The sequence below is a fragment of the Dipodomys spectabilis genome, unplaced genomic scaffold (assembly GCF_019054845.1).
Source record: "Dipodomys spectabilis isolate Male_0828 unplaced genomic scaffold, ASM1905484v1 ptg000092l, whole genome shotgun sequence".
NCBI lineage: Eukaryota > Metazoa > Chordata > Mammalia > Rodentia > Heteromyidae > Dipodomys > Dipodomys spectabilis.
The window spans coordinates 13,704,206-13,776,294 of NW_024870769.1; the positions used below are offsets into that span (position 1 = coordinate 13,704,206).

A 72,089-nucleotide genomic window follows, 5' to 3' on the forward strand; every position below is an offset into this window, starting at 1 on the left:
GAAGTCATGAGAATCAATTTGTGTCAAATGTTGCCATTGGTCAGGCCCAGAAAGTTCAAGTATGGCCTTCTGTGAGATGTTCCTTCTCACAACCCCTTCCTTGTCCTCTTGGAGTCTGCATTGAGAGAAGGATGAGCTGTGTTGGTCTAAATGCAAGGAAGAGCTTCAATTATGGAAAAGGATGAGTTGGTCTTAAGTCCTGGTTTGAAAATACATTTTGTATCCTAAAGTGACTATACAACTTTTCATTGACCTATGAGTGCCCAAAAACATCCAAGGCCTGCTTATTTTGAGAAAGCAAAAGGACTGCCATTTTCAAATGGGAAATCCCATTGAGAGACTGACTAAATTTGCAATTTCATCATCCTTCTACCCATGAGCATCGGTAGAATCAGCTACTACTGCACTGTGGAAGGATTATCCCCAGGGGCCAGTGCCACCAATGCTTCCCGTGATGCTTGTCTTTTAGTGGATTTTCCACTTCTCTTTCAAGATCCACAGAAGACTTTTATTCTATATTTTATTCTATGTCAGGTACAGATTTGTTTTCATTTACCTAGTCCAAAATCGCTCTGAGATAGCTTTAAAATAAAAACTTTTGTGTGTAAGACTATCATTGATTCTCCCATAAATTTTCTCATGCTTAGTTTTCATTACTTGCTAAATTTTTATTAACGTGACTGTTTTCATATTTTAATGTATACTGTTCCTTTCTATACTGTCTTAGCCTCGTTAATGTAAATATTGTAAATATCTGCCAAAATTGTTCAGGTAAGTTTCTTGTCTGTTTTGTTTATAGTTTCTGTGTGTGTGCGTGGGAGGGGGGAAGGGGGGGTGCATGTGTGCCAATACTAAGACTTGAACTTTGGGTTTCTTTCTCTTGTTTGCTTTCATTGTTCATCACTGGCATTCTATCACTTGAGCAACATCTCCACTTCCAGCTTTCTTGTGCTTAATTGAATATAACAGTGTCAAGGATTTGTTTGCCCAGGCTAGATTTGAACCACAATTCTTAGATCTCTGTCTCCTGAGTAACTAGGATTACTGGTGTGAGCCCTTGGATCACAAGTCCATATAGTTTTATCTGGAATAAATTTAATACTTCATTGTTTTATTTTTGTCTTATGTGACCTTAATATTTCAGACATCTTAAATTTTTGCAAAGTTATATTGCAGGAGTTTTTTTGGACATTTTTCTTATTTTTAGTTTCTATGCTTATTTCCTCATACTAGAGATTCTGTGCTTGCCTCTATTTGGTCCTTCTGACACAAGTTTTCAAACCAAATGGCTTTAGGATTCCAAGTGCATGCTCACATGAGATCAATGGAGTTTGTACACTGAACCAGTAGGCAGGTTGGCCCAGAGGTGGACACAAAATTGGGTCTTTGTCCAGTTGATATCTTAAACCAAAATCTTCCCTTAAATATTTTAACCAGACTTGATTTGTTGTTGTTGTTTTCTTTCATTAGCAAGGAAGTTGACTTTTCTTTTGGTTCAGGTTGCGAACCTGTCTCAAGAATCAGAGGTCTTCATGGGTGCTATAACTCCACTTTATCCACAGGTGCTAATCCCCTGGAGTGGTACTTAACCACCACCCATTCCTAGCCCTGCAATCTTGATCATCACCCTTATTCCTCTGTTCTCTTTTTATGTTTTATCATTTCTCTTTTGGAATGTGGGTGTGGAATCCACCAAAGCATGAACTTAACATTCTATCTTGCCCAGAATCTGCTTTCCTATTCTAATATATTAAATTGCCTTTCTTCATTTAGTTCATCTCTTAGTTTCAAAACAAATGCATTGCAGGTTTTAGAGTTTGACTAAATCCCATAAATATTTAAATAGCCTTCTCATTAATTTTATTTCCTCACCAAACTATAGGTATGTTTTTAATTTTCTGAGAGCTATTTCGATTTATTATTATTATTATTTTGCATAGGAAATATGAGTCAGTAAATAAATTACCCCTTTTTTCTAATTTTAAACCTTTTTTCAGCTGTTCTATATTTGCATTCCCTACCATATGAACCATGAAAGAAAAATTCCAAGTCATCAAACTTCTTATTTATCTCTCCTCAGGAAGAAACACAAGAAATCCAACCTCAGCAATCCCCATAACTATTTCCTGTATTCCAAGGAGGATGAGATCCTAGGGAAAGTTCCCCAGGGCCCACAATTCTACCAATAACGTAATATGAGCTTGTTTAGAGAGATACACTTCCATTCCTTATGTTAGCTTTACGGTATTTTCTCTTATTCATACTCAGGCCATTCTTTTCTCTTTTTTTTCATTTTATTTTATTTATTTTTTTTGTGAACATACTGTACAGAGGGGTTACAATTACATGGGCAGGATAATGCGTACATTTCTTATCAAGCATTGCAGCCTCCTCCTTTGTTTACCCTTCACATCCCTTCCCAGCCTCCCCCCTCCACAATCCTCCTCCCCCCCCTCCCCCCCCCCCCCCCCCCCCCCCGCACCAACATTGTAAAGCTCGTTTTCGACATGACAACTTGTACTTCTCATTGTTGCAACGGTCCCCCTGTATCCTTAAACGACTTGTTTTTCCCCATGTCCTCCACAAGTTATACCCACATCAAATATAGTGGAAGCAGGGGTTATACTGTGGGGGAGGGACATACAAAGCAACAAAGAAATAATCTTATAAATGCGTTAGAAACAAATGTATGAAAGAAAAAAACATTAAAATACATATCTAAAGGTTCGTTTTCCTAACATCACCTAATCTGACCTTTTCTGCTTGACTCAGACATATACTAGATATTGCAGATAAGGGAAACCATGGGACCTATGTTTCTTTGGGCCTGGCTTACTTCACTTAATATAATTTTTTCCAAGCCTTTCCATTTCCTAACAAATGGGGCAATGTCATTCTTTCTGATGGAGGCATAGAATTCCATTGTGTATATATACCACATTTTCTTGATCCATTCATCTACTGAGGGGCATCTGGGTTGGTTCTGGAGGTTCCTCAAAAGACTTCACATAGAGCTCCCCTATGACCCAGCAATCCCACTTTTGGGCATTTACCCAAATGTTTACAAACAAGACCACACTAAAGCTACCAGCACAACTATGTTTATTGCAGCATTATTTACCATAGCTAAGATACGGAATCAGGCCATTCTTTTCGAAAGAAGAAATAAAAGCATTTCAGGAGTCTTATAAGCATTTTATTAAATTTGAACTCAATCCACTGGGGCCATCAAGAGTACCTTAGAGCTAGCAGCTACTTGGGACAAATTCTGTTTTGCCCTACTTATCCTTGCTAGACTCAGGAAGAAGTCATTGAGGATAGAGGGAGGAACAGTGAATTTAAATGGACTTCGGCTTCAGAGTTAATCCGATAAATGTGTTCTCTTTGGGGAGTGAAGAAAAAGTGAAATTTTGAAATAAGTTCCATGATATGTGAAGTAACAGATTATAAAAGGATAGCACAGGCATCAGCTTTTCTCATGAGTCATACAGGGTAGGGTGCTTTACCCACCCACCCCCCCCTTTGGCAGCCCAAATAAGCTGAGAGGAAATGAGAATTGTGCAGAGCATGGGGGAAGATGGAGAGGAGGTCATCAGGAAATCCACCAGGGAGTTCTTCTACTGTTTGACTCAAAACATTGGTTTTTCAAAAGATATCCTGGGAATAAGAGCATCAGTTTTACTCTAGTATTTGTTATATATGTAAATTCGGGGCCTTCCATGATCTGTTGAAACAGAATCCCTGGTAAGAGTCTGAAAACTTGGGCAGAGAGATAAGGTCCCAGGCACAAACTCCCAATTTTAAGATGAACAAGTTCTGGGGATATAAAGAACAGCATAGTGTCTATAGTTAATAACACTGTGTTGATGGGAAGGGATGGGAAGGAGAAACAAAGGAGGAGGCAACAATCCTTGATAAGAAATGTACTCATTATCTTGCCCATGTAATGGTAACCCCTCTATATGGAATTTTCACAATAAAAAAAAACACTGTGTTGTGCACTTGAAATTTGTTGAGACAGTAAATCTTTCAGTGTTTTACACACACACCAATACTAACTATGCAAGGATATGGCTAGGTTAATTAGCTTCCTTGAAGTAATCATTTCATAGTGTATCGGTCTCATATTTGTTATATATTTTAAATATATACAATTTTATTTGCTGTCTATACCTCAATAAAGCTAGAGGTAAGCTGATATTTTTCTACCAATAGCATTAGTATCCTTATTTCAGAAACGTGTGTGTGTGTGTGTGTGTGTGTGTGTGTGTGTGTGTGTGTGTGGCAAGGAAATAAATGGTTTTTGTTAAGGATATTTAGAAACATCTTTTCGGTTGACAAATTTTTCAGCAACAAATTTTCAAGTTTTTTACTTGAATGTCAGCATGAAAATGCAAAATAAAACCAACCATACTAAAAAGGAAACAAAGGGTTTCTAGAAGTTTCTTGAGTAGACTTAAGTTTGGGGACCACTAGAAGAGATTCTATTGGGAAAACAAAATTTAATTCTGAGGAGACAGAACGAGTACAGAAGACACAGGAAAATTAGTCACCACACCTTCTGGCATTGTTGCAGCCATAGCAAACGCCATAGCCCACATCAGGAAAGTCTTCAAGGAAGCATAGACCTTTATCGGAATTAATGGAAGGATTAATGATTTTCACCCCACTAATAAGTTTTCATCCCACTAATGACTGTATTTAGGACTTTTATTTACATTCTGCTTTGGCTAGTTTTGATTGTAAAATGAATTCCATAGTGACAATGCTTGGCAGGTAAGGGGACAGGATAGAGATTGAAGACCAAATGTAGGCTATAGAAGACCAACTGTCTGGTTTTACCATTGAAAATTCAAAACCCTTAGTACCAAGAAAGCTGAGACACCCTAGATTCAAGTAAGTAACTCTTAATTTTCTAAGTTAGAGAAAACATTTAATTTACTCATTCTCTTAACCCTTTGTCAAGTAAAAGCACTCTGACTCTACTAATCTATTTTCAACAATTCAGTTGGCCAGTGTGATTTGGAAGTATATGTTTTCAGAAATTTACCCTGGTCATCTTTATAAATTGTAAGACAAAAATAAGTGTTGTATGTTGTATTTTTGCAGTTGCATTATCAGCACCCAAAGAGTTTTGTCTTTACCTCTAGTACTTAGTGGGTAGGGATACACTTGAAAAACTGAGGTACACCTGTGGTGACCATGCTTTGCAGTGGCTATGCTTATTGAAAATACAGGATAAAACCATTGGGCAGATGTGCTGTGAATGAATTACAAAGTGAATGAATGAAACCACAATTACAGACACTGAAAAAATTCCTAACAGGTGCATGTAAAGGAACCAACATTGATTTGTTAGATTTGAGGAGTTGTTATATTATTTGAAACACTTGTTTGTTTCCCTCATTTTTGTTTCATTCCCACATTCTTTATTAGCACCAATTGGTTGTAAAAGAGGGTTTCATTTTAACATACCCACATACGTATACAATGTACCTTGATTAGACTCACCCTCTCTCTGTCACCCTCCCTCATCTTCTCTCCCCAATTCCCAAGCCAATCTCAAACAAGCTACATTGTTCCTTTTTTCACACAGGTACATAAAGTATTTTAACAGTATCCACCATTCCCCCCTGAACTAATACTCACATTCATGAAAATGACCAGATCTCTTAAATAAATGTAATTTTATTTAAAAAAATCTTCTGAAGTATCTAAGAGTCTTAGGCTCATTCTTCTAAATTACAATTCTGTAATTATAAGCTCTTGGTTCCAAGTGACATAGATAAAAATCAAAAGTTAAATGAACCTAAGGATTACATTTTTTGCCTGCAGATAAACTATTGCATGGAAGTCAAGAACACAATAACCCTCTCAAAAGAAAGTCCTACCACCAACTGGACATTGCATTATCTGTGAAGAAAAGAGAATGAACACAGATGACTTTCACTGGACACAATTATGCTAATAAACTACTGTCTAATAGTTTGGCTCTTCTCAACCAAAGGGTGTCTAAATTTTATTTACTATGGTCCAAAAGGGCTTTTCAGAAAAAAATAAATAAATGGGAAATCAGTGAATTTATTCTTTGATAGCTAACCAGAAAAAGGAAATAAAAGTGAATCTATTTTTATATCTGGGTCAGGCTATTTCACTTCAAACTCAATCTGTGGTATAGAGACACAGCTTAGGTTTTTTTCACTACACTTCAACCCTCTAAGTGATGCTTAATAATACTTAACAATATGTATTAGGACAGAACATAGAAATGATCATCTAAATAAGTTTTTCCATTATGGGTTTAACATAGGTCATTCTATAACAAAATGATAGTTTCTATTAGTAAGTGATTTTCAACATGGATTAAGCATCTTTCTATTGATAAATTTACAATAGAATAATATGTGAATTCCCAGCCAATCGTAAGAGCTTGGCTGTGTTCATATACTGAGTGTGTGTATTGAGACTCACATAAGAGATGAAGAGAAGAACAATAGGTTTTGAGTGCAAGATGAAACTCTCTAGCATACAAATATGCCTATGACTTACTCACAGGCAGCTTAAAATGAGTAAGTACAGAGTAGAGGTTTTAGTTAAAGTTGATCCATGGCTAACAAAGTTCAATTCCCTTTACTAACTGCTTATCAAATACTAAGTAAAAGGATGGATGGATGGATGGATGGATGGATGGATGGATGGATGGATGGATGGATGGATGGATGATACAAAAATACACAGAACATTTGAAGAAACAATTATCCACAGAAAATTTGAAATAAATAAAGAGTAAATATGAGAGAGGGAGTAGGTAATGGCTATGATTGGGGCAGTGACAGATAATGGATGAGGGATAGAAGTTAGTGGTGAGTAGGGGTAAAATTAGGGGGTGGCAAGAGAATATAGAGTAGAGGATAGAGGATATGTACTGAGTGCATGAGTTATAATGGATGCAAGATAGTGAGTGGACATGGAAGATAGTGAGTGGGCATGAAATATAAAGTAGATGTGAATAGGATGGCATTGAATAGGGACATGGTAAGGATTAAACAGTCAGTGCATAGACAGGATGTGGGCCTGGAGTTGTATGAAGTAGCAAGCATATGGGGTGAAAGGAGGTAGTGAATGGCATGGCAGGGATGACATGGGAAGGGATGTGTGATGTATGTGTTTAGTACCAGAAATCGATAAGGAGGAGATCCACCTCTGATGTATTTAGAATGTACTTCTAAGATTCTCTCCAGTGGCTCTGAGGCAGAATGTGGTATCAAGTAGGTAGGTGGTGAATTGACACTATGGACCTGATCCCCACAATCAGATTTTTACAGTCCACTGGACATGGCTGTGCACATCGAACTTGGTCTTGAAACTTAAAACCATAAACTAGGACTTTTGATCTAGAATTTGAGGTTCTGTATTAGAAATAGATTTTGCTGCTGGATACTGGAAGCCATGCTCTTACAGCATTGTACAGAGGGGTTACAATTACATGGGCAAGATAGTGAGTACATTTTTTATCCAGCATTGTAGCCTCCTCCTTTGTTTATCTTTCCCATCCCTTCCCATCCTCCCTCCCCCCCCACCCAATCCTCCACCCCACCCAATACTCCCCCCCAAGTTGTAAAGTTCGTTTTCGACATGACAACTTGTACTTCTCATTGTTGCAACAGGTCCACCAGTATCCTTATTTAAACGACTTGTTTTTCCCTTTCCCCTCCACAAATTATAGCGACATCAAATACAGTGAAAGCAGGGGTTATACTGTCGGGGAGGGACATACAAAGCAACAAAGAAATAATCTTATAATTGTGTTAGAAACAAATGCATGAAAGAAAAAAACATTTAAAATACATATCTTAGGGTTCATTTTCCTAACATCACCTTATCTGACCTTTTCTGCTTGACTCAGACATATACTAGATATTGCAAATAAGGGAAATCATGGGACCTATGTTTCTTTGGGCTTGGCTTACTTCACTTAATATAATTTTTTCCAAGTATTTCCATTTCCTAACAAATGGGGCAATGTCATTCTTTCTGATGGAGGCATAGAATTCCATTGTGTATATATACCACATTTTCTTGATCCATTCATCTACTGAGGGGCATCTGGGTTGGTTCCAGATCTTAGCTATGGTAAATAATGCTGCAATAAACATAGTTGTGCTGGTAGCTTTAGTGTGGTCTTGTTTGTAAACATTTGGGTAAATGCCCAAAAGTGGGACTGCTGGGTCATAGGGGAGCTCTATGTGGAGTCTTTTGAGGAACCTCCAACTACTTTCCAAAGTGGTTGAACAAGTTTACACTCCCACCAACAATGCAATAAGGTTCCCTTCTGTCTACATCCCCTCCAACATCTGTTGTTATTAGAGTTCTTGATTTTTGCCATTCCAACTGGGGTGAGGTGGTATCTTAATGTTGTTTTGATTTGCATTTCTTTTATAGCTAGGGAGGTTGAGCATTTCTTCATGTGTCTATTGGCCATCCTTCTTTCTTCTTCAGAGAAGTTTCTCTTTAAGTCATTAGCCCACTTATTTATTGGGCAGTTGTTTCAAAGCAGTATTTTTGATTGTTAAGTAAGATAAACGTATGTCTCTTCTGTTTTTTGTTTTTGTTTTTTTGGGGGGGTCTGGTCATGGGGCCTGAACTCTGAGCTTGGACACTGAGCTCTTCAGCTCAAGGCCAGCGCCACTTTAGCCACAGTGTCACTTTTGGCTTTTTGCTTTTTTGCTTATGTGGTGCTGAGGAATCAAACCCAGGGCCTCATGCATGCAAGACAAGCACTCTACCACTGAGCGACCTTCCCAGCCCCGCCTCTTTTGTTTTTTTGGGTACCGTCATGGAGCCTGAACTCTGGGCCTGGGCGCTGTCCCTCAGCTCTTCAGCTCAAGGCTAGCACTCTACCACTTGAGCCATAGCGCCACTTCCGGCTTTTTTCTTTTTGCTTATGTGGTGCTGAGGAATCGAACCCAGGGCCTCTGGCATGCAAGGCATGCGCTCTACCACTGAGCCACCTTCCTAGCCCCCCCCCCCCCCCCCTGCCTCTTTTGTTTTATGTTTACAATTTCTGCAAGAGTTTAGTTGATACTTAATTTATACTTAGTAAGGCCCTCAGGAGCAAGATAACTTATTTATATTTCTGGGATACCCAAGTATAGGAGCTATTTGAGCACTAGGATAGGTTAAGACCATAAAGTGTCACTATGTACAACAGGTTACCATATGTTAATCTATACTGGAAAGATAGATGTTAAAATTAATCTATACTAAAAGCCAGTGAGTACAACCTATATATTATTTGTAAATTTTGCATTTCAATTTGAATTGAACTGTGGTACAGAGTTCCACATCTAGGTTCAAGGTCTAGTTCCAGTCTCGGTATCCATGAATAAGGTAGGGGCCCAAGTTTCAGATTTAAGGTCATGCCCAAGAAACTATACCATTCCACATCCAAGTTTCATAATCAACTTCCATGCCCAAGATTAGGCCAAGGTCCAGGTCTAATGTCTAGGTCTGAGTTTCTGGTCCAAAATAAAAGGCAATTAATATTATTCACCTTCAAGGTCCTTGAAACAGATTCAACGTCCAGGTTTTCAGCCAGATTTCAAATCAAACAACTCCATGTTCATCATCTAGAGCTAGCTGAAGGTCCAAGACTATAGTATAGATAAAAAACAGTGGCCCCATAATTACATCCAAACACAAGTGTAAGGTCTAAAGAAAACTTTCATAGTACAATTCCAAGATTCTATTTTATCACATTTGATCAGATCAATATTATTTTTAAATTCTTAGATATGTCTAAGTCCTTAAAGTAATACTCACTGTCTAGATTGATGTATAAATTCCATGTCTACAATTTTCATTGTGAATATATAGGAAAACACACTGTAAATAGATTAATAAGACAAATTATATAGTTTCTTTTTTTTCATTTGCAACATGCTAGGACAGAGATCCTAGACATATCTTGCCTTAGCTTGAAAAGACTGTCAAATTTGCCATATGAAAAATAAAGACCTCTTTCATTCGGAAAAAAAAGTGCTTAAAAAAACTTACAACTGAGTATCTACTACAAAGCTTTTTTTCATTTGTTTTGCTTTGCTTTTTGCTGGTCCTGTGCCTTGAACTCTGTGCCTGGGTACTGTTCTTAAGTTCCTTTTACTTAAGGCTAGCATTCTACCTCAACTACTTAGGCCACAGCACTACTTCCTGTTTTTTCTGTGATTAATTGGGGATAAGAGTCTCACAAACTTTCCAGCCAGGGCTTGCTCCAAACCTTGATCCTCAAATCTCAGCCTCTTGAGTAGCTATGATTAAGGGTGTGAGCCGCCGGTGCCCATAAATATAAGTTGTAGCAGATTTAAATAGAGGCTGTGGAATGCTCTTACCCAAAGAAAAGCCAATAAGGTGATGCATATAATTACCTTGATTTGATCACTACATGAAGTATACATGAATCAAAGCTTCACATATCCAACAAAGAAGTATTCAGTAGGGGATTCTGGATATATCATAAGTTACATCAAAAATGAAATTAGCACTGAAGGGTAAAACCAAAATCCCATCAGAAAGATTTTTTTTCTCCTATACCCATGTTTTATGCCATTAAAAAACATTAAAAGATAAAAGGAAAGCCAGAATACGCAAGACCCTTTAGAATAAACAAGTCACCCTACCTGTGGGTAGGTGGATGAGATAAATCACTGTTGTTCCTAGGCTAGTGCTGCTTGGCACCAAATCACCAGTGATTTGGTTGGCTTACTGTGTATCTCAACCTGGGCCCTTTGTGTCACACACACAAAGCATGCTGCTCTTACTACACCACAGCCCCCATCGGAGAGTCTAAAGAACTTCAAGATCATTCAAAAGTCATTGTAATTAAGAGTTACAAATTACAAGTTGCCTGTTCTCTTGGAAAGGAGTAGCAGATGATAAAAGCTAGAGAATTTCATTGTCTTAGAGAGCTGTTCCAAATGCTATTCTCTTCAGTTATAGGAAGGAAAAGATTTTAATAGATAGAATACTAATTACGTCCTGCCAGCATGTGTACAGCAAGGAGTAAATCACACTGAACAAGTAGGAGGGCAGATATTTATCAACCAGAGTGGAAAAGATGGAACGTTATGTGATAAACAATCATAGACAGTTAATAAGGCCTCAATATCAATCTCTTTCTCATAGTGTCAGAGCAATTCAGATTAAGATGAAAAAGTATAGGAATGTTTTCATCTAAAGGTTCGTGCGGATATATTTCAAGTGAAGAAGAATTATGAGAGAAATTCCAAGGCATAATCATAAATATGGAGTTTTAATAATGCAACTATATATATAAATATATATGCATTTATGTATGAAATCTGAGGAATTGTAACAGATATCCATTAAACTGATGTACAATTTTAAAAACTCTGTCCATTGCTAGGGTGATTATATCATATTCTATTGCCAAAACCATGATTCAATCATTTCAATTCTTCCCCTGCCATTGTTTTTGCAATATATCCAGAATTTTACCACGTATTTTGTCCTTCTTTCACAAAGCTGATTGTGAATGCAGGTGAGGCCTTGGATTATAACAGAAAAAGATACATTCTCTAATAGCAACCAGACAAATTTCCACTGATCTTTTCATGTTCCTTTCCTTCACGCCACAATATTTGTATGATCTTTGGTGTGTTCCCCCAAATGCCCTCCTACTGTTTAGAAATCCCCCTTAATTAACAGTGAACACAGTATTCATTATATGAGTGTCTCCCAAATGTATCACTGATTTCTGTGTTCAAGGATGACTCTCCTCTCTCACACACACTCTCTTTCACACATACACACACACACACACACACACATATCACAGAGAGAGAGAGAGGGAGGGAGGGAGAGAGAGAGAGAGAGAGAGAGAGAAAGCGCACAAGTCATGGATTATATGAAGATAATGTCAGCTCCAAACAGAGATACACAATATTGAGAGATTAGAAGAAAAGCAAAGAAAAATTCTACTCCATGAGATGGGTAGGTTTCTTTCCTTTCCCTTTGTTCATTCATTTGTTTGGTGTGTGTGTGTGTGTGTGTGTGTGTGTGTGTGTGTGTGTGTGTGTGTGTGTGTGTGTGTGTGTGTGTGTATCCACATTGGGGCTTGAACACAGGGCCTGAGTGTTGTACCTTAGCTTTTTCCCTACCACTTTAGCCACAGATTCATTTGTGGGGGTTTTTGAGCTGTTAATTGGACAGGACTTTCCTGCCCAGATTGGTTTTGAACCATTATCATCAAATCCCAGTCTCCTGATGAACTAGAATTACAAGCATAAGCCACCAACATTCAGAAACGATCTGGGTCATATTTACATGGGTGGATGCACATAATAAAATTAAATTGAATGCTTGGGAAGTATGAACTTTGCTGCATTTATGCTAATCTGCTTATAAAAAGAGGGACAACTAGGAGGAAAGGGTTCAATAACTGAGATGGACTGGGACACTATCACCAACAAAACTCATATGTATGATCAATTATGCAAAGAGCATGTTCTGTTTCACATCCTGTAACTTTCTGCAAACAAAGCATATATGTAACTACTGAATGCAATGTAGAATGTGAAATTGCCCCCAATGTGTTATTACAGCTAAGGAAGAAGACAGAAGAAAAGATGAGTAATGTAGGGGCCATATTTCTTCCATTCAAATTGGAAAGATCAGAAGAATTACCAAATAAATAAAAGGAAATAGCCATATGCTAATATTCTATTTATCTTCTCAGAAGATTGCTCTTTTTCTTGTCATATAAGAACAACTGGGCTGAGCATCTGGCTTAGTGGTAGAGTGCTTACCTAGCATGCATGAAGCCCTGGGTTCAATTTCTCAATACCACAAAAATAGAAAAAGCCAGAAGTGATGTTGTGACTCAAGTGGTAGAGTGCTAGCCTTGAGCAAAAAGCTCAGGGACCCTGCCAAGGCCCTGAGTTCAAGCCCCAGGACTGGCAAAATAAATAAATAAAAAGAATAGCTGTGTTGTATAAGTTAGCTATATGTTTAAAAAAAAAAAACCCTAACACTTAATAACCTAAAACAATGTCTTAGAGCTGGTAGAGAAAGGACCTGGAGAAAATTGAGCTAACCTAAGTTTCGTAGTTAGTTCTGATCATGTGGGGTTCTGCATTCTAGTTCATGTCGGCTCATGTTGGGATCACATATAAGTTTTATTGTCAATATTTATTTCAGGTTTTTTTGAATTTAGGTTTTTCTAACTATAATCTAGTTTGAAGCCAACATCATTTCCTTCTTGCAGCCCAGTGACAAACAGTAGGATTGGTATTATTGTTGATATAAAGCAGTGTAAATGAAAGTTAAAAGATCCTTTCCCCTTTCTGCATAAGCAATTGACTCCCAGGTCCTCTAAATCTGATCCCCTGAAGATATGATAAATATATAATATCACCTAGTACTTAGGCAACATTGCTTATAGTTAAAATTAACTCCTTCCATATGAAAATACATCTTGGCTAAGAGAATTGTATTTGGGCATTCTAAGCCAAACAACTCATAACTGGACTTCTCTCTGGCTATTACTCTAGAAGCTTTGCTTGTGCAGATATTGCAAGAGATTCTGGTTCTTATATACAATTAGGATTTCAAACCAGGCACTACCCAACTCACCCAATAAACTCTTTGCATCTAACATATTATCTGGCACCAAAAATATTTTTTTCCAGATGACTTTGTGGACTACTGCAAGGAACACCAAAGAAGAGAAAGCTTTATTATCAATTATTCACCGATGGCTTGTTCTGTTTCTTGCATCTTTTAATGATCATATTCCCAAGTGTAGCCTAGTCTGTAAGCTAGAATTTTGCAGCTTAAGAAGACACAATGTTGGAGCACTGTCATGAGCACAACTGCTTTTCTTCACCAGGATTTTTGTGTATGATGCCCCTTGCTGCATCCTTCCTGTCAGCATGTAGTAGAAGTTCATCATGATATTGGTTAATATATTTTATTTTTATGTTGGTCCTGGGGATTAAACTCAGGGTATGCACACTGTCCATGAGCTATTTTGTTAAAGGGAATGTCCTACTACTTGAGTCACAGCACTACTTCTAGCTTTTCTGGAGATAAACATCTCATGGATTTTCCTATGTGGACTGACTTTGAACTGTAGTCCTCAGAGCACAGACTCCTGAGTAGTTAGGGTTACAGATGTGAGCTACCAGCATCCAGCTGTCAATGTTTTGTTCCAACTCATATTTCCACTTCTGGTAATAGAACTTTCTTCTATTGTCTGGAGTGCTATTCTAGATGTTCTGAGAAATGTCTATCTCTCCACACTGACAGGTACAGATAAGAATAGCTTTAGATATGGTTACCTAGAATGTCTAACTATTTATTGTGAGCTTGACTTCCTGGGAAACTGTTTTTACTGCGAGCACTTTATGGGCCATATATATTTAGAGTATCATTACAAAAAAGACATGTATTAGTTTCTGTTGGGTCCCCAAACTTTATAAATATAACTAGCTTTACTGTTAATTTTCAGTTTTTATTATCCACCTCAAAATCATTGCCTATATCAATAAGATTACTTGGTTTTTGAGTTTATATATTTTAATAGATATTTTCATAAAGTTTAAAGATTTCTTTGTTAATCATCTACAAATTTTAGACCTATTATGTGAAAAATGATGGAGTTGTCTCCATTTCTACCTACCTGTGTACATATTTAAGAGCCAGTCTCTAGTAAAGCTTATAGGTTGCATGACATATGCATAAACTACCGAAGTATTATATAGAGAGAGACAGAGACAGAGAGAAAGGAAGGAAGGGAGGGAGGGAGCGAGGGAGGGAGGAAGACAGGCAAGCATTACTATTTTTTGGGGGTGGGGGGTCCGGTCGTGGGGCCTGAACTCTGGGCCTGGGCGCTGTCCCTCAGCTCTTCAGCTCAAGGCTAGCACTCTACCACTTGAGCCACAGCGCCACTTCCGGCTTTTTTCTTTTTGCTTATGTGGTGCTGAAGAATCAAACCCAGGGCCTCATGCATGCAAGGCAAGCGCTCTACCACTGAGCCACCTTCCCAGCCCCCAAGCAAGCATTATTTATACCTAACATTCTTTCATTTAGAATCCTCTTATGTTATCTGAAAATTACTAAGTGTGCTCTGTTTTTGAATCTGCTATATTACCAGAGGTTTATTTTTGATTTTATCTACAAAGACAGGGACTAAGTCTTTGTATTGACTCAATTTATATATTTCATCCCAGAGCTCAGCAACAAGTCTTAGGATCCAGGAATACCGGCAATGTTTAGTGAAAGCAGATCCATCAGTTCTTTCTCTTCCTGGACAAGCATGCTTCATCTCATCAAGAAATGCAATCTATTTCACCTCCCTGGAGTCTGAGTTGACCTATGGCTTTCCTTTTACAATAGAAAATAGTGAAAGTCAAATTTTGAGATTTCCGAATTTTGGCTCTTAAAGAACTGTAACTTAAAGCTTTATCCTTTTGGAGCTCAGCCATTTGAATACAAGGAAGTACAAAATAGAAAGTTAAATGACTGTGATAACATGGAGAAGAGCCCTTAGAATAAGGGTCCAGCCAGAGCTAAACTTTCAGCTCAATGTTCATGCGCAAGATCTAATACAAGATACTCAGGAGAACTGCTTAACTGAGAATGGCTAATGTCTAAGGCAACTTTTCCAAGATGGTTTTGTTACATAACAGCAAATAATGTGGACACTCAGCTAATGACCAGTAATTTGACTTGCCACTGAAAAGCCAACCAGAAGAGCAGTGGGCATTTGTCTTACATAAATAAAATGTAAGAAAAAAGTTCCATAGAAAATGATTGTTTCTAAGCCGGGCGCTGGTGGCTCACGCCTGTAATCCTAGCTACTCAGGAGGCTGAGACCTGAGGATCGCGGTTCAAAGCCAGCCCGGGCAGGAGAGACCGTGAGACTCCTATCTCCAATAAACCACCAGAAAACTGGAAGTGGCGCTGTAGCTCAAGTGGTAGAGCGCTCGCCTTGAGCTGAAGAGCTGTGGGACAGTGCCCAGGCCCAGAGTTCAATCCCCACAACGGACAAAAAAAAAAAAAAAAAAAAAGAAAAGAAAATGATTGTTTCTAAATTGACATAGTTTGTTTAAATTTAGTTAAGCACTTTTTGATGTTTAAAATTTTTATTCCAAAACATGCATTTTGGAAGAGAATGGTCTCTTCTTGGGTTAAAAGGTTTACAGTTAATCTTAATTTTGTCAAATAAGTTTGAAAAGATTTTCTGTATTCAAGGTCAGTATTCTTTTATTAAATATGTGCTCCTCTTCTGAGTGGGTTTTTGTTTGTTTGTTTAGTTGGATTTTTGCAGCAATTTCAAATATAAGAAAATAACCAATAGACTTCCAACTGAGGAAACTAACTCAAGGCTTTCTTTTTACATTCAAATGAATTCAGCTCCTCACCCAGGAGTCTTTAAATCCAGCATTTTAAAATAAAACAAATGATATCACTTCAGAACTGATGCTAGATAAAGGCTTCAGCAATAATCGCCATGAACAGTGAAACTTTCCATGCCTTTGACATTTCCTAAATGCTGACTGTAAGCTATGGAGAAAAAAGGGAACAAATACTAACTTGTTAACCTATTTTATGATGACCATAAAATAACATTTTATATTATAGCACTAATATTTTTATTTTATGAATGTCCAGATCCAGACAATAAAGCCATTTCCATGCATTACAGCAGAATTTTCCCACAGATGTGGCAAATTTTATGAAAAAGAACACATTAGGAGGAGTCAAATAGTGTGTCAGCTTTCTTATTTGCAGCTGCTTTCTGCAAAATTTCTAAAACATAACTAAAGCTTTCTCTAAATACAATGTTCTTTTTTATTCTGCAGAGATAAAGCATATTTATCATCCATACCACTTATATTTATGATTACTTGGGCATGAAATAAGAGGAAAAGGAGAAAGAGAGCTGCTGCTTACTACTAAGCACAGGTTAATGAAATCTCAGCTTCAGTGTACTTTTTGCACAAAACTTTCTTTTGGTCTTAAAATAACTCTTCCAATACAGTTCTTCTGACACTATTCTTCCATTAAATCATCACCTAGATAATTGTATCCTATTGACAAAAGAATTTATTGAAGCTCTATTTCTTTTATATCAAATAAAGATCATGGTAAGCGAAACTGGCTATTAAATAAATAGCAAATAAATTTGATCCTATAATAATTGTCTGCATCCACATGAAGAGAGAAAAAAGTGAAACTGCAAATATGAATTTCAAATGATCTTAAGATAAATGCAAAAGTTTTCTATCTTGTAAAAGCATGAAATTAAGATGACTTATAAGCACTACAAATATAGAATACTTTTACTATTGGTCTAATAGAATATTGATCTTCTTGGCTGGTTTGAACAGTATACTTGCATAATGCTAAACAATAATACAAGAAGAATGATGAATGGCCACATACATTTTCTTATCTTTATGAATACAGTGTTATACTACATACTAAGTAGTTTTACTTGAATTAAATTAACCAAACATTAAGCATCTACAAGGAAATGCACACACATATTACACAGAGAGAAACTCTTGAAGCTGAAATTCAATTAACTAAAATAATTACTTTCTGTCAAACCATGAAAAAAAAGAAATACATCTTTCCTGAAACAAAGCTACACTGAGTAAATAGAACTAAACCTAAATAAGAACATGTCTTAAATATTAATAGTATTGGTATTAAGTATTATTATTACTAATATTTAATATTAATAGAAGTAAAGCTGCCTCTATTATAATCCTTGGTGATTTGTAATAACCACAAAGATAGTCTTTTTCAATACTGGCTTTCTTAACTCTTACTTCTTCTTCTACGAGGATCGTGAATTTCAGCCTATCTTCGTTGAGTCACATGGTCTTTTTAGCACCATAACTGGTCATTACCAATTACTACAATTCCTTCATGATTTAAATCCCAGAATCTACTTTTCAATCACTGATTATCATCTTTCTATTGCACTTCTCCTAGTGCCTCAATTTAAATATCTTTGGTGGTTCTCACTTTGTAGCACAAAATGTCCTCAAAGCCATGATCCTCTTGTCTCAGCCTCTTGAGTGCTTGGTTACAGCACTGGGACCCAAGGTCTATTTTGCCCCACCCAACTGTACCTTTTTCTTTCCCAGATGAACTGCGACAGTGCATCATTATATCACTCTCTAGCTTGGACTTCCAACCTTTGCCTTCCTTTTTTGAAAAAATGTCCAAGTCAGGTGCTCATACCTTTAATCCTAGCTATTCAGGATGTTGAGATCTGAGAATCTTGGTTTGAAGTCATCCTGGGAAGGAAAGTCTATGAGACTCTTTAACCACCAAAAAGGTTGGAAGTAGAGGTGTAGCTCAAGTTGAAGAGGGTCAGTCTTGAGCATGAAAGTTTAGGACCCAAACTCTGAGTTCAAGTCCCAGAACTGGCACACATACCCACACACAGAAAGGTCTGTTGTATACACATATACTTTCTTCGTGGTACATATTTCTCTTCACCCCTGTATTATCAACTTTCAGTGGCCTCTCTCAGACAACTTCTGTCACCCTGAAAATACATTTCTTCTATCTTAATCTAGAGTAATCTCCATTCCTGCTTTAAACTATTCTTTATAAAAGACTCAAGTGCTATCCATAGTCCTTTTTTCACATTACTTATCAAGCTTGTAAAGAAAAAGATCTACTTTCTACCTTTGATTGTCAAATATAAGTCTTCACTTGACAAAAGCTACCAGCTGCATTGACTAAATTGGTCACTTACTCCATAGAGCCCTTGGGTCTAAGTCCTTGGTCATTCACTGCCTGCTCTTCAGTCTCTTCCCATGACTCCTTATCTTGAAATTTTTAAACATTGCAACTCCCTAGGATGCTGCCAATACTTATTTTCTTGCAGTCACTCCTTTGAAAGCTTCTTAAAAGCCATCTTTAGGCTTAAAAAGTCTCTGCTTTGATAGCTCTCTAATATTTTTTTCTCTAGCCCAAACATCTCACAGAAACACCAGCCCAGGATATCTAACTGCTCATTTAATAACTCTAGCTGACCATAAACCCCCAAGCAAACTGGATTATCCTTCAAACATCTATCCCTCAACTAATCTTCTCTATGTTAGCAACTACAAACTTCAGTATGCTTCTCTGTGAGAAATTACCATACAAACTATTCACCAAGGAAAAATATCTCAATATTCAGTTGACGTTTAGATCCTTTGAAATCAAAATACAAAGTAAAATAGACTTACAAGTTAGCAGAAGTCCCATGTCAGTTGGAAATAATTCCTCATAGAGACAGTAAAGTTTTAAAATAGACAATTCATTGGTAGTTGCCTTTTTTTAAAAAACATGAGTAAAATAAAATCCCAAAGATGTTTGTTTTTACTGACCTCCACCCTCCTCTTCAGAGTTCCTTGATCTGAGCAGTGGGATAGCTGTACAACCATAATTACTTTAGAAGCATTCTACTGGGATATGTTTGCCCTTGTTACTGGGGAATGGCTTAGAGTAACTACCCAATCACACACTTGACAACTACACACGTCCTAACACAAGCTAATGACCTGTGTTTCTGAGCTCTGAGCTTCAGCTGCAGAGATAAGCTGGGCAACACCTCTTGATCCTAATTTATGTGAAGTATCACCATGTCAGAACATTGTAACAAGCATAGAATCCCAGGCCCAACATCTCCTGACTGATTGAGATCTAAGATAGACTCTTGGGATCATCTTTTTGACACATGCTCTGACTTGCTTTTTCTAAAGGTCTGTCATTGGACTTTTTTTTTCTCTTACTGCTTTCACTCTCTTGATGAGTTCATGCCATTCTCAAGGCTTAAAGATCCCAAAGATCATATTTTTGACAAATATTTTGATGGTGTATAGAAAGCATTTGGTCTACGAACATGAAATCCTGGATGATTACAATTATATAAAAACTAAACAGTAAATAATAACTGTTGTCTGTTAGAAAGGATACTACTAAGAATTCCTTCTCTCAATGATACTATAGAAAATTGTCTACCAGCCAGCAAGTGCTGCTGGCTCACACTTGTATTCCTTTTATGCTCTGAGGATTACAATTCAAAGCCAGACCAGGCAAGAAATTACCTGAGACTTTTATCTCTGATTAACCACCAGAAGTGGAGCTGTGGCTCAATGTCCCTGAGCAAAAAACTCAGGGACAGTACCTGGCTCTTGAGTTCAAGCTCCAGGACACATACACACACCCCATCATCATCATCATCATCATCATCTTCACCAGCATCATTTACCACAAACACAAGAAAGAAGATATAACGCAATACTAAGAAAAACTAGAGCTTCAAAAGTGAACATGCAAACACTTAGTCCACCCTTCAACATTGTTGAACACAGACACATCAGATCCTTCAGTTTTAATTTTTTTATTTCTCCCCCCTTCAGTTTTAATTTGTGGGATAATTTTATGATATAATTTATACAAGTGAGAATAAATATGCTCTAGCTACTACATATGCATAAAGATTTATACATCAAGAAAAATTGTCAATGAGAAGGAAAGTCACAGAAGAATACAAACAGCATAGATCTAATTACATAATAAAGTTCAAATACAGATAAACCAAAGAGTATGCTGTTCATACTAACATAAATATACTACCCAGAGAAAAATGAGGTGAAAGTGTGGCTATACCTTCTATGTGAAAGAAAAAGAAAAAAAACGTAATTGAGTGTATCAGATGCTTTCCATATCATTTGATTTTTTTTTACTAAATAGAAAATATGTATTTGGTTGTTGTTTTGTGGGAGTCAATATGCCCTAGTCACATTGTACATAATATAAAAAACATTATCATCCATTTCAGACTAATAATCATTTATTGGATAATTACTTTTACCCAGGATGAAAAGAACTTCATGATAACCAATTGAAAGTTCACAACCTCATAGGACATATTTCCCATTTTATAGATAACATAATTATCTCAAACTTACCTGTGGCTGCTAAAAAGCCAGCACCAGGATTTTATCCAGTATAACCCTATACTCTTCTGCTATCTTCTTTTCGTACTAATAAAGTTGGTTCCACATATGCCTCTAAATCTTCCAAGCAGCTTTCATGTAATTTTGCAGATAATTGGTACAGAGCGCACACACACACACACACACACACACACACACACACACACACACACACACACACACACACACACACACACACACACACAACCCGACAGCAGATGGTAAGTGGTGACAATGGTTTATGCCTTGCTCTCCTTTGTCCAAATTGTAACCTCAATCTCCCTGCAATCCATATATTCATATCATTTTTCCAACTAGTGTTTTCAATTTAGGATCACCTCATTACTTCTTAAGACATCAGACTGAGAATTGTTTTCCTTTCGTTCAGCATTGACTCTCCCAATCAATATGTCTGCATTGCTCCTGTTGCTAAAATAAAGTCCTAACTTGTTCCAACAATGAAGGGTAATAATCTAGTGTGAAGATCCTATTTCTATAAATATTAGTACTGGATGTCTTATAACTAAAACCGGTTAAATACATACCTTGTTCTGAAAAAACAATGCTGTAAATAAACAAAGGCTTAGCCTATTTTTTTAAAAAAGTCATAAACAAAGAACACTGGCCACAAGTATTCATGCAGGCAAAATAGTAATAAAGTACGTTGTTCTGAAACATGGATTGGTCCCAGAAAAATACTTTATTTAAAGGACCCCAAGCACAGTGGCTAGGGATTTGCCAATCATTCCAAAGTAAATTTAGTTCTACAAGCTCACGAGATGATGGGATCCCAGCCAAGAAGAGAGAATATATGAAATGGAACACAAGGTAGGACATTTTATACTGGGATCTCATGAACAAGATAAAAAGGCATTCAAGGATGATGCAGAAACTGTCATCTTGGTCATCTCAGGAATCCTGTATGATGTCTAGCTTTGAGGAGTTAATGGTGGTGCTTGCCAGACATGGGTGCAACAGCCACTCAAGGAGGATCAGGAGTTCAGTCACATAAACCAGAAAGATACAGCAGTGCTGAAAGCACTAAATCTGACTCTTTACAGCTGAAGCCACATTCTGAGTATTTGAAAATGAAATTTGTATGGGCCAGCACCTGTAAACCAGTAAGGCAGGGGAGGTGCTCTATAAGGTTTGGGGGAAGGTAGAACACAGTACTTAAAGTCACAAAGCTGGCAACCTATAATAGAAATTAATAACAGTGGTTTGATAGAAGAAAAATGAGGAAAATGACAGATATGAGTTAAAATATCCTCTATCATAAGAAATCAACAACCATCTAAATACATTCACATAGGAATAATACTCAATAATCTCAGTATGCCTTTGAGACTAAGAATTTAATCAGAACAATTGAAATAAATGTATGTTTCTAGGGAGTGGAACAGAGAGGGAGAAGGGATGGGGGGGGGGTTATTGTTAAATATTGACTTCTGTACCATTTCCAAACTTTGCTCTTTCTTTGGTTGACAAAATATGTCTGGAAAGTACAAAGATTTTCAACTGCATAATGCAGCAGACATGAATTGTAGACTATAAATGTTGTATGTAAGAAATGTACATTCTTCCTTTAAGAAATAAGAATTAAACTGTTCCAATTTCCCATGCTAGATGACCAGAGACTCTCCAGTCTCAGAGATTCTGTCACTTGGCCTCTGGTGATGTAAAGGACCCAAGGGCTTATGTTATCCTATGCAAAGATCTCTGGTCCTCAGAACATGTCGATGTCCATTGAACAAGTTCATTACTTAACCTGATTACTCTGAAGGCAGAAAGGAGGGGTACTGATATATCTAAATAAAACTTCCACCTCATAAAGTACAAGCTTTTTAAAATGAAGAACATGATTAATAGACAATATAAACAGCATATCCTACAAAGAAGGGTGTGTTATCATTTGAAACTTTATTCCACGAATATGTACAGGTACTGAAAAAGATGGTAACAAGTGTTTCTTAGTACCTTATAAAATGTTCTTTTTTAAAGGAGACAGTTGGATAAATGCAAACATACTTTGATTAAATTAATGAATTGTAAATTATAATTCGTGAATTGGGCATCATATCTACCCCCAGCCCCTGGTAACATTTTTGGTAGGGTCTCCTGTTTCACCAATGCCAGCCTCAGACCCATCTACTCAAAGCTGGTGCCACATGTGTCTCACCATGACCAGTTTTATGGCCGAGATGGGGGTCTTGCTATTTCCTGGACTGGTCTCAAACTTTCATCCTCCTGATCACTACCTCCTGAACAACTGGGATTAAAGTTATTAACCACCACAGCTAATATTCAGTGTTTTTTGATGCCTTTTTTGTTGTTAAAGCACATTTACTCCGGTGAACATTGTGAGTAAAGGAGACTATAGAAATGGCAGAAGTGCCATGAGAGGGAATGTCATTTTGCCATAGGTATGTAGAAAATGTTTAATAAATTCCCTCAAGTGTTTTATAACACAAATGTTCCAGCTCTTACATGAGTATAGTATAGTTGAAGAAAAAAAAACATTACTTTCTATTTAAGAAATTAAGCTATTGTTTTTTAGGGTTATTTTGTTCTAATACCAGAGTCCCTAGTCAGCCCTCATTTTGTTTACAGGCAGATACAAAATATTTAAATAGTAACTTGTCTACTCATGTGTCAAGAACAGTTAATAGAGGAGCCCAAATGTATGCCGTAAGTATATTTATAGTTCTCATGCTTTTTAAAAAACAGGGTGGAAGTAGAGGCTCAATGGTAGAGCACCTACCTATCTAGTAATCATGAGGCCTTGGGTTCAACTCCAGGAACACAAATAGTAACAATAACAGTATTAATAATAGTAATAATGTTAATTCATTTTGTCTTGTAACAAAATACATACAGCAGTAGCAAGATCTATTGCAAAAATTTCTATAGGTGCTTAATAAACATGTAAATCCACATTTACACACAAATACACGTATTTCTAGCCTTTTTAGGAGATGAGTATCTTCAAGATGCCATCTTTATGGTTTCCTTAAGAGTTGGCAAGGCTTAACTGCATTCTGATTTCCAAGGATACCCCTTCATTCCAGATTTAAACAGGCAATCTGTCAAAAGCAGGGTGTTACCATTACAGTGCAAAGGCTTCAGTCTCTGAATGAAAACCAAAGAAGCCAGGAACCCATAGCTGTAATACTAGCAACTCATGAGACTGAGACCTGAGAATCGAGGTTCAAAGCCAATCTGGGGAGGAAAGTGTGAGTCTTTCTTCCAATTAAACATCAACAACCTGGAAGTGGAGCTGTGTCTCAAGTGCTATGCTAGCCTTGAACACAGTAGCTTAGGGACAGCACCAAGGCCCTGAGTTAAGCCTCAAGACTGGCACAAAAAATAAACATTAAAACCACTGAAAAATACTGCTCAACCATAATGAACACTTCATAGCTTGAATTTCTCCTCATTAAGCATGAGCTCCTTGCCCTAGTGAATGGCAGTAAAAAAGAAAAAAAAAAAAAAAAAGAAAGATAAAAAGAGCTTCAGTTCTATCTCTTGTTCCCCAACCCAACACAATAGGACGATGTGATGTTGCTGGTGCTGGGACCTGGATATTGAACCTCCCAGCTTTCAGAACTGTAAAAAATGAACTACTTTACTTTTAAATGCATATACATCTATGATATTCTAACAGCAATACAAATCAGACTAAGATACTTCAGAAGCTTATTCATTCAGTCAGAGTATCTACACATTACCATTATTTTAAAAGAACTTGGGGAGTTGAGATGATGGTGTATCCTTGCAATCTCTGCTTCTCAGAAGTCAGAGAGAGGAAAACTATTGTTCCAGACCTGACTAAGCAAAAATATTAGCAAAACCCCTTCTCAAAAATAAGTGGAGACTGATGGTATAAGGTCTATAATCCCAGTTACTCAGGAGGCAGATGTAGACTAGAGGTCTGAAAACAACATGGGCAAGAGATTCTATCTAAAAACTAAAGCAAAAAGTGGTGGAGGTGTGGCTCAAGTGGTAGAGTAGTTATCTAGCAAAAAGGCCTGAGCTCAGTACCTAACCACCAGAAAATCAGAAGTGGTGCTGTGGCTCAATTGGTAGAGCACTCACCTTGAACTGAAGAGCTCAAGGACAGTGTCAAGGCCCAGAGTTCAAGCCCCACAACGACCACCACCACCAACAACAACAACAATAGTAGTAATTCTAACATAGAAATTTGGTTTAAGCATAAAGGAACAAATAAATGAACTAGGTACACAATTGCAAAAAAAATGAATAAACTTTCATTGAAACTACTTTTCTTGGAAAAGGTCTCAGTCTATAATAAAGGAAGGCTGCATCAGCTGCTTCAGAGCTGGGATTAAGACTTTTGCAATCATGCCTAGCAACAAAATGGTTTTTGATTTCTGGAGTTATCTTTTTTTGTGTGTGTGCCATTTGGGGGCTTGAAATCAGGGTCTGATTTCAAGTGGTGTGACCCAGTAGCTTTTCACTCAATTGGTGCTCTATCACTTGAACCACGGCTTGTCCCAGCTTTTACTGGCTAACTGGAGACAAGAGCCTTTCATACTTCCCTACCTTGGCTGCTTTCGAACCACAAACCCAAGATCTCGGCCTTCTGAATACTAGGATTCTAAGCATGAGCCACCAGCACCCAGCACTATTGGTTTTATTGCTTTAAAAAGGATATGCTTTAAAGAAAATATATCAGATTCAATTTCATGGCTTCTTTATAAAACACAAAATTCTAGATTTGTTATCTTGAATATATTTAGTTTACTACATGTGGATTATATCTCAACTTTTAAAAGCCTGGAAAGTAGAAACTGTTACCCCTAATTCAACCCCACAAAGCCATATTAACATTTAATGTGTTTCCCTGCAGTCTTATTTGTGCATTGCTTTTTCTGATCCTGAACTTTGTGTCTCTATAATCAATTCTCTATAATAAAGTATAAATATTATTATGCAGAAGATATTATGTAAGTCCAACAGCAACCAGTAGCTTTCTGCTAGTAACGTTTCATACTTGTTTTATTATTTTTTAATATTAAATACCTCCCATAATGATGTATTAAATTATGGTAGACAAAAGTTCTCCATTTTCTCAATAGTACAATGTTATTACTTCTGCCAAAACAAGCATGTTTTATTTGGAGACATTCTACATGAGATATTTTAAAATCTAAACGTTTTAGGCAAAAAAAAAAAAAATTCTCTAGTGAAAATTAATTCCTAACATTATCCTTAGAAATGCAGACAATTGTATTAAGCCAGTAAAACAGTTAAAAAATTAGCCTCCTCAAAAGGCTCCTAGGGTGGGAACACAGGCAATCCATGTTCTGAAGAATTCAATATCACTTCCAAGTTTTCGGACTTTTTGTTTTTTTTGGGCTTTTTTGTTGGTTGTAGGGTTTGAACTTTGGGCCTGGGAGCTGTCCCTGCACTCTTCAGCTCAAGGCAAGTGCTCTACCACTTGAGTCACAGTGCCACTTGCGGTTTTCTGGTGGTTAACTGGAGGTAAGAGTCTCACAAGACTTTCCTGCCAGGCTGGCTTTAAACCGTAATCCTCAAATCTCAGCCTCCTGAGTAGATAGGGTTACAGGGGTGAGCCATCAGCACACAGCTTCACTTCTGAGTTTTAACCATAATTTTCAGGAAGCTTTCTGAAGTAACACCTTTGGTTTAAGAACATGTTTGCATAAGCTGTGTAACAAAACTAATACTCTATTCTCAAAATCTTTATCATATCATATCCTTCACTTGCTGCCTACATCACAGATTATATAGCAGAAGCTATATAATTTGGATGTGTCCCTCCGAAATTCATGCTGAAACAATCTCCAATGTAACAGTGTTAACAAGTAAAGACTTTAGAAAGCAAATAAGAAAGGAGGGTTCCTCCCTTGTGAGTGGGATTAGGACCTCTACAAAAGGTTTCCAGGCACTGAGGCTGCTTCTTGTTCTTCCCTCCCATTGGCCAGATAAGGACACAATAAGGTATCAAGATCAGGCCCTCACCAGACACTGAGCTTGATCAAACTGTGTATCTAAATCTTGAACCACCATCTAAAATTATGAAAAAGAAATCTCTATTAAACTACCAATTACTGTCTGAGGTATTTGTTATAGTGCACGAAGACAGAGAAACACTACCAAGGTACAGTATTTCAGATATCTCAATTCCTCTATAAACCAAAATTCCAAAATTTCAATTTCTCCTATAAACCAAAATTCTCAAGAGAGAGAGAGAGAATGAAAGAAAAGAAAGAAAGAGAAAGAAAGAAAGAAAGCAAAAGAAAGAAAGAAAGCGAAAGAAAGAAAGCAAGACAGAAAGAAAGGAAAGAAGTCAGTTTTCTATGATTAAAACTTCATAAACATCTGTGATGGAAAAACAATTTACTTCAAAATTAATTTAGGAATAGAAAACATCTTGGAAGGGGGATAAAACCAGAAAAAACACCAAGAATTCAGATGAATGTTTACTTCGCGAGCTTCTCCCTCACTCACTCACTCACTAATCCCCATGATGAAACTGTCTCCAAAGTGGATTCAGCCACCCCTGTAAAAAGAGAGAAAACATGTCACCTGAGGCAGAGACTTCAATAATGATCGGCAATGCAACATTATGGAGCCAAAGCCAGTTATTTGAAAACCATATCCAACTTTCCCCCAAGACAGCATTAAAGAGTGGCACACTCAACAATTAAATCTTGGAACAGAAAAGGCTCTGAGTTATGATAGAGTCTCAGAAGCAGATGTATTTTAAAACTCATAATGTTCCTTTGGGAAGTATCATGTGACACAGTGTAGTATGTCTTTTAGATCATGATGTGAATTGCATAATAGGATAGTGTGATGACAACTGTTCAGTTTGATATTAAGGTAACAAACTGAGGAAAAAGTTGAGACAAAAATACTAGTTCTCAATAGTCACTCAAAAACCTAGTTTAATCATAACAAAAACAAAAGCAAGTTTTTCTACAGACCTTCTGCTTTTTAAAATATAAACACTGAAGTAGTACTGTCAAATGTACATACATTTTAATACTACGATGCTAAATAAGCAAAAGAAAAAAAATCCCTCTATGCTAGGTGGCAATGTATATTTTATTTCCAGTATTTTAACTATATTAAATTGTGTAGTCCTAACTGAAAGACCAGAAAATACTTAACTTCTTTAAATTATTACATACTGGGTATTATTTTTGACTTCTATAATTGTAAAAGGAAAGTATAAAGAAAAAAATATGCTAACAATTCAACTCAATGATAAAGTCTATAGTTGTATTTAATGTGCCACCATCTCCAAATGATTTAAACAGAAATTTATGCTTTACCAAGTAGGAAAAGATTTCTTTTGATTTTGTAACTATCATAGTATATAATGAAAAGTATACGTTTTCTGTGGCTTTCTTACAAAATGTCTGATTTTCAGGCAATTCTTAAGCAATAAAAAAGTCTAACTACAAGAAAGTTTTCTGAACAACTTCGTAAATGTTTCAAATGCTGCTCTGCCACTTATAGGCCATGCAACTTACATTGCTTATTTTCTCTATGCCTCAGTTTCTTCTTAGCATTAAATGAGTTCAGTCACATTAAGCAAGAATATTCTCTGGCCTAGAATTAAGTGCTTACTGCTTCAATATTCTATCCAAAGATTAGCTATTACTATTGCTATTATCACCACTAGAAAAAAAATAAAGTTTTGAAGACTGTGGTTTAATTCAATACTCTGTGGTTTTAACAGACTTGAGGGTAGAAAACTAGGTTTTACCAGAAGTATATATTCTAGGGGCTGGGAATGTGGCTTACTGGTATGGTGCTTGCCTAACATGCATGAAGCCCTGGGTACCATTCCTCAGTACCACATAAACAGAAAAAGCCAGAAGTGGTGCTGTGAATCAAGTGGTAGAGTGCTAGCCTTGAGCAAAAGAAGCTCAAGGACATTGCCCAGGCCTTGAGTTCAAGCCCCAGGACTTGCAATTAAAAAAAAGTATGTATTCTAGAAGGATTTGCAATGAAAAAAAAAAAGTATGTATTCTAGAAGTAAAGATTATAAATAACCAAACAGGCTTGCTTCAGAACTCATAATCTTAATATGGCAGTCAGTCAATGATGTCTGGCAAGAGAGATAAAAATATAGTGCCAACTGAAGGTTGGGGAAAGAAAACTGTTAGGCTGCTATGTTATACTGGAGGGCAAAACTAAGTGAGAGCAATGACTAGTAAACAAACGCCATGTCACTAAAGCATATGGAGCGGGAAGCAAGAAGAGCTGACTAGAAGAGGTTTTTATTCCACTTCTTACTGATTAGGCAATTGTAGTCCAGTGGTAGTCTCCGTTTTCTGAATTCTACTGCCATAGTCTCTACAACATTACCCAATTCCAGAGTTAACATTTCTCATTAGTAACATTAAAAGGGATTTCTGAACTGAGATAGATTTTAATGCCTTGCTTCTTTCAGCTCTTACTCTTCATGATCCTAAAATGTCACTTTGTGGTACTTTTGCTTAGTAACTAAACAATTTAATTTCACCTGGTAGTAGAGATTTTGTCACTGAAAAGGGCACCTCCACATACCCACTACCAATGGTTCATTACAGTAACAACTTCAATTCCCAATGAAATCCTTTACTCAGGACCTTACCTGAATTAAACCATTAATCCAGCCCAAGTAAGAAATATTCCCCTCAAGGGGCACACTAGAAACAGAGAGGTTAAGAAAACTGCCCACAACTCTAACAACTATTATGTAACAAAAAAGAGACTATGAATGTAGGCAATGTACTTCAAAGACAGAACTGTCAAAATATTGATATTCACACAGGCGTATTTCTTTTCCACCTTAAAAATCAACACCATAGTGAATAAAGACGTGTATTTGAATTCTGGTTCTGTCACTGAATACTTCCTTCACCATGTAAAGTTAAACTCATAAGCCAGGCACCAATGGCCTGTAATCCTACCTACTCAGAAGAATTGAGATCTGAGGATAGAGGTTCAAAGCCAGTCTCAGTAGGAAAAAGCCTATGAGACTCATCTCTAAGTAACTACCTCAAAAAAGCTAAAAGTGGAGCTGTAGCTCAAGTGCTAGAGAGCTAGCCTTAGCAAAAAAAAGCTCAGGGATAGCATCCAGGCCTTGAGTTCTAGCTTTAGGACCAGAACACGTACACACGCACACGCGACCACGCACGCGCGCACACACACACACACACAAATTCTCGGAGTCCTAGTTCACAGAGTTGCTGTCAATACTGTATAAGATACAAAAACCTTTTAAGGCACTGGTACCACATAAGACAATAAATATCAATGAACATTAATAGACTTGACTCAATAAACAGTTGAGAAAAAAATCTCTGTATTAATGAAACAAATTGTGAATTCAACTGTTTAACATTTTTATTTATTCCTAGATAGTATATTTTATAAAGTTTACTTACACAATGATGTTATTAATAGGGATATGGATCAATTTTACAAAGAAGCCAATGAAGCCCATTATTGCAAATCCTATTGCTGTTGCCATGGCAATCTTCTGGAATTCTAAATGTAAAAAGGCACATTAAGTTTTTTGCACTGTCATTTAAAGTATAGGAGAAAAATTTTAGTGGCATAAACTTATAGATGTATACTTTTCCTGACTAGTAGTACATCGTTAAAAAAAAAAAAAGTAAACATGTTTGACAGGTTTCTAATTTCCATACTTTGGTCACACACACACACACACACACACACACACACACACACACACACTGCATTCTGTTATAGTGATTTCATCAACAGGCCCTGAAAACATCTGTCCATCTCAGCAAATGATCAAACTATCAAAAGATAAAGGATGTAAGAATGTAAGATAGGATGAACTGCATGTTTCTTTAAAAATTTAATATAACAATTTTATTCTAATAGTGTATAAAAGCAGAATCATAACTTCTGTGGTACATTAAAAAACAAATGATCTAGTGCCAATAGTAAGGCTTGAAGACTCAAATTAAGTCAAGCACAATTTTGTGTAAGGTTTCACAACTGGTATGTTTCATTTTCATTCTATTTCTTCAGGGAAGCTTGCTCTGACCACCTACCTAGATTAGTCTCTTACTATCTGGCATAGCTTCCCTCATACTTACAAAGGCAGTAATTAACTGTTAATGAGACTACTATACTATATTCTAACATGAACAAAAGTAGAAGCACAAAAGCATGATAAATAATAAATTTTCAAGCTTGGCAACAAATATATTGCTGGATTCAGATTTTTTTTTTGTTTGTTTGCTTTGGGTCCAGCCGTGGGGCCTAAACTCTAGGCCTGGGCGCTGTCCCTCAGCTCTTCAGCTCAAGGCTAGCGCTCTACCACTTGAGCCACAGCACCACTTCTGGCTTTTTTTCTTTTTGCTTATGTGGTGTTGAGGAATCGAACCCAGCACCTCATGCGTGCAAGGTAAGCGCTCTACCACTGAGCCACCTTCCCAGCCCCTCACATCAGGTTTTTGTTCCAGGTTCAAGACAGCTCAGAGAGGCCTCCAAAGGTTTTTCCAGAGTAGAAATATGAAAGGCACTAAAAATTCTAACGTCATAAATTATGACAACTTATCTGTGACAGAAAAAATAAGGCCATGATGAACATTTTTAAATACAAAACAGAAAATCTAGATAACTTTGTACATAAGAAATGACAATGATCTAAAACAATAAAGTAAAATAAAACAAATCAGTGAAAGTGTTGTCAAAAGTAGTACAATGGTCATTATGTGTATGTGTATGTGTGGTGTGTGTGTGTGTGTGTGTGTGTGTTTATTTGTATGTGTGGTGCTGAGGAAAGAATCAGGTAATTCTATCACTGAGGTACATCCTAATGGAACCATTACTAAACAGGAAGATGATTAATATGTGATTACCTTTTCTATCGGGTTTGGTGCATCTTTTAACCAGGCGAATTGAATCCTTTACAAACTGCCGACTTGGCTCAACAAACTGCATTACCTGATCCATGATTACCTGCTTAAAAAATTTAAAAAACACAAAATGAGAAAATAGTATTCAATATGTGTGTATGAAAATAGAACTAGGAAAATGAAGGCATGGGTGGGGTTGAGAGAGATGGGAAGGGTTTGGAGATGGTTGCAGATGGGAGAATGAAGAAAGGGGTGACCCTCAGCAAGATACATGATACTCATAAACTGGCATGCTGAATTGAAACTCCTTTGTACAACTAAAGATAATCTTAAAATTTTTGAGGTATTGTAAAAGAAAAAAAGAGATACTCACGAGTATTATTTAGCATACAAGAATTTGCTGAAGTGATATGAGACCAACCATGAATTCATACCTGACAGCTCATTCCATCTTATGCAACAAAACCAATACTGTAAAATTTGACACTATGTTTGTAAATTCCAGGAAAATGTCAAATATAGTAAGAAAAGCACAGTTTTATCCACGTTATCATTTACAAGGGACACTTTCAATATCACATGTCTGCCTCTATTACAGGGTCAAGTAACAACAACACACCCATTCCCTACCCACTCTGCAATTCTCACTTATCCTTTTTTGTATTTTAAGCGATGCAGAAATCACTAAGTCTAGTGCAGTGAATGCCAACTATGGTGCTGCAAGAATCTAAAATGAAAACAAACCTAAATTCCAACTTGAATGTCATTAAAAAAATACAGTTTATACAATGTACTTAAGGAAAAATACAATGTGAGGGATGACAGAGACAAGAAAATTTTCAAAAACCAGAGACTGGCTAAACCAAATGGAATCCTTGCCTGATGTGAATATCTAACTATCCAGATTTTTTTTCCCCTGTTTTAATTCTAAACAACCATGGTGTTAAACAAAATTGTTTCACTATTATCTTCGTGATCTACTGCATAGGCATGATTAAAACACAGAGAAGTAGTGAAGAAGGAGGAAAAAAAAAAAAGACTAGCTAAATCACTATGCAGATTCTGAGACGCTATGAAACGTTCAGGTTTGGACACACCTGTTGGGGAGGCAGTCGATGGATTCCTTGAACTTTACTACCCGGTTTAAATAGCTTGGAGAGCCGCTAGTATGACAGCTCACTGGGCCAAGCGCTTAGAACACGTAGTGGTGGGATGGCCGGTTCAAATCCCGGGCTACAAAACATAACCTAAGCTTCAAAGACTTCGGGTGCACAGGGGAGGTTCCTCAAACGTTCCGGGGGCGCGGAGGGAGGGGGGTGGAAGAGATGTTCGCCTGTTTCCCTCAGTGTTTCCCTTTTTGTTCTGGAGCGCTGAATGGTCTTCAAATCCACAGTAGACCAAACGCTGCCCTCCACGTCCCAGACGCTCAACCAACTCTGCAAAGCACCGAGGATCGGGGCCGAGTTCCCCACAGGCGCGCGGCCCAGCGCTGCCATCGGACGGCGTCCCGCAGAAGGCTCTGGAAGCCCCCAGCAAAGAGCCATTACGGGGAAGAGAAGCTGTGGCTCCAGGGGCACAGCGTCGGCCTGGGCTTCAGAGGCAGCGACCAGGTCCCGAGTCCACAGGCACGACAGCCGCAGACAGCGGACTCCGCTGCGGGACTGCCACCCGGGCAGCGCGGGCGGCCCACCCCGCTCCGGCTCCAGGGTGGTCAGCGGCCACCGGGGTTTTCCCTCCACCGGAGGCCGTGTGGGGCCCGAAGCTCGGCGGCCGGAACCCAGGTCCCACTCTGCCCACCGCCACACCAGCTCGCCCCTAGCGAGGACCCTCGCCCCCCAACCCACCCGCAGGGAGACAGACCCTCACCTACCGGGCGGCCACTCCTCACGCCAGCGACACGTAGCACTCGAGCTGCCGGCGGCCCACCGGAACCGGAAATGCAGACGCTACCCACAGCCCGCCCTCGCTGCTCCGTCCGATTGGGTGGTTCTGCGGCGTTGTCAGCGCGCAGGCGCGAACAGGCCAGCTTGTCAGCCTGGTTTTTTTTTTGGAACAGATGCAGCAGGGGCGGAGCGTTGAAAGCGTCATAGTGAAGCGTCTAAGGCTGTGGGCGGGGCGACGGGGAACGATTCGTGGAGGCGTCCAAGGATATGGGCGTGGCGTCGAGGGTGGTGGGCGGGGCGTGAAGGGCGGTGGGCGGGGCGTCTGGAGCATCTTGACTTGGCCGTCCCCCTTTTTCTGGAGAGTGAAGTTTCTCCCCCCCAGTTCTGGACTGTCGGGCGGAACTCCTCAGGCCGACCTCAGGCTTTGGCGTAGGCAGACCCTCATCTTTTTGCGGCCTTTGCTGAGTCTGGAGTCTTATTGGACCCCAACTAGGGAATCTGCTCAATGGACTCCACTTGAGGAAATGATGGATTTCTCTTAAATCCTGCTTCCTACAATCCTACTTTTGGATCGTGTGTGTGTGTGTGTGTGTGTGTGTGTGTGTGTGTGTGTGTCCTTGCTGTACACTCTTGTTGTGTGTCCATAATATTGTTGATGAATGAGGCTGATAACAATATGATAGAATGCATGACCGATCTAATTGAAAACAACCACTCCCCTGCGCTGTCAATCATGGAAATACGCTGGAACAGGGACCATCATTTCTAGTACTCTAGGTATGCGTGAAATAATTATGCTATTAACATAGTGCCTCTGTTTTGCAGGAAATATTATAAATCCAGGCATTTGGTGACTGGTGAGCCCACCAACAGGACAACTTAGGCGCTTGGAATAAATCATTCTTGGTACAATTATTGGTTGAGCCCTTAATGTGTTTAACGCACAGCTGCGTGTTGTAAATAAGCCCAAGATGGTGTGCCATACCCTTTTGGAGTGTATGGCCCAGTAAGGGAATCTACCATGTACAGAGGTATAGGTTGAGGTAATGACTGTGTCTGACCACCTACAATACAATGGGACAAGGTATACACAGTAACTATGTACAATATATAGAAACTGTTTAAAATACATGTTCCTGACCCCTTAACCCCAATGTATTTAATCAATATCTGGAATTTTCTGGGTTAGATGTTTATATTTACATGCTGAGGTTTAAGAACCACTAAGAATTCTAACATCTCCCTAGATACAATGCACTCTCAGCTTCCTCTGAATCCCTATGTGTTTCTTCAGATACCCTGGTTATTTATGTACCATCATCAGGATAAGAGAGGTCAAGAAATATCTAGATCCTGGGCTTTGAGTTGTTTTACTTTACTTCATACCCACCATATCTTGCAGTCAGTAATTCTGTGAAACAGGTATTGTCTCCAGCATTTTGCTTTGACATGAAACACAAAACTATTAGTCACACCAGAACTATTAGTCACACCATTTTTCCAACACATTTCCATCTTGCCTTAGGATATTTCACCTCATCTTTGAGAATTATTAGACAGAAGAGCCAAGTCAGACAATGCCATTCAGGAACTCAACCTCCTCATCCTACTTTGTCCAATGTATAGAATCTACAACACCAAGAACAAAGCCTGTATAAATTGTGGATTTTAGGTGATTATTAGGTGTCAATGTAAATTCATCAGTTGTAACAAACATTCCATTTGGATAAGAACTTTTGATCATATGTCAGGGTAGTGAGTGAGTACCTAGGAGTTCTCTGTATGTTTTTCAGTTTTGCTTTGAACCTAAAACAAAGAAATAAAACCTTGGGCTGGGAAGGTGGCTCAGTGGTAGAGCTCTTGCTTTGCATGCCTGAGTCCCTGGGTTCGATTCCTCAGCACCACATAAGCAAAAAGAAAAAAGCTAGAAGTGGCACTGTGGCTCAAGTGGTAGAGTGCTAGCCTTGAGCTGAAGAGCTGAGGGACAGTGCCCAGGCCCATTGTTCAGGCCCCACCACCGGACCACCCCCAAAAAAAAAATAGGAAAGAAGAAAGAAAGAAAGAAAGAAAGCCTAAAAGGATTCAAATCATGCAATGATTTTTCTGACCAGTCTTAAACTAGACATCTACATTTTTTTTTTTTTTTTTTTTGTCGGTCGTGGGACTTGAACTCTGGGCCTGGGCGCTGTCCCTCAGCTCTTCAGCTCAAGGCGAGCGCTCTACCACTCGAGCTACAGCGCCACTTCCGACATCTACATTTAAATAAAAACATTACTGAAAATCCCCAACTATGGAGAATTATGTTAAACAGCATATTTATATAATGATACATAGGTTAAAGAAGAAACCAAAAAGGAAATTTGAAAATAATTTGAACTGAATGACAATGAAATTACAATATATCATTACTGCCAGACACTACCACACATACTCAAGAATGCTTGAATGTGCAAAGTATAGCAATTCAGATTTGTGTAAAAATGTAACTAGAAACCCCATGCATGGTTACAAGTGTAGAATGGTATACTACTCTTGAAAAAAAGGTTTCCCAGTTTGTCATAAAGCATATAGCACCTGATACCCACAATTTCAGTTCTGATTACTTACTCAAAAAAATAAAAAATTTACAGCAATGTTTATAACAGTTTTATTCATAGTAGCAAAACAAAGCCCTAAACAGTAGGATTGGGAAATATGTAAGTTTGGTAAAGATGTAAGTATAGTGCCACAGTGGAATACCACTCCATGATTGAGAAGGGAACAAAAGAGCTATTTAAACCAACAGTGATGGATATAAGAAAATGAGTGGGTGCTAGCGGCTCACATAATCCTAGCTAGGAGGTTGAGAACTGAGGATAGTGGTTCAAAGCCAGGCTGAGCAGGAAAGTCTGTGAGATTCATATCTCCAATTAACCAACAAAAGGCTGGAAGTAGTGCTGTGGCTCAAGTGCTAGAACACTAATCTTCAACACAAAAGCTCAGGAACAATGCCCAGGCCCTGAATTAAAGCACCAGGACCAGCACAAAACAAATTGATTCACCTTTTGCTTCCTCTGTGTGTGGGGGAGGAGGGGAGAAAGAGAGAAAGGAGAGGGAGAGGAAAAAAGAAAGAAAGAAAGAAAGAGAAAGAAAGAGAGAGAAAGAGAGAAAGAAAGAGAGAGGAAGGGAGGGAGAAAGGAAGGAAGGAAGGAGAAAGAAAAGAAAGAAAAATGGAAGAAAAGAAAAACAAGAAAAAAGAAAAAGATTGAATGGAGGAATCCTTTATAAAAGTGCACACTGCATTATTCCATTTATAGGCAGTTCTGTCATGGCACATACATGGTAGCAAAAATAATCACAAATGATAACAGTGCTTACCTCTGGGAAATGAACAGAGAAGGAGCACAACAAGGCTTGGAAGTGAAAGTAATATTCTGTAATTTGACAAGGACTAAGGTTATGAAGGTGCCTGAGTCATTATGGGCTGCTATAACAGGCTGTTAAAAGTGGATGCTTAAAAGACAATGTTTATTTCTCATGGTTTTGAAGGCTGAAAGTTGAGAGATCAGAGTACCCACCTGGTTCAAGTCTTGGCACAGGCTCTTCTAGTGGTTTACAGATGGCGGTATTTTATCCTCACATGGTGAAAATGAATGTATAAGAGTTATCTTCCTCTTACAAGTACACAAAGCCCCATTGTGAAGACTTCATCATCCTAGTCCTGATGTCTTTACCTATGACACAACTGATTTGCATCATGGTAAGTCATGGTAAGGTTCAACATGGGAATTTTGGGAGAAGATATCAGTTCATAGCAAATAGGACTTTTCCATTCTGTACATTCCACCTCACAAAATAAAAAATTGTGAGCAAAGTCTGAACTCCAGTTGAATGAAACTACTGACCTATTTAGGAATGAAATTTATCAAGGTCTACAACTTCATTTGATTTAAAAAGTAATTCTGTGGACAGACGAAAGTACTGATAAGTGATAAAATTTATCACAGCTCTTAGTTGTTGGTGTATGACTGACTATTCACAGAATAGATTCGCTCTTTGAAAATTTTATGATACAAAAAGATTGATGCAGATTAGTAAAGTTATAAAAAATTCATTTTGACATAAGTAAGGATGATTGCAAACCAAATGCATACATAGCAGAAATTTCAAATTGCTTAATTTAAGAGTATCGATGAAATAATGTTGAGATTAAAAGCTGAGTTGATGTTCCATTTATAGTCTTGAATCCCCACCTAAAGCAAGGAATGTTAAAGAAAAAAGAAAAGGATCTATGAAGAACCAAGATCTCCAATGCAACTACCTTTCATGGTGTATATTACTTCATTGGTGTCATGCAAAAAAAGATAAACTGACACATGAAAATAATAATGGTTTCCCAGGTAAAATTAAGACTAGACATAGAAACAAATGTAAAGAGAATATTTTATAGCTAGTGTGATCAGGTCAAATAAAGTTCCTCTTTCTCACATCTTTTGAAAACAAGGTGGCATTTTTAGTACTAGGAAAAATTGTTCTCTAATTTTGTCAAAGCATAATAAGTAGAATAGGACCATGGAGTTCCCCAAGAGATTTAGATAGCATATGCTATGTTGTCAATTCCAGTAAACCTTTTCCTTTGATTCATCTTGAAAGATTTGGGTGCATTCTTAATCATTTTATTGATAAAACAAAAAAGATTACTAGATCTGAGTCTGCCCTAATGGACTTCTTTTCCTGTATATCATTAGAAATTTTTAACTGCCCCAATACATACAAATAAATGGTAATTAATAGTGTGTTCATATTTTGCAATCATTTCCAACATAAATTTTATGACATATTCATCACTTAGAAAAGAAACTCCATAGAACCAGTGGTAGTCATTCCTGGTTTTTTCCCCCATGTCTCTCTCCCCAGATTGCTGTCCCCTAACAACCTAAATTCTTTTTGGTGCTAGAGATCAAACCCAGAGCTTTGTTTATGCTAGCAAGCACTATATTACTACATCCACAGAACAAGGGCTCATTTTTTAAAAATTCCTCCTACTCATCTGTAATTATTATCTTCCAAATAACAGCTCCTTATTCTTCCTATCCCTCCCAGCTTCACTAACCATTTTACTATCTCATTCATTGAGATCAACTTTACTAGATGTCATCTGTGAGTGAGTTTATACAGTATTTGTTCTTTCTATGTCTGGCTTATTTCACCCAACATAATGTATTTCCAGTTCTTCAGTGTTACCACAAATAATAGAATTTCATTTCTTTTTATGGGCAAATAGTATTCCATTGTGCATACATACCACATTTTAAAAAATCCATTCATCTTGTTTCTGCTTTGTGAACTGGGTTGTATAAATGGGAAAGTATACATCTCTAGCGTACTGATTTTAATGGTACCACCACTTGGAAGATAGCTTGGCATATTTGTTGCAGTCTTCCATACCATCTAGCAACTACATTCCTTAGTATTAAATAAGAGGACAGTTTATACTGACACATAGATACCTACAACTGATTTCAGCAAATTCATGATTACCAGGCCTTGGAGGCAAATAAGATGCCTTGTAATAGATGAATGATTAAATGGTACGTCTAGACAATAATGATATTAAATGCTAAAAAAAAAAATAGGTGATCAAGCCACGAAAAGATACTGAAAAGATGAAATTCATATTGCTAAGTAAAAGAAGAATCTACTTTGAAAAGACTTCATAATGGGTGATTCAAACTAGATTGCACTCTGGAAATAGCAGAACTATAGTTAGTAAAAAGATTAGTGGTTGACATTGAGACCAAAGGAAGATACTCTTAGGAGAGGAACAGAAAGGTGCAATGCTTATGTGCATTTGACCACACAAAATAATATTTATCAAAATGAACTCAGGAAATGGAAACAAGAGGGCTTTTTTTTTTTTTTTTTTTGTTTTCTTTTTCATCTGTTCATTCATTTATATGTCTTTGGGAGTATAAGGGGAGGCACAAAAATGGAGGTACGTAGGAACTTTCAAACAGTACCTCAGAAACCTAGTGTTTCTCCTACCTCTTCCTGTAATATTTTCATGGTTGAGGTCTTTAATGATTTAGAATTGATTCTGGTGCACGGTGCTATATAAGGTTCTGCTTCAGTCTTCTACACCAGCACCATTTGTTGAAGAGGCTATCTTTCTTACAACCTGTGTTTTTGGCTCTCATATCAATAAATATTAGGTGACTATATGTTTGTGGGCTTATTTCTGGGTCTTCTATTCTGTTCAATTGGTTCTCAGACCTATTCTTGTGTCAGTACTAAGCTGATTTTATTACTATGGCTTTGTAATAGAGTATGAAATTCAGTATTGATATTCCTCCAGCACTGTTCTTCCTGCTAAGAATTGTTTTTGCTATTCAGCGTTTTTTTTTTAATTCCATATAAACTTTAGGATTTCTTTCTCTATTTCTTTGAAGTAAGTTACTGGGATTTTGCATTGAATTTGTGACTTGCTCTGGGCAGCAGTGCCATTTTTATGATGTTAGTTCTTCCCATCCAAGAGCATGGGAGGGTTTTTCCATTTCCTTAAATCTGCCTCAATTTTTTTTCCAGATTTTTAAAGTTTGCACAATAAAGGTCCTTCACCTTTTTGGTTAGGTTAATTCCTAGTTTGTTAATTTGCTTTTAGGCTATTACAAATGGAGCTGCTTTTGTGATTTCAGTCTCACTCTTCTCATTGTTGGCAAACAGAAAATCTACTGATTTTTGTAGGTTGATTTTTTTAACTACTTGGATACTTTGCCAAAGTTTTGGATCAACTCATATTAGTTTGGGTGAGGAATCTATAGGATAGTTTTAAAACACCAGGCCTAGGCATAGGTTGAAACTTCCTAAGACCCAGAATTACAACAAATCAAAGAAAGACTAGATACATAGGATTGCAGCCAACTGAAGCACATCTGCACAACAAAGGAAAGAGCCAACAAGATAAACAGAAAACCCTCAGAATGGGAGAAGATGTTTATGAGCTTTACATCAGACAAGGGTCTCATATCTAAAATATACTTAGAGCTCAAAATATTAACCCCCCTCCAAAAAAAAAATAAGTCCTCAAAAACTCAGCAATACAATAAGTAAATGAGGGTAAAGACTGAGAGACTTCTTAGAAGATGAAGTATGAATGGTCAATAGACACATGAAGAAATGTTCAATATCTCTGGCCATAAAAAATGCAAATCAAAACAGCATTGCAATTCCACTTCTCCCAGTTAAAATGGCCATTATCAAGAAAACTGGCAATAACCAGTGCTGGAAGGGATGCAGACAAAAGGGAATGCCCTGTTGGTAGGAGTATAAACTTGTTCAACCACTCTGGAAAACAGTATGGAGATTCCTCAAAAGACTACACATAGAGCTCCCCTACGACCCAGCAATCCCACTGCTGGACATATATCCAAGTGACCATAAACCAGGCTACACTAAAGCCACCAGCATGATCATGTTCATTGATGCATTGTTTACCATAGGTAAGACATGAAATCATCCCAGATGCCCCTCAGGGTACAAACAGATCAAAAAAATGTGGTATATATACAGTGAAATTCTACTCATCCATCAGAAAGAATGATATTGAACCAATCATAAGGAATAGAAAGACTTGGAAAAAATTGTACTAAGTGAAGTCAGACAGATCCAAAGAAACATACATTGCATGGTTTCCCCCATTTACAGTAACTAGAATGTGCCTATAAAGTAAACACACTGAATGATTAAAAAATACACTGGGACAAGATAAATTATACAGGTCTCTAGACATTCACACACTGAGTCAAAAGGAGGATTTGCATAGCAGTGCATCTCAAAGGTTCAATAGCTGTGTGCATACGATCCTATAAAATAAGACTTATGAAATAAACTCCAAGAAAAGGAAACAAGGTTGTTGCTGTTGTTGTTGTTTCTATTGCTGCTGATTTAGTTTTCTTTTTCTTTTTTTGTGTGTGGGAAGGTAAGGGGAGCAAAGAAAAAGTGGAACATAGAATGAACTAGGTACTCAGTAGATAGTATGTGGAAAATGAACTGTACATCTTGTGGGTGGGATGGGAGGGAAAAACTGGGAGAGAGCGAGGGAAAGAGAGACATGGTTGAAGAATTGTACTCATGACCTGATTCCTGATGAACTGTAATTCTTGTGAATATCATCTCTACAATAACAATAAAATATATTTTAAAATAGAAGGGCAAATGGTGAATAAATACAGCAGTTGCTCACTCTACACTAGGTTGAAAATGAACTATACAACTTGTAGGTGAAGAAAACCTGGGAGAGAGCAAGGGAAGGAGTGACATTGTCCAAAAAGAAATGTACTCTTGGGCTGGGAAGGTGGCTCAGTGGTAGAGCGCTTGCCTTGCATGCCTGAGGCCCTGGGTTCGATTCCTCAGCACCACATAAGCAAAGAGAAAAAAGCTGGAAGTGGCACTTTGGCTCAAGTGGTACAGAGCTAGCCTTGAGCTGAAGAGCTGAGGGACAGCGCCCAGGCTCAAGTTCAGGCCCCAAGACCGGACCCCAAAAAAAAAAAAAAAAAAAGAAATGTACTCTTTATCTGACTTACATAACTGTAACTCCTCTGTCCATCACCTTTATAATAACAATTAAATTGTTTAAGTAAATAAACAAAATAATTAGTTAAAAAAAAAGATTAGTGGTTGATTGACAGGACTGGACTTGGAGGGGGAATTACTGAAGCACAAATTTTTAGCATAGTTCTAAGTTCTGTATGACATTATAGTGGTGGCACATGACATTATATTAGAACTATACTCTTTGTGCATGTGAACTATGGGTATTAGTAACCTTACCATATTAGTTAGCTAAGTACAATAAGCTCTGGTATAAGATATTGTATGCTGGGAGCCAGTGGCTCATGCCTATAATCCTAGCTACTCAGGAGGCTGAGACCTGTGGATCATGGTTCAAAGCCAGCCCATGCAGGCAAGTCTGTGAGACCCTTTTCTCCAATTACCTACTAGAAAACCAGAAGTGGGACTGTGGCTCATGTGGTAGAGCACTATCCTTAAGCTAAAGAGCTTAGGGACAGTGCCCTGGCCCACAGTTCAAACCCCATGATCAACAGAAGAAGAGGAAGAAGAAGAAGAGGAGGAAAAGAAGGAGAAGGAGGAGGAGATATTGTAATAGACAAAGTATGCAGGGAAGATATGTAAATAGTTGTGATAGTTCTCTATTTTGTTTTTTTTTTTTTTGAAACCTAAACCTACTTTAACAATACTGTGAGTTTAGCATCTACAGGTGATAGAGAGAAATTAGTCATACTATTGTTTCCCTTATGTTTTTCCTTTATGTATAAAATTATATTTAAGCAACAATGAGACTCCTGCACTTTTTCCTTCAACTAATCATTTTTGTCAATATTCTGAGTTTAGTATGTTCCAAGACAAAGTAGTTGACCAAGATCTGTTTGGTGCCATTTTAGTTATAGCAAGTTGACTTAGCTGAAGAGGGTAAGTGATCCTGACCCCTCCATTACATTCCATAGGACTTAAATACTGAAATAAGATAGTATCCACTCACACTTTCTTTACATCGTGTGGTATATGGAGAATATCATGGGCTGTTTGTTCCATAAAGTTCACGTGTTGAAGTTCTAACCCTAGTATCTTAGTAGGTGATTGTGTATTTGGAGACAAGGTCTTTAATTTATTCTTGGAAATTCTATTTTGTGGGACTTCTACTCTATTTATTTAGCTGTCTTCCCTATGCTATTATTATCTCTATGTATTTATCTTTCAGTAGTATGTTTATATAACTTAACTGGAAAAAAAAGCTTTTAAAATTTATTATACAGATTTTAAATTCAACAAGGAAGACCATAATAGAGTCATATCTTTTATTTTACAGTTTTCTTGGAAGCTCTGTTTGGCATATCCTCTCTCCTTAGTGTAACTGAATTATCTTTGGAGACCTCTATATTTTTTTCAGAATGCTGTTTGTCTCCATGGGACTGTAGCTTGGAAACTGTGCTGATTTTATGTAACCTGAGCATATTAGGGAAGGGCAGAGTGCCAGTTCCAGCTGTATTCTATTTTCTCTTCAGAAATCTGCCCCAGTTCTAACCTAAAATTCACTTGGTCCAAAGCACACTCACTTTAACATAGAGGAAAAGAGTACCCTGGTCTCTTCTAGTATTTTTCCAGCTCTACATAGACCCAGTGTCTCTCTTTCCTCCACTCTATGTCTTGCTGTAGATGTTCCTACTCTTAACATTTTTATTTCGAATTTCCCTTCTCAACTCCTTAAAATGACTCATTAAAATCAGAGTCATCAATACCTGGTAGTGTCAGAGTCAACTTAAAAGCCAGAAGCTATGCTGGGTCCTGTGAATTAAAAGTCTCCCAACTTTGTATCCGTGCCCTTATCTGAGCTGTTCTCTGTTACAATTAACTTTACAGTCACCAAAAGAGACCAGATTCAATGATAACCGTCTTGTGTGGAAGGCAAACTGCCCCCTTCAGAAAACAATGTCATTATTATCTTAAACCAAACAGGCTCCTAAAACAGGAGACCAGTTTATTCCTTGTTCCAGTAATAAAGTGATAACAACTTCTATGAAAATCCTCCTGGGAAAGTTCCAAGTTCCTGCAACTTGGGACTTTCTTAACTATGAGTATCTTTCTCATCTCCAGCCCCTAATTCTCCCTACTTAATATAAAACACAATGTCTTTACCTTTGAAGATAATGAAGTACTGCTGTCTTCTCATGGCTGCCTTGTAATAAATCTTTCTCTGTCCTTTATCATATCTCTTATTAGGCCTATGGGGATGAGTGGCTGGACCTAATTTGGGACTTACTTTGGGCCTTGGTCTAAAACCTGGTTTCAGTAGATGGTCCACTACTTCCTGGCTTCCAAGATGACTGTAAAGGGACTGCAGGTAAGAATTATGCAAGGCAAAATGGAGGAGGCTAGATGCTTCGCCTTTCTGCTGCTCCTAGTGAACTACAGAGTCCAAGGAAGGAATCACTACTCTTAGCAAAAAGGAGACTTTTAAGCAACTCCTATAATTTCTCCCTTATGTTTGAAGGTTCCTCAATCTTGAGGGCATTAAACAAGTGTGACTTTACACAAGAAGGGGCCAAATAGGAGAAATGTACTTGTTTTAGCCTAAAACTAGAAACTCCATGAGAGAGCAGAATACAGAAGTAAAGACAACCAGAGGCCATCCAATAAAATAAATTGCATAAGAGATCTTCTTTCAAACAACTCTATGAACGCAGACTACTAAAGAGATACACTTGGAGCTATTAGAATCAATCATTCCTATCTCTACTTAAATAGAAGATCATGAGATGCACCTGGGAGGGCTTTTAATGCAAGATAAGTGTTTGTACATAGCACCTCTCCTTCTTGGAAGGAATGGAACAACAGACTCCATTTAGATTTTGGTAATTTCTTCACTTTTTCAAGCACTTGTTCTTTCAACTCTTTATTTCTGAACAGTTTTCTCTGAAGATTTTACTGGTTAATCACCTTGTGGTTCCTGAAAGTACATTATCCCTGAGATTCGTTTTTTTCCTAGATGATCTGGTCTTCTCTCTAATATCAGGAAAGGGACAGAGCACAAGGGAATCCTTGTCAATAAGATCCTTTTGGTCAAATTTAAGCCACAAGAGATTATAAGGAATAACTTTTAGGCTGGGCTGACCTGACATTTTTATTAAGTCTCATTCTATTGGTCTTAAAGTTGATGCCCTAGTATTTAAAAAGCTCTGCTCAGATTTGTATTGTTAGAAACTTCTGGCAGAGGATGAACATCTGACAGGTTTAAAGTTTTACAGAAAAATACAGAATAAAACCAATAAAAGCAAATACTAACAAAATATTGTCTCATCTGACAAATAACTACTTGCTAGGGTAATTTTCTGTGGGTTTGTAATGGGTTGCAAATGTTCTAATGGACCAAAACTGTAATGCTAAACTTAGAATAACTATGGTTACTCTTTTAAAGATTAAAAAAATCCAGGTTTGCAATTGATAAATATAATCAAATTATTTATATAGAATACATCAGTTTGTATAATTGTGAATGACAGAATTTTGTCAGCCTCATCAAACTCTCCTTGTTACAAGGAATATATAGACACATGCCTGCAAAACAAAACATCACTAACAAATTTAAGTTTGAGCACAATAGTATGGTGAAGTGTTCTCCTGTTACATTTTAACCTTTACATTTTAAACGTTTAGAAAACATAAATAAATACATTAAATATAGAAAGGCACCAACAGTAATTATTATCAAAACATCTACACAATATTACACATAAATTTACATCTTTTGGGTTTGTTTTTTGTTTTTGCTAGCCCTGGGGCTTGAACTCAGGGCCTAGGTGCTGTCCCTGAATTATTTTTGCTCCAGGCTAGTGCTCTACCACTTGAGCCACAGTGCCACTTCTTGCTTTTTCTGCAAATATTACTAGATCTGACAATATTCTTAATACAACTTTGTTATAATAGACATAGAAAATCAAGTGTATTGGAGATCAGAATCTCGTGGGCTTTTCTCCTAGTGCTGGCTTTGCACTTCAGATTTCGGCCTTCTTAGTAGCTAGGATTACAGGTGTGAGCCACCAGCACCCAGCTATCTTTTATTCTTAAGGTGAAATTTATAAACTTTGGCTAGATAAGATAATATCTATACAAGCACCAAAAATATAAAATGTTTAGATCTCTTACAAGTTAGGGAACAGTGCTAGTGACCCCAAGAGTCACTAATGGACAAGTGTGTATCATATAATCAGGTGCAGTCATTCAGATGACCAAAGAGATTTTAAATAGCAGGGCTGCTCAAATTACAAATTTGTTCTTTGTATGGTATTAATTATTAACATTATATTGACCACTTTTGTATGTTGTAGGTGAGACACCACACGTTTTGGAGGAAAGGGAGCACTAGCTGGTTATTTTACACATGCTAACTTGGTTGTTTTTACTCTACACATTTGCACAGCATACAGATTAAGTTGAGGCAGAGTTCTACACACTTCTAGTCATAGACATTTAAGGAACTAATTGTATTAGAATTACTCAAAATAATTGCTTGTTTCACAACATTTGTAAGGGGCTCATTTAAAGATATTTGCACAGATATTTAAATGAGCTCAAATTCAGATAAGGTTCGTTTAAAATGCCAGCATTTTTGCTCATAAAAATGTAATACCTTCCCCTAAGCTAGTTTTTGTGTGCAAATATTACTAGATCTGACAATATTCTTAATACAACTTTTACAACTTTCTTATAATAGGCATAGAAAATCAAGTTTAAATTTTGCACCAGTACATTAAATGTTAACCTTATAACAATTTTAAAGTGATTCTTGAATTATAGTTAACTTAATCCCATACACATAAGCATTTTATGTTTTATTTTTTATATAGCTAAGAAGTACTCATATATTCTGCACAACTTTCCTTTGAGCCTTCTGATTTTTGTCCAAGCCTATTTTTTCCTCCATTGTGGAATAATCTTTTTGAACCTTGTTCTGTAGACATTGTGAAACTTGGGGAAAGGATCTATTTCCATTCTTTCTACTCAGCATTGCCCTGAAAGTCTTAGGCACTGTAGCTGGTGAAAACAAGCAAGACAGCAAAGTGAAGGCTACTTCCTTTATCTTGAAAACAAAACTATTAACTTTAATTTGTATATGGTACACTATTTGTTTGTATATTTCTAGGGGCTTTACAAATATGAGCACTAACTAGTGAATTATGAAAGTTCATAGAATACTACGGCAATCAATAAAGTAATTTGTGTTTTCACTATCAATAAAATTTAGAAAATGAAAAATAAATATCACTATGTTTATATATCTTAAAGTACATAGGGATAAATTTAACAAAATATATACAAAGCCTATACCCTGAGAATGACAAAATGATTCAAGGAATAATTAAATACATGCAGAAAATAATATGTTTGTGGAATAGATGTTTCAACATGGTTAATAAATCCGTTCTCTCCAAATTAATATAAAATTGGAGCAAACAAAATTGCTAATATTGTCTTGGAGATTTAAAATCGCTAATCTTTTCTATTTTGTAAGCTTCTTGACAGACTAACTGTAAAATTCATGAAGAAATTCAAAGTATGAAAGTGAGCAAACTAATCATTTTAAATGGACAAATTTGAAGAACTTCATGTCTAACTACACAGCAAGAGTAAGCACAATCCTCAGATTTGGTAAATTAAAAAAAAGAAACAAGGGGCTGGGAAGGTGGCTCAGTGGTAGAGCACTTGCCTTGCATATATGAGGCCCTGGGTTCGATTCCTCAGCACCACATAAGCAAAAGGAAAAAAGCCTGAAGTGGCGCTGTGGCTCAAGTGGTAGAGCGCTAGCCTTGAGCTGAAGAGCTGAGGGACAGCGCCCAGGCCCAGAGTTTAGGCCCCAAGACTGGACCCCCCCCCCCAAAAAAAAGAAACAAGTGAGTCCAGTATTTGACTCACACAATAATGGTCAATCAATTTTAAGGAAAGTAGCAAGCAAGGCCTTCTGTTTGATCACAACACACACACACACACACACATCAATAGAAAGAATGATGGTGTTTCTAACAAAGAGTGTTTGCATACCTAGATATCCCTATGGAACTAAGCCACAAAAACCATAGTACTTCATATCATATACACAAAACACAAAAAAAGATCATAGAGACATGTGACAAACTATAAAACTTCTAGGAAAAAAATGAGAACATTTTTAATCTCATTATAGGCAAATCTTTTGGAGGAGCAGTGTTATAAATGTAAAACAGATTAATTTGTCTTATTAAATCTATAATATTTATTATTCTAAATGAACAAAAGAATATAAAAAGGTAAGTTAAAGTTTTGGAAAAATACGATATATTATATACTAACTATACTGTTCTGAATACTATATACTAAAACATGATATATATATATAATGTATAATACTATATATTATCTAAAATCTTGTATAGTATTTACTATATAGTATAATGTTACATATTATCTATAATTTTTTCTAGTCTATAATTATATATACAATATATATAACAAAAGACTTATGTAGAATATTTATAAATATTATAACTCAATAATGAGAGAACAGTTCATTTTTCTAAGGGGAAGAAAGCAAATGAATTAAACACATTTAACCAAATAATGTATCAAATAGCCAATAAGCACATGGAAAAATGCTCAGCATTGCTAATTAATGGGAAAGTTGTTCAGGGTTGACATACTATGTCCCTAGAGTGCATAAAGTTAAAAAGAATCATGATGCCAAATATTGTTTGAATGGTAATGTTCATTTACTTCCGAAGATACTATAACTATTCTTTATAAAGTTAAGCATACATTTTTTCAAATATCAAACAATGTACTTCTAGGTATTTTCCAAGAGAAACTAGTAAACTCACACACAGTTAACATATATTTTATTGAATAGGATTGAATCCAGGGCCTTGTTTATGTTCAGTTTTTTTCTCTAGCACTGAGCCACACCCCTAACGACCTCACAGCAATCTATTCATAATAGCTAAGAACTGGACATAGCCCAAAGGTATATAACAAGAGAATAGGTAATAATTAGGGCTATATTGATACAAGGGAATAGTATTATGCAGTAAAATAAATGAAGTACTGATATAGATAGCAATTACATGGCTAAATCTCAAAACTTCCATGTCAAATAACAAAAGCCTACACTTACACATTCACAAAAGCATATAGACTGTATAATTCCATTTATATGAAATTTGGAAAAGGCAAAGTTAATGTATTGGGGCAGAGGGCAGATTGGTGGTTGCTTGGGGCAGGAACTATACATAAGATTATATGTGGGCTGGGAAGGTGGCTCAGTGGTAGAGTGCTTGCCTTGCATGCTCGAGGCCCTGGGTTCGATTCCTCAGCACCACATAAGCAAAAAGAAAAAAGCTGGAAGTGGCGCTGTGGCTCAAGTGGTAGAGCGCTAGCCTTGAGCTGAAGAGCTGATGGACAGCGCCCAGGCCCAGAGTTCAGGCCCCAGGACCGGACCCCCCCCCCCAAAAAAAGATTATATGTAAGCAAGTATAAAGGCAATTTTGGAAGATGATGGAAGCATTCTAATTCTTGGTTGTTTTGGGGGTGAGGTGGGGTAGGGAGTGTATACAGTTCTTGCAACTCCTTGAACTTTTGGGAGCATGTATTTTATTGACTGATCCTTATACTACAATAGTTATTTCTTAAGAGAGTTTCTATATATGTATAAGTGTATTTATTTTTGTATTTTAGTCTTTAAACAACAGTTAAAATGTCCTAGAAGTTTTGAATTAAACAATATTACAGTACTTTTAAGATATTACACAATGCAATTATATATTATCAGAAATAGACACAAGATGGCGATGTTACTACAAGAAAAGAAAGGAGATGTATATGTCAATGGTCTATCATTAAGTAGCATTTGGATCTGGCTTTGATAAATTGTTGATATTATGCTCCTCAATGCTTTCTTTCCCAATGACCTTTGTAAGTCTTATCTAATATCTTAATGATTATTTTTATTCCATTATATGCCTCAGATCCTTTAAACATCTCAAGAGCTTATTTAGAGCTCTTGTTTCTCTGTAATTGCTAATACAAGTAAATAATTCAGAATCAGCAAGGTATTTGTTGTTGGAGAGATTCATATGTACTACAATTTGTTACTCCTCAACTGAACTGTCTGAAAAATGGCCTAACCTCTTGCTAGCGTGCCTGACATTTTCGTTTTTTTTCTTTGGTTTGCATTTCCAGCAGTCACCCATTAGAGGGCAGTGCAGAAGCAAACTTCCTACCACACACATCTTTGATAGGGAAAATGCACCTACAATTGGTGGTGAGCCAGACACCAACCAAACCTTGTACAAAAAGAGACCATAGCTGGATTCATAATGAGCACCAAGATACAAAATCCAATAGTGCAAAGAAAATTGGTCTATTAATAAAATCCATCTGACTCCAAATTATTATTGAAAGCATTAATACTCAGTAATGACAAAGTTCTGACTGCTGACTGCTGAAAATAGCTATAATTTCTGGATTCACAATGTATAAAATAACCCTATGGAGTCAGAAGAGAGGGCATCGGAACTTCCTATTTTTATGTTGTTAGCCCTCAGAGAAGAGCTCAGTGGACTTATCTTACTGTCTCAAGAACCAAATGACAAGATTTCAGAACAGCCACATTAATTTTAATGTAGGGAGGAGATAGTAAGAAAAAGTCAGAGAAATGGTATGGAAACTCAGCTTCTCTGTATGAGGTTTAAATTTCTAACTGATCCCTCCATTTCGCATGTATGAGAGGTGAGAAGCAGCAATGGCTACACATTGTAAGACAAGCGCTCTACCACTGAGCCACCTTCCGCCCCTTGGCTACACATTGTAATAGCGCTTCGCCTCCCTGCTTGATGCTTGACCAAAATTCTCTGCACTGTGGGGAGATGAAAATGGAATCTGGAATGAAGAAGCTCTAGGCTACGATATTTTTCTTCCTCTGACTTTTCTCCTAATGCCATTCAATCTCCAAGCTTTAGTTTGTTTCTCCAGAAGAGAGGGGGTTTATAGACATGTGTGAAAAGTGGTTGGCTCATCCACTATGCAATCAGTTTGCTTGCCATCTCTTTCTTGTGATTTATCTGGAATCTTGTGATTAAATTCTCAATTTCTAAGGTAAATTCTAGTGGCGTGGGACCTATAAGTCAACTACAGAGTTTGGCCTGAATACTTTTTTTTTGGGGGGGGGAGGGGAATTCGGTCATGGGGCCTGAACTCTGGGCCTGGGCGCTGTCCCTCAGCTCTTCAGCTCAAGGCTAGCACTCTACCACTTGAGCCACAGCGCCACTTCCGGCTTTTTTCTTTTTGCTTATGTGGTGCTGAGGAATCAAACACAGGGCCTCAGGCATGCAAGGCAAGCGCTCTACCACTGAGCCACTTTCCCAGCCCCTGGCCTGAATACTTATAAAACGGCTGCTGATAGCCTGTCGCCCGTGGCTCCCTCTTGTGATCCTAGCTACTCAAGAGACTGAGAACGGAACGTGGGAACACCTCTTGTCTCCAATTAATCAACACAAAGTCAGCAGTAGAACCGTAGGTTAAATGGGAAAATGCCAGTCTTGAGTAAAAAATGTAGACCACCCTTAGGTCCTGAGTTCTAGTCTCAGTAGTGATACAAAAATAAATAAATGATTGTGAGTTTGCTTCTCATAAACCTTATTTTCTTTGTGAACTCTCTCTTAAATCCTGGCGAGAAGACTTTTTTATCCCCTTTCTGTAGTGATCACTAGTTTGTTGTACTTCCCCCAAAGGAGATTCTAAATGACTGGAACTGTGTAATAACAATTTCCCAAGAATATTTCAGAATTACTTGCCTCTCTCTGATATTGGCCTTTCTAAACTCATATTTACATGAGACACTAGTCTTTGTCAATCTTCAGTTCCTAATGCTCTCTCTCTTTCCCTCTCTATGTCTCTCGCCTGCCTGCCTGCCTGCCTGCCTGCCCGCCTGCCCGCCCCCCTCTCTCTTTCTCTGGCTGCCTTTATGTTACTTTGTAGGATCACAAACTCAGGTTATTTGAAGCACTGGTATTCTTTGGTCACTGAATGTTCCCCCAGAAGTCCATGCTTCCTCCAATGGTGATAGAGACCGTGGTTGAACATTTAGGATGTGGGGCCTGGTGGGAGGATGTTACCTCATTGGCGGTACACCCTTGTAGAGGATTGTAAAGACTGTTATCTCTGCCTCTTCCTCTCTCTTCTCTTGGCCATGCTCCCCTTAAATGCTCCCGTCATGGTGTGTGCTGTCTTACTATGGGCCAATGCCAGTGGATGATGGACTGGGACTTCTAAAAGTATAAGCAAAATAAAAATTTTGTTCTTTGTATGTTAACTACTTTTGTACCAGAAAAGCTAGGATAGTCTGTCCAGAAATCATTTAATGCTTCCAAAGTGCTTCACTTTTCAGACCCTAAAATCTAGTCAGTGCTCATCCTCAGGACCAGAAGCACATCCAGTCTTGGCTCCTCCTCTACTTTTCTCCCAGTTGGAGCTCTATGGTAGCCTCCTGATCTCTTTCAAAGTATCCATGGATATTCTGGTGTGACATTCTCCTCAAAATATGAGATTGAAATTTAAAATATGTTACTAAGTCATGATGGTCCTTCACTTTTAATATTGCTTATAACTGCTTCTGTACGTGTGATAAAGTCTAATCTGTGGCTCTTCTTATCACCTCTTTTTGGTCACCCCGACTGTGTTGTGTTCATTCACTGTGCTACTGGTTGGTTTTCTTTCTCTGAAATGTGTCATAGCCATCCTTGCATCCAGGATTCCATACTGCTGCTTTCTTTGCTTAGCTACCTGTCCTTTATCATTTCTGATTTAGTTCTATTGACAAGGTCCTCCCTGGTTATCCTAAGTCATCCACACACAGCCTCAGCCCTCTTTGATTTCACAGTTTTATTTCCTTTGTAACACGTACTACTTTCAGAAATTGTTGTGGTGCCAAGAAATTGACTTAAAATGGGGTTTTGTGGTTGTATGTTGTTATTTTTTGCATGCTGGGACTGGGGTTTGAACACAGTGCCTGGGCACTATCCCTTAGCTTTACTGATCAAAGCTAGAGCTCTGCCACTTGAGCCATGGTTCTGTTTCTGGCTTTTTTTTCTGGTTAATTGGAGTGAAGAGTCTCCTAAGCTTTCCTGCCCAGACTGGCTTCAAACTACAATCATCCGATCTCAACCACCTGGTATGAGTCACTGGCCCTTGGCTAAAACAGAGTTTATTGCAGTAAAACATTCAGAGAAGTAAGGAAACACATATACTCTTCCTAACTCTTATTACTTGGTAAAGCCTTAAGTTTGGGCATACATGGTCTGTATATCCCAAGGCTAAGAAGATAAAAGAAGGGCAGTACCTCTGACATGTTCTACACATTCAAAGTCTGTATTTGGAGGGAAAAGGTGTGGTCAAGGAATACCTGTTGAGATCAGATAAGGTTCCTGGTTGGAGAGGTGGTTTTGTTGGAAAGGTGAGCCTTCCAGAAATTGGCAGCTAGTCATTAACAGATCCTGCGGCTAAACTAACATAGATGTCTTTCCCAAGGTCACTGATGAACTATCCAAAGAAGTTAGGAAACAGCGTCCACTCAAGTCTCTCCCCACTGATACAAAAACACAGTCAAAGTGGAGACTATGCTGTTGGGTTGCAGGGGAGTAACAAATTGTTGAATGAGTGGATGGATGAATGAATCAGTATTGAAGAAGTAAATGAGTAAAAAAGGAATTGAAATTTGGGGTGGGAGGAAAAACTATATTTACTTGAAATTCAGTCTCGGTAGGACAAGTAAGCTAAACGGTGTATAAATTCCTTGTAGGTCTGAGATTAAAAAGTAAAGGCTGAGCACCATTTCTGGTGTCCTATAAGGGTGAGAAGCTCTTCTCATGACTCTTTTTATTACAAGCAAACCTTCTGCTGCCCCTCCTTTGCTTGTGCTTTGTGCCTGTCAAGTTGATGTGCACCATTCTGATATCAGAACCCATGCTTTGCCTTCACTTTTTTTTTTTTTTTGGTCAGTCATGGGGCTTGAACTCTGGGCTTGGGCGCTATGCTCTTCAGCTCAAGGCAAGTGCTCTACTGCGTGGGCCACAACACCGCTTTCGGCTTCCTAGTGGTTAATTGGAGATAAGAGTCTCATGGAATTTTCTGCCTGGGCTGGCTTTGAACCGTGATCCTCAGATCTCAGTCTCTTGAGTAGCTAGGATTACAGGTGTGAGCCACCAGTGCCTGGCCGCCTTCACTTTTTATCAGAGGAATATATTAAGATGCTTTGAGAAGCATGATTCAGTTTCTGTTGATACCAAGGGAAATTTCATTTCATTTTGTTTATCTCAAGCCAACATCACAATCTGTTCTGAATTGATTCTGCAATATGGATAGCAAGGTCATTTTCATTATTATAAGGTCAGTATTTGTGATGCTCATGACATCGTGATCCATTTTGGGGACGGTGATAAATTAGAAAAGTAAAAAATAAAATAAAGTCTCAAATGAGGGAAAAGTGTATGATGAGCTAACTCCTGAAGAGAATGACTAACACTACAATCTGAAACATCAATCAAGTACTTGACCAAATTAATCCCTTGAGCATCTCTCATTATAAGAAAGCTCTCTGGAGTTCAAGTCAACATTCCAGTTCCTCTTATTTCACAACTATAAACCCTTAGAGTAGAGAGATTATTGAGTTGTAAAATTTGTAGAAAGTGTTTTCAGAATGTCAATTAAAAAAACTAGAAATTAAGAAAAATAAATCCTTAGCAGCCTCTACCATGGTTCATTACTAGAATAATTTTCCTCCACCAATGTAATATGCGTGTTTCCAGTCTTTTGGGAATTAAAAATATTACTCATAATAAAGAAATTACACAAATTATTTTACTATATATTTCTTGAAGTCACATTTTGTTGCAATAATTTTAGAGCAACTTTCGTCAACTAATAATCAGTTTGGGACAAATGGAAATCTTATACTGTGACTACTTTTTCCTTAAAATTCTTTTCACCGTCATCTATCTCAAGTTTTATTTTGCTCTCTGCTTCTTCCTCCTTTGTATGTGTAATTACTCCCGTGTGTTTCTTAGAACACCTCATAAATATTAATATTCTCCACTTTCAATCACTTGCCTCTTTCATACTTTACATTATCCCCTTGTTTTTCTGTTAGATTGTATTTTTATTTGCATTCAGCCAAAATGTTTCAACCTATATGACCCAAGGTTGGTTAATTATTTATGTATTTGTGTATTTATTTTTTAGATTATCATTTTTAATGTCATCTGCTCATATAGCTTCAAATTTCACTTAAATATAGAATGTAAGTCAAATTTTGAATAACTTTTGTTTCTGCTCCAATTACTTTCCCTACAAGTTCTTCGCACTCAACTCATCCACATACCCTTTGTTCCTATCACCCAGTCCCTGTGTTTATTTTCATTTGGATATTGTGATGAATATCACCTTTTCTCTCAATCTCTGACTATAAAAGCTTTTCTTTATTCCACATTTTCTGTATCACCACTTTCTATACCTTAGTTGTATGTACTTTCACAGAATCCTTCTTACTTTTTTTCCTCTGTGTTCTAACCAGAATGATCATACCTTCCATCCAGTCTCTCTAAACCTCAATAGGTACCCAGAGTTTACAGTGGCTGGGGACAGAGTCTTATATCAGCAGGCATCACCTCAAAGCCTCTTGAATGAGATATGATTCCTTTAATACTAAGGTGGCTTTAAATTTATGAGACTTAATTTAGAGGGACTACACTTATTACAGATCTTGTTTTCATGTGAAGAATATAAAAGTCATGAAAATGATGCCTGCAAGAAGAAAAGCCAGTGAAAAATTAAAGTCACAGTCACTAGCTTCCGGCTTCTGCTCCACCACTGTTTCTCTGTAGACAAGGTATTTCCTTTATTTTAGCTTTGCTGATCTGTAAAAGATACTAAGGGGGCATTTTGATAGTTATTGTATACTAAGTTTCCATCATAGTACATGCAAGATAGAATTAACTGTTGTATATAAATTTTCCAGCATGTACACAGTAGGATATAATTAAATTCTAACTATTATTAGGATTTAGGAACTATTTAGGATGCTAACTATTGTTAGGAACTCTTATCCTTGATAATTGAATTATTAATGACAGCCTTCAATGACATTCTAAGGAAATAATACTATGAATTATGAAGAAGCACACCTTATTTGCCAACAGACAGCACTAGCAGCCAATCTTAAAGAACCCCAAACTGGCTGGAATGGAGAGAAGTTACAGATAGGTGAGCTACGCATCCCATCACATTCTGTCTGACTTGTGAGTGCTCCTGAGAAAGAAGTTTTGGTTGCATAAAATAAGTGAGGAACTTCTGAGATTTATATGGTGTTTAAGATCACTCTAAGACTCGCCTTTCACCTATTTTCAGTGATTTTTAGATTTGAAATTATTTCCAGCCACTATTTCCTCTGAGGTAAGCATAGAGAAAACACACCTGAATAATGCTTCCCTGTCTTCCACTGTTCTACCACTAGACACACATGGATGTGAGCTGGTAGAGGAGCTTGCAGGTGGCTAAAAACTGCCACTTAGGTCTACTGTAGACCATAAAAAGAGAGATGTTTAAGTTGCTTTGAGGTTTTAGCAATCATTTAGTCCACCATTTCATTGACCAAAGAGGAAACCCAAGCCCAGACTGGCTGTATTGAACAAAGTCACAGAACTACTGAAAAAAGCAAAGCCAGGCCTCAAGCCCAGAGCTCTAGGATCCTAGTCCAAAACTTTTCTCTTTTTCTTCTACACCACAGCTGCTTCTTTACAGGGCTGAGGTTTTTGGACTTGCACTTTTCAAATGCAAATGTTTTTGTGCTTTGTGTTACTTTACTAAGAAGGGTTTGCTCTACTGAGTAAATGAGTGTGGATGGGCGATGTCAAAATCATCAGTCTCTTCCAAAGGACCATTATTTTTCCTTTGTTTCAATTTATGACGTTGGAACTCTTGCTTTTTTATTTTTTTCCCCTTACAACTTGAATGGGAGGTAGTAGCACATATACTCAATTGGGTTGTTCTAGTGGATGACACAAACAGGATACGCATAATGAAACCAGTGGTCCACAGGAAAGTCTTCCCCATTCCCACCCTTAAATTGGAATCTAGTCCAGCAAATCCGTTGCTATGAAACGGCTGCAGCTGGGGCCCAGTGGGAACCTGGGTGGTCTCACAAAAGCTTGTTGAAGCTCTGAGAAAGCTAGAGATGATAGAGGTCACCCACTGAAATTAACCGTGATCTGCATATGTCTTCCTATAGCCTGTTGTTTATCAATTACTAATGGAAATCATGGTGTTCTATGAGATTCTGAGAATGTACTGTTTCTGTTTAGAGGAATCACCAGACAAGTGAACATGCAATTGCAATGCAGCGTGATAGATGCTGTGAAGGGGGTAAGATGAAATCAAGATATTAATACAGAGTGGTATGGAACTGTTCTACAGTTAGTGAGGTTTGTGTGGATGAGATACCATTTAAGCAGAGATCTGAAGTAAAAAAGCAGTTGCATAGCTGAAGATGTAGATGAGAGGTGGCTCTTGATGGAAAAAGCTCTATCAGAGGCTCAGAGGGAGCAGAGAATCTGAGGGACACAGAGGACAAACCACCAGTGTGTTTGGAATAGGATATACAAGACAGGACCAGCAGAAGAGACAGTATGAAAAGACAGCATGGGAAGAGCAGAAAGGCCTTGAATTCCATGCACAGCCTCTTCTCATCCACCTAGGACTTTATATTTAGTATTGTACCTGTAGGAAAACAGTATGTCATCCTGTCTCTAAATACTTGGCCTTGTGATTCCTGGGGACTTGTCCTAGAGAGACACAGTGAGCTTAGCAATGAAGGTCAGGCATTCAGAAATGAAGATGTTGTAGAGCTGGGCGGAGCTTTGTTTTCTTGTTGAATCTGAGCCTGTATCTTTGAGCAAGGACAAGAATGCAACAGAGGAAGGGTGAGCTTGAGCTAATAGAGAAAGAAAGGGTTTCTATTTTTTTATTTTATTGTCTTCACGTAGTTGTACAAAGGAGCTGTCATTCAACAAAGCAGTTTACAGCTGCAATGCATTTTGAACATTCTTACCCCTCCCTGCAACCTACCCTTCCCTCAATGTTCGTAATTTTGTAGAATATATATTGAATTTTTTATTGCATTTCCTCCCTTTCTTCTCTTCAATTCTCTCCCTCCCTCCCCTTGACTCCATTCTATTCCTTTTAAGTACCTGTTTCCTGATACTTATTTTGTTGGCCTTTGATTTAGCCTTTCTATGGAAATGAACTGAGTTCTTCCCCTGAATCTACCAAAGTTGAGTTAATACATTTGTGTACACTTGTGTACCTCCCAAAGTACACTTATAAACTAATTATAAACCACTTATAAACTAATTCTAGCTTCCATATATGAGAGAAAAAACATGTAACTTTTGTCTCTCTGGGCCTGACTTACTTCACTTAACATAATTTCTCCAGGTCCTTTTTTCTGAATAGTGCTGTAGTACAGAGGGCTGTGCCAGTGGTAGCTTTACTGTATCCTTATTTGTAATGTTTTAGATAGATGCCCAGGAGTGGGATTGCTGGATCATAAGGTAGTTCTATGTTTAGTTTCTTTTGAGGAACCTCTATACTATTTTCCAGAGTGGTTGAATGAGTTTACATTTCCAACAATGTATTAGGGCTCCCTTTTGCTCACATCAAAAAATAGTTTACACTGTAGGAATTCCTTTTCCTCACATGTGAAAGCACAGGCGGCCAAGGACTGGTGTAACAACTCCACACAGTGTCATCTGCAAGGAAGACTACTTCTTTTACTTCTGAAGCATCATTGCATACCTGTGCCTCCTTGTGCCTACTAATGCTACAGCCGTGACATAGGCATTGCTAGCATGAACTTAGGCTGAACAGCCAGCAGTTTTTTCTGTACAGGTCAATGTTTGCTTCTGTTCAGGTCAGTCAAAGTTTCTACCTGATTCTGATTGGGCTTCTCAGCCTAACTCCGAAGTGCTCAAGTAGGTGGAAATTTCCACTATTACTTCACTAGGCATTGCATGACCAACAACTGCTAACTATGCTTTCCAGTACGTTTGTCTTTTCCTTAACTCTTTTACAAAAACTATTCTGTATTTTGAATCTTTAAATAATGTCAAGCTTTCATTATCTTTGCTTGGTGGGAACTCTCACCAATGAGCTTTTAACTTAGATATCCTTTCATTTAGAAAGCCCTTGATATGATGATGTTCTGTCTTCTTAGGATGAGAGATACTCTAAGGCCTGCACCTGTGCTCAAAAGTGACAGTAGAATGCAGGATACTTGTGGAATAGGAGAGTGGTAGTCAAATTCTTTTGGCGTGTTTTATGAAATGGTGGCTTTTGGCTTTGTTTTTATGAAATTAATCAATTACATGTCAAAGAAGTATGCTTTAGCTGCCAAGCCAGTTTGAAAGACATTCCAGTCTAGGTACATAATATGATGATTTAATATACATATGCATTGTGTAATAATTACCATGATCAAATTAATTACCACATCTATCACCACCCATCATTATCATTTGTCTGTGTGTAGGTATGTGTGAGTACATTTAAAATCTGACCTAACAATCTCTAAACCAGAACATTTCTCTAAAGTCCCTTCCCTCAATTCCAACTTCTTGGTGATTATTTGTGGAAACTCCATAGTTCCACTCTTTTCCCAGTTTTAGTTTGTCATCAGGCAACCTCTTTTACTTTCCTGCCATTATTTCTTTGTCTTAGGTCTAGTTTCTCTTTATTTTTCCTGTATTTTTTGTTTATTCATGAGTGGAAAAAATAGCGATGAATTGTGTGGTAGAAGAAATGTGCAACTCAAATTGAAAGAGTGAGAGAAAATGAGGAGGAAGAGGAGGAGGGGAAGGAGGAGGGGAGAAGGAGGAGGGGGGAGGAGAAGGAGGGGGGAGGAGGAGGAGGAGGGGGAAGAAGAGAGGAGAAGAGGAGAGGGAGGGGAGATAATAGGGTATAGGAGAGGAGAGAAGGGGAGGGGACTGGAGAAGAGAGGGGAAGGAAAGGGAGATAATAGGGAAAAGGAAGAGGAAGAGGAGATAGTGTGTCAATGGAATTGTTCTTTATGGGTGCTGTCCTGTGATACCATTTTGTTCTAAGAAGATTCAAAAATCTTTTTTTTTTTAAAACTTTGAAAATATCTGTTTCAATCTATTTAAGAAGCTTAGGTTGATTGTCCTCAATTATAATTGCTTGGAAATGATGGTGGCATGTAGTTACTAGGAGGAGCAAAGCGTAAGGGAGAGGACCCATCTGGTGTAATTAAGTCAGTCATCTAAGGAAACCCACTTCCTGTGAGTAACACAAATTAACTTTGGTGTTAGTTGGGGAATTAAGGTGCAAAGGAAATGTTCTTTGGGGCTCAGACTCAACCCAGACATATTTCAGGCTGTGTTTTAACTTGAGTGACCTATCATTCTGACCTAGAGACTGGGTTGTGCTTCTTTCCTTGTTCATTTCTTCAGCTTCAACTCCCCATACTTGTACTAAGAGTATCTTAAACTCTTACATAAAATTGTAGGGGAAAAAATCACTTATATTCCTAATATACTAAGAGAATTGTTTTACCTTCTCTATGTACTAGTTCACTTTAGCCATAGAAATAGCTATAACTGTAATTACTACCTCAAACATTTTTGTTATTTCATAGTATTCCACATCACTATTTTGATGGCTAAGGATACCATTGAGGATGACTAACTTGTTAACCTTTCCCATATTGTTAGTTTCTTGATTTGTTTTTATTGTTTTTTAATTATAAATCATCTTACAATGAACACTTTTATGAATCTAGCATTTTATTTTTTAACCCTCCTGCTGTTTCCTAGGATAAATTGCTAAGGGTTAGCAAATTATGGTCTTGATTACATGACTACTTCATAATCATCTACTTTTCCTATTTTGTGTGTTTGGATCTGTCATTTTTCTGTCCTTATATAGTTTCAATACTTTGAATATTATTATTGCTTTTAAGTTGTAACTAATCCTGTGCTTCTGCTGGCTAATTTATGATTTCCCTGATATTTAGTTTTTGATACATGCTGAGATTTTTTTTTTGTCAGTCATGGGGCTTGAACTCAGGGCCTGGCTATGATGAGATTTTTAATGCTTGTTTATTTCCCCCCAAATACTATGAAATTAGCCCAATGATTCTTTAGTGTGTTTTTGCTGTTTTAGTGATATTTCATTAATCCTATACTAACTTGGGTCAATTTTTGGGCTCTCTCCATGCTGTTTCTATGGCTCTTTAAATTAATATTTTTCTTCTACTTTAAAGTATATTTTGATACCAAATAAAGGTAGTTTTTCTTTAAAGTATCTTCTACTTTAAAGTATATTTACTTCTACTACTTTAAAGTATATTTTTCTTCTACTTTAAGGTATACTTTGATACCAAATAGAGATACTTTTTCCTCATTATAATTCCCCCAACTTATTCTTCTCTGATTACGTAACAGAATATTTAAGAAATTTCTTTTCTAGATCATACTTTTAGCTAAACAAGCACCATGATCACACTACCTCTCACCAAGAAGCCCAAATCCCACTGCATCTAGCATTTGCTCCCTTTGTCTTCCCCTTTATTTTCTTCAAGTAATGTTGTTAATACCAGGTGGATATTTTCCTAGTTCCTCACATCATTCTTTTATCAGTGCAGCTGAGAAAATCAGTCACTCCAGGATAGTCCCAGTCAACATTCTAGTTTTTCACTTTCTTATCAGTTCCCAAGTTTAGCAGAATCTACTTCTCCAGATTCTCTTTGTCCTCCTCAAATGCTTGGTGTGACTGGGTAGAAATGGTGAAGTAAGGCACCCATGGCTCACAGTTGTGATCCTAGCTGCTCAGAAGACTGAGATCTGAGGATTGTGGTTTGAAGCCATCACAGGCAGGAAAGTCTGTGAAACTCTTTATCTCCAATTAACCATCAAAAAGCCAGAAATGGAGCTCAAGTGCTAGCTTTGAGCTCAAAAGCTCAGGAACAGTGCCAAGACCCGAATCCAAGCCTCAAGACCAGCACAAAAACAAAGAAAAGAAATGATGATTGACATTATGATAAAGTGTTTCTTTACCATTTAAGGTTTGTGCAGAGATGATAGAAAGCTAGACCTGGCAGATGTGTTCTACAACATTCCTGTAGTCAGTGTAATTTTTCTAGAATAGATAACAAAGGAAAATCACTTACCAACGAAGAGATCAAACAGGCTCACTAGGAGAACAGCATATAAGAGTAAATTTACTGGTTGTGAGATTAATGTTTGTTAACAAAGCAAGGAAAAAATATATGGGGTAAGGGTAAAGCAGAAGATAAAAAACAGATGCTTGAGGATTCCTGTGTCCAAAGAAACAGTCATCTCTTAGGATTTATTTCTATTCTTTTATTAGCTTAATTGGTTATATGGAGGGGTGATTGTATTGTTACATTTTCATGTATGCTTGCAATATATTCCTATCAGTCTTATCCTCTCTCGCTCTCCTTTCCTTCCTTTCTCATTCTCCCCTACCAAAACCAATTGCAACTAGTTTCCTTATTCAATTCTCAAAGATGCAACCTATTTTGATCACACTCATCCTCTTTTGAAATATATTTCAAATTATTCATCTATTATTTTTCCTACCCATCTCTCCTCATAGATCCTATAGATCTATGACAAAGTTTTGGTAAATACAGATATATAGATCTATATAGATCTCTCTATATATACATACATGTGTGTATGTATGTGTGTGTGTATATATATATATATGTCAACTTTTTTTCATTTGTTGTTGGACACTTTGGTAGAATCCATTGTTTGGCAATTGTGAAACATACTTTTGCTGACGTCTACTCCTTGAGATCTATGCCAATAATAGTATGGCAAGACATAGGGAAAGTGTGTTTTTAGTCTTTTGAGAACCCTTCATGGTGATTTCCATGGCAGTTGCTCTAGTTTATTTCCTCACCCAAAGTGTAGATTGCAATTCTTACACTTTTATCTTTTCTAAGCTTGATAAAAATTATTCCCAGGATGGGAAGGTGACTTAGTGGTAGAGCGCTTGCCTAGCATGCATGAAGCCCTGGATTCGATTCCTCAGTACCACATACACAGAAATGGCGCTCTGGCTCAAGTGGTAGATTGCGAGCCTTGAGCAAAAAGCAGCTCAGGGACAGTGCTCAGGCTCTGAGTTCAAGCCCTAGGACTGGAAAACAAACAAACAAACAAAAACTTATTCCCAGAGGTAATGATACCAAGTCACCGAGGAGGGTGCTGAAGCTCAAAATGTGAACTGAGCTGTTTAAAGAAACTTTACTTCTCAACTGTGAATGTAGTAGTCCAGCTCTGATGGATTCACAAAATCCTGTCCTTCTGTCTGCTCTAATATGACTTCCTGGTGTTTTCACAAATAAGTGGAAAGTGAATATAATACTTCCAGAGCTTTGGAAAGTCAAAGCTTTTTAATGAATATCTGCTGCTGCTACTTCTTCATGCCTGATCTCCAGGTTCAGGTTCCTCATCTACCTACCACGCCCATGCATCTCATGAACTTGGTTGGCCCAGACCTCTCCTCTAGGTTGTAGCCCTAGGTTTTCTGTTACTTCGTACAAGTCAGAAACCTGCAATAACCTGACATCATGCTCTCCTCACAGCTTCTTCACTACTCACCCTTTCTGCCACTCTCCTCCGGCTCACCCCATTGATTAATTCTTGCCTTGCCACAAACCCTCTTATCTTTTTTCCCTGTCAACTCTCCTTGTAAAATGCTAATGTCATTTCCATTGTTTGAAATGTTAAGATGATTTTCTGTTGGGTGAGGATGGGGTCTTAAAGTTCAAAGTCTTGCCTTCTGCTTATCAAGTCCAGCATGATTTGATCCTTAACAATCTCGGCAGCCACATCTCTTACCATGTGTCTGGACTGTCCTGTCTATCACAGACTAGCCTTCAAAAGATATTTAACAGAAGCAGTGCTCCCTAAGGCAGAAGGCAGGATGTGTTACGCTTGCTCCTGTTCCTCATTTCTCACAGACAAAAAAAAAGTTTGAATTCAGGGCTTGGATGCTGTCCAAGGTCTTATTTGCTCAGGGCTAGTGCTCTACAGGTTGAGCCCCAGCTCCACATCCAGCTTTTTTTTGCCCCAGCTCCAATCCAGCTTTTTTTTTGGTGGTTAATTAGAGATAAGAGTCTCAGGGACTTTCCAGCCCTAGGGTTTGAATTGTGATCCTCAAATCTCAGCCTTCAAAGTAGCTAGGATGAGAGGCATGAGGCACCAGTGCCCAACTAACATCTCCCTCTTCTTGTAGAGGACATTTCCCTAAAAATTCCGTATACATACCTCAAATGAACTTGATTCTAAAACTTGTCAAGAAAATTTTGAGTAAGCACTTTCTAAAAACAATTTTGAAACTGAATTTAAGTAGACATAGAACATAGTTCTATACCTCAAATGTTGCAAGGTATCCTTGAAGTTCACTGAAGATGCTTATTTTGAAGTTCATGCTTCAGACTCTCTGGTGATTGTACATGGGAGAGGAGAAGCAATGCTTTTCAGTGATGCTTACATGCTCTGGTTGTTCCATACATGGCCTTTGCCTCCTCAGGTTCAGAGGTTCCTCTGTAGTGGCACCTGTGCAGGCCCTCCATACTGTTTTTCACTAAGTGCTTTGAGGACTCCTGTACTTCATTTTCTCTTTGGATGCCAAAAGGCGCCCATTGTGCACATGCTTTCACCCAAGGCGCTCTTCTCACAGCCAAGTGAGTCATTTCTTCAGTTGACTGATAATGCCAGGTTGCCTTCCAGCCAGGCCCAGTGGTTAACAACCACTCTGAGAAAGAGACCTGACTCTTGTTTGAAACTAAGTTGCCCAGGGCTTTCATTTTATGCCTGAAAACTTCTTTCAGTTTCTGGGACCCAAGTTACTTACTATTCTTTCTAACATGTGAAAATCATATTGGTTTATCACCTTCCCCTAAATACCATTCCCCCTACACACACACATGTCTCTAATTTTTTTTAGCCATATCCAGGCATTAAAAACTGCAGTCCTAGGAATAATGTTCTCATCTGAAGACATCAGAGGCCCATTCTTTGTTTCCTGGTTCTCAGAATGATCTTATTGTAGCCGAATCCTGGCTCAGGGTAAGGAAATAGTTTTCTATATTTAAGAGCAGTGCCCTCTGGCACCTGCCTCGCCTTTATGAACTCAGCCCAGGCTTCTCACATGGGACTCATAAAAGCAATTTTGACTCAAACCTATATTTCTTTTGGCTTAAAGGAAAAAAACTATATAAACTTTAATTTGGCTCTGCAGGTCAGGAAAGTAAATGTCACTGCCGATCTTCATTTATGATCAAACTTTATATGCAACACCTTTTCGGCCAGAAGGAAGTATATAGAAATAGCCAGCTATGCTTATAATGCAATAAGTTTAATTAGTTTGAACATAGTAATAAAATATCAAACATTGGCAGAGTGACCATCTTCTGACTATGTCCCATTAACTAGAAGTTGCCTGTTAGATCACTATTTGATCATTTCACACTCCCAAATCCTTTATTTGTTCAGTTCGTTTTGCCAAAATAATTGAGAAAGAGAAAAACAGACTGTAAACACAAAGCTGACGTCTTAAGAGGAGATGAATGACTATTTTAATTCTCCACTATTAACTGTATTTCTTGAAATTGCCCTAGGTGGTGGATTAAGCAGCACAAGGAAAAGTTGATGTGTAAAGTGCTTGAGGAGACAGGAAATTTCATGGTACAAGTCAGAAACTGGGGTGTTTTGTTGTAGAAGAAGTGAAAGGAGAGGATAGCCATTGTATTGATTGAATCTGATACGTATTTGGGCCGTAGTCCAGTAGCTATGCTGAAAACTGAGACACACAAATGCATCAGAGGCTTGGCTTCTCATTCCTTCAGGGATCTTAACACACAGGAATCCTACTACAGTATCATAATAGCTGACTAAGAAAACTACAGTGTGAATAAAGAAAAGAGACTTTCCTTTGTTGGGTGCAAAGGAGGCATATTTCATGGGGAAAAAATCATGCCGAAGGACTCTGATGTCATAAGTCACAGCAATGGAAGGGGAAGAGCTCTTGAAATTAATCCAAAGTTATAAGGTTTCAGAAAGTTAGGATGTTTGGGAAACTATAAAAAAGGAACAGCATTGTGACAAAACTGCTCTAACGTGGTGGTTTTAGAGTCAAGGACTGCTTCGAGACTGAATCTGCTCCCCAGAACATAGGCATACACAAATATAATACATTTGGTAAAAGAATTCATGGATTTCAAGTTTATGGCAGCTTCAAACATGTTTTCTCAGAACAGCATTTGGGCAATGTCCTCTGATTTTGCAAAGACTCCAGGTTGGGACTTTGCTGAGTAAGATGCTTATATGTGAATACTTTGTTCACAGCTTTAGGAAGTGTTTGTTCCTATGGATAACGACTCCAATACAAATCCAATTCAAAAAGGCTTAAGATTATTCTAATCCTAGAGAAACCTCAACAGAATAATGAATTCATAATGAGTCTTCCTAGTGATAAAGACTTTTTCTTTTCAAAAAATGCAAATTATTACAAAACAGCTAAGCAGGAAGACTAGGCTCCATTAATGAAATATTTCCAATTATTCTCAAAACAATCACTCTCAATTCTCCTTAAACACTGAGAAAAATACTGATTAGGATTTCCTTATTTGTCCATTATTAATGTATTCTTCTGTGTACTTTATAGATAAAGACTAGAGTAGCAACAGCAACAATAATGGTCAACACTCTTTAATCATATTCCCAGTAACAGGGTATCAGAAGGTCAGTGTTTGCCATATTCTAGCCTTCTCTTGTTTTTCTTTAGCAATATTTAAATACTATTTCCACTCTTTGGAGATTTTCTATTGGATATTAAATTTCTTTGTACAATCCCCATAAAGATTACATAGCATATTTTCTCTTTTCCAAATTTTATTATTATGTACTTGTATAAGAGGTTAAAATTCCATATATAATGCATCTGGATCAATGTCGCCCCTTCCACATTTTCTTGAATTTTTATTTATATGACTTTTCATGGGCAGAGAAACACTTAATGAAGTCTTTAAACAGTATTAGCTTGCTTAATTCTCATTTTTTTTAAAAAAATGGAGATAATATAATTCAATAATCAATAAATCCATAAATGTTTGCTGGGATTCTACTATGTACAAATCATAATGGCTTTGAATATGTAGTTTTGTCTTATTTTGTCTTTGTTGCTGGTCCTGCGACTTGAATTCAAGGCCTGGGTGCTATCCCTGAGCTTTTGTGCTTAAGGCTAGCATTCTACCACTTGAGCCATAGCCCTACTTCTGGCTTTTTTTTTGGCACTTAATTCATGGCCTTTCCTGCCTGAGCTGAGCTGGCTTCATACCATGATTCTCAGACCTCAGCTTCCTGAGTAGCTAGGATTACAGGCATGAACCACCAGCATATGGCTAAAACAATATTTTTAAGAATTAAATTCCCTAAGAGAATTCACTGTTGAAATCAGTGTGATTTTCTTGTTACATGATTAAACAATAATTCTTCAAACTGCTTCTGTATTGTTCTTTGGTGGAGGGAAGGAATGATTTTTATGGTGTAACCTGAGATTCACCAAGGCAGAGTAAAAGCAGAGAATCTGTTTTTAGACTTGTCTCTATACAGAAATTTTCTTTTATCATCAGTATAGGATTAAGTCATTTTTGATGCCATCTCTTTGGGTAACCAATCCATTAGTGAGCAATAATACATCATGGAGGACAGCTAGAAAGATGCTTTTAAACTGTGATTAACAGAAACCTTTCCAAATAGCACTGATATACTTGGAACAAATACTTTGGTAGGTCATTAGGGTGTGCTCAAGTAACAAATGGTCACTAATTGCTGGCTGGGGAGGCAGGTCTAATGCCCCAGAGTCCTTCTGTCTATGAAGAAAGATAAGGACTATTGACAACAACCACTTCCATTCTTCCCAGAGCAGCTCTTAACCTCCTCTAGAAAAGCTGTGGACATAAAGAATATCTGTTCTACAGGATACTGAATTATTACTCTGCCTAAGTTGGATCTAGACTGAACACCAATTTTTAAGTCTTCATTTTGTAAGTGTTGGCCATGGTTCAGAGAAGGCAGAACAGAAGAAGTGGAATTCTCTGCAGAATTCTCTCAGCAGATTTATGTTGGACCTGAATGTATTACTTTGAAAACTTACATATCTGAGGGGGGAAAATCCTGTGTTTGAACTGATAGAAGTAAAATTAAAATTTCACCTAGAGGCTGCATTGTAAATTAGGCTATATAGTCAGCCAATGATATAGTATAAAGTAGCTTTAGTTTGTATCTACCCGTTCTTCATTTACACTAGGCACTCAGCATTCATTCACTCTAGGCATTAGGCCATATCTCAAAAAATGCTTCAACAACAAACTTGAGTTATGAAAGAGACATGCCAGAACACCATTCTGGAAACATTTTGTTTTGTTTTTCTAGAATTATGCAAGCCAAAGTGGCGTTCCAAAGCCTGTTTTTCCATTTTCCATCAATGATTGTGATTTTTTTGTTGTTGTTTATTTAGAGAAGCTTCAGTTCTACCTCCATTCTCAGCACAGACAGATGGCCAGCTCCCCTTCTGAGATCCCAAGCACCACAGAAGTGGAACTGGATGATATGGGGATCTGTATTCCTTTTTTATTTCTCCTAATTTCCTCACCTCCATTGGTGCACACTCAACTTCTCCTTCTCCCACCCATGCCAAATTCTGTGCTTCACCTCAGGAATGTGTAGTGGGTTCCTCTATCATCACTAGACTGTCACAAATGCAATTTGGCTTATTGTCACTACACTCCATGCTCCCTAAAAGGCCTTCCAAGGAAAGGACCAGGCAAAATGTCCAGTACAAAACTGTGGTGTTCAAGCATTAATCTGGGTAAAATAAATGGGTGAATGAGCTTTTCACCAAGAGAAGACCTGGTAATACACCTCATTGAAGTGTATGTAATATCAATAAAGTTGACCAGGACAACCACTAGCCTTCAGAAAGTAGCCAGCCCAAAGTTTGCTAGAAAGATAAGAACATTCAGCCCTCAGTGGATGCAATGGTGCCAAAGAATGATCTGCTTTTGCCTCTCATCCAGAGACCAAGAAGTAATTAAGCCTTCATGTGCAGCTGAAGTCACAAGAAGATTGTAGGCCAAAAGCTAAGATCTCCAGGGCACCAAGAGAAGGAAGCAGTTGGAGACAGATGTAAAGAGGATACAGAAAAGTGATGCTCTTGAATCTTGAATTTTTACCCAAGAGTTGGCAGGACACTGTACAATTTCTCTGATCCCAGTGTAAGGTAGACTGTGAATTCTTTACAATCCAGGCTGGCCACTGAGGTTTTGGGACAGCGAGGAATACAATGCTGTTTTGGTTTCTTATCTTTTAGCTTACTCTTTTGTAGATCCAAACTTATGTTTCAAAAACAGTTGGTTAGCTGGGCGCTGTTAGCTCACACCTGTAATCCTCCATACTTTGATACTCCGGAAGCTGAGATCCAAGGGTTGCAGTTCAAAGCTAGTCCAGCCAATAAAGTCAAAGAGACTCTTATCTCCAATTAAGCACCAAAAAAGGCAAAAGTGGAACTGTGGCTTAAGTGCTAGTCTTGAGAGAAGGTGTAGAGGCAGGGAAAACTCAAGGCTAACACCCATATCATGAGTTCAAGCCCCAGGACAAGCACAAAATAAACAACAAATAAACTGTGGAACTACGCCATAGCAAATTTAAATATAGTTGTGAATATTAACATTTAAAAGATATCTTGCAAATCAGGCACTGGTGGCTCACACCAGTGATCCTAGCTACTTAGGAGGCTGAGATCTGAGTATCAAGGTTGAAACCCTCCCAGGCAAGAAAGTTCATGAGACTCTTATCTCCAATAAACCACCAAAAAGCTGGTAGTGAATCTATGGCTCAAGTGGTAGAACATTAATCTCAATCAACAAAAGCTCAGTGACAACACACAGGCCCTGAGTGTAAGCTCCAGGATCAGCATATACATACAAAAATATTGTGAAATAAAAGACAACTTGCTTTCAAAAAGCAAAGCTTTTACCCAGCCCAAATTTGGGGAAAACATAATACCTTAGTATGAAGTTCTAAAAGTTTCTTATATATTTCCAGGAATGAGAAATCTGTAGAATATAGATTTCTTTACCACCCCTCTTAATTCTGAACTTGGCTACTGATTGCTGTCCTGAATTTTATTCAGACATCTGTTAAAAAACGGAAAAGAAATTGCTAATAGCAAATAATTCCTTAAAATTCCTTTCATAGGAGGAATAAAACACAACACACTGTTACATGTTATGTATCCATAACACTTAAAACATGAAGCAACTTAAGTCAGATTTGGGTACTGAAATACTTTAACCTTCTTAATTGGGTTCTGTCTGCTTGAACAAATTAAACATATCTAGAGACATTTTTGGAGAAGATAGAATGGAATTGTTGCTTATGTATCAGGCATTTTAGTGTTTAGTAGATAATTCCAGATAAAAGAAAAATAGTCATAAAACAGTGAAAGTAAGAATTAACCAAGTTCAACTTGGGCACAAGAGGCTGACTCCTATCACCCTAGCTACTCAGGAAACAGATCTGAGGATTATAGTTCAAAGCCAGCCTAGGCAGGAAAGTCTGTAAGACTCATCTCCATTTAACAACAAGAATCCCTATTATGGAGCTGTGGCTCAACCTTGAACACCAAAGGTCAAGGACAGCACCCAGGACCTGTTCAAGACCTAGGACCAGTACACAGTACACACATGCACGCGCGCACGCGCACACACACACACATTGGCATGTTATTAGCTACAGTCCAACTATGAAGAATTTACATGTTGGAGATACAGAAGATAAATGAGTAGGAAGGGAGGAAATAGTTCTGATAAATTTCCCTTGATTCTAATCCTTAGCACGTTTTTATTTAAATTTTATTGTAAAGGTGATATACAGAGGGATTACAGCTTACATATAAGTCAGATAATGAGTACATTTCTTTCTGAACATTGGCAGCCCTCCTTTATTTTCTCCCAATTTTTTCCTTCCTGACCCCCTTTCTCCTCAGGTTGTATAGTTCATTTCCAGCAGTGTCCAGTGAGTATCACTGCTGAATTGGTTCATCCTTTGTTACATAGTTTTTTGTGCTTCCTCTTCCTCTCCCCAAATCAGATGAACTTATACACAAAACAAAGTGTACAAAAATAAAAAATAGTGGCAAAAGAGAATAAACATAGAGCTTCCCTATGACCCAGCAATCCCACTTCTGACCATTTATCCAAATGACCACAAACCAGGCCACACTAAAAGCTACCAGCACAACAATGTTTATTGCATCATTGTTTACCAGCTTAGATGTGGAATCAACCCAGATGCCCCTAAATGGATGAATGGATCAAGAAAATGTGGAATATATATACACAATAGAATTCTATGCTTCATCAGAGAGAATGCCATTGTCCCCTTTGTAAGGAAATTGAAAGACTTGAAAAAAATTATCTTAAGCAAAGTAATCCAGACCCAAAGAAACATAGGCTACATGGTTTCCCTCATTTGTAATAATTAGAATGAGCCTATAAATCTACAATAAATCCAATGGATAGTAAAAGACAAATAATTATACTTGGACAT

The 72,089-nt window shown here is 37.7% G+C and overlaps 1 protein-coding gene across 4 annotated transcripts; it reads right to left on the minus strand.

Annotated features, from left to right (window-relative positions):
* Window positions 1-27,399: 27,399 nt before the first annotated feature.
* Sec61g (SEC61 translocon subunit gamma) lies at window positions 27,400-33,893 on the minus strand. 4 transcript variants are annotated; one of them, XM_042684999.1, is made up of 4 exons: window positions 33,786-33,893; window positions 31,919-32,021; window positions 30,464-30,566; window positions 27,400-27,579 (listed from the first exon to the last, which is right to left on the minus strand). In XM_042684999.1, the coding sequence occupies exons 2-4, from the start codon at window positions 32,010-32,012 to the stop codon at window positions 27,570-27,572; spliced, it is 207 nt and encodes a 68-aa protein (XP_042540933.1). In that variant the 5' UTR covers window positions 32,013-32,021; window positions 33,786-33,893; the 3' UTR covers window positions 27,400-27,569. The 4 variants fall into 4 exon arrangements, with proteins under 4 accessions (XP_042540933.1, XP_042540935.1, XP_042540936.1 ...); XM_042685001.1 differs by having other exon boundaries at window positions 31,919-32,018; window positions 33,786-33,881; XM_042685002.1 differs by having other exon boundaries at window positions 33,782-33,835.
* Window positions 33,894-72,089: the final 38,196 nt, after the last annotated feature.

Excerpts from the sequence above, each read along its gene's own strand:
- Sec61g (XM_042684999.1), bottom strand. The coding sequence starts at position 32,012 with ATGGATCAGGTAATGCAGTTTGTTGAGCCAAGTCGGCAGTTTGTAAAG. Across the intron at positions 30,567-31,918 it reads CACCAAACCCGATAGAAAAG|AATTCCAGAAGATTGCCATG; the intron begins GTAATCACATAT and ends TTTTACATTTAG.